This window comes from Heterocephalus glaber, unplaced genomic scaffold (genome assembly GCF_053883595.1).
Source record: "Heterocephalus glaber isolate CG9 unplaced genomic scaffold, H.glaber_assembly_v1.0 deba00001481, whole genome shotgun sequence".
NCBI classification, from domain to species: domain Eukaryota; kingdom Metazoa; phylum Chordata; class Mammalia; order Rodentia; family Bathyergidae; genus Heterocephalus; species Heterocephalus glaber.
The window spans coordinates 62,705,502-62,777,590 of NW_028258317.1; positions in this window are offsets into that span (position 1 = coordinate 62,705,502).

Genomic DNA, 72,089 nt, shown 5'->3' on the forward strand with positions numbered 1-72,089 from the left:
AAAAAAAAGATGAAAGAGAGAAAAGAAAGAAAGAGAGAGAGAAAAGTTATAAAGAACCAAACAATATGATCTAAACTCTAAACAAGGCTTCATTGGTTCCGCCACTGCCTCCAAAGCACAAGGTCCCGAGTTTGATCCCTGGTACCAAAAAAAAAACCAAACAAACAAATACACAAGGCTTTTTTGAGGCTTCTGCTGGAATACAAGAGAGAAAGGGTAGGGTTCCCCAGCAGGATCTTTGAGGACATAAGAGTAAAGATTATATAGATAAAAATGCAGCTTGGGCAGGGGTACAGTCAGTTGTTCCATGTGATCCTGAGATTTCTCGACTCTCAGAGTATGCACTTGACACTGCGATATTCTCATATGCATCGGGTCTTTCTACACTTGGATTGCTGAAGATGTGAGGATCCACATGACTGCGACCCCAGGATAAGCATGTATCAGTCAGATTCAGGCACATTGTTCATGCAGGGGTTGAGGGAAAGTTTGAAGAGTCAAAAGCTCCTGAACTGTCATTGGTGACAACAGCTTTTTGAAAATAGCTTGTGTTAAGCAAAGAACTTTGAGGGGGCAATCAGGGCCCTCCCTCCCCTGTGTCAGTTGGGAGAGTAAATTTGAGAGGGATTCTAGAAGGAGTTACTATAATTATATAGTGGAAAACCGTTATAAATGCAGTGAGTTTAAGAAATCTGATTTTAGCATTTTTATTGAGTTTAAATTCTTGTTAATATTTTATTGACTGTGAGTTTCTGACATAATTGTAATAGCTCAAGAGCATTTTTGCAGTTATAAAGTGCCTTTGTCAATGGCAAGCTTGTTTACTACTACCTTAATACAGCAGGTAAGTTCTCACACTCTTAATATTGGTAATATGTATCATAAACCTAGTGATTTAAGCAATAACAGTGCTATAACACCATATCCTTTTCTCTTAACCCTGGAAATTGGTCGTCTGGAAAATCTCCATCTAAACTCTAATTTTCAGCCCAAATTTTTTCTCAAAAGCAGTGTGATATTTTTCATAGATTTTCTTCAGTTGCTCTTGTTGGGTTTCATGAATAGAACATTCTTAAAGTCACTTTCTTGATAGACATTAGTAAGCAAAAACAAAGAGGGAGGCATTCTGAGTGCTCAGAATTTCCCTTTCCCTTGCATTCCTGTCACACACCACTCCCAGACAGACAATTGCCTTAACATTTTCAGTAGAAAATATCCAGTCCTGTTTTTTTTTTAATTAGACTCTGGACTGAGTCTGAGGCCTACTTTGGGTGCCATAGCTGATCATTCTGTTTCAGTCAGGGTGTTGAGAAAAAAGGGCTTTCCCTCTTGGCAGTTAATCCAAATCGTCTGCATTACATTCTTTCCTTATTGCTGAGGTACCCAGCAAGTGGAAGGCAATGATGAGGACGGATTTCCCACCGTTGAATGAAATGAAGACGCTTCCACACTTTGACATCAGCTTGAACTCACAGCAGCATTTGACTTAGTTTTAATGAATGGTTTCCTTTTTATGGGTATTCTAAGGTAATTTATTCTATCTTTTGAATTTAAAATTTTCAATTATAAAGAACATCCTGACAGGATTTCTACTGCCCAATTACTGAACAATTATGAAGACAAGCCTTATTTCCAAAGTAGAAAGGTTTTCCCTCTGAATGTCCCCTAAGCTTGGAATACTGCTTGAATTTCTTTGCTTGGGACTACCTCACCTTCGGCAGTAAGAAGCCCAGCATCCCAAGATACTCCCTGGTCCCGAGCACCTAGAATAGTCAGTCATCTTAGCAATGCTGGACAAGGCAATTATTTTGGCCTAAATTTTTCCTCCTCAGCACCATAGCTTTCTCTGAGATCATTTCTGCACAAAGCTCCTATTATAGCTATGAGGTCTGTATTAAACAAGCTCGACTTGTTGAATAGTGACTGGAGGTCAGAGAACTCTTCACAAGTGTGCCCTTCATTTATGAAACACTTTCTTCTTCCTAATTCCCAGTATCCTATTTTTATCCTTTTCCTCATTGTATTCACTTGTAGGCTTTGGAGGATTTTATAAAATGTGAACATTTGAACTCTGTTTTTATGAATTAATTTGGTTGGTTTTAACTTAAGCGATCAGTTCAAAGGAAAATAACAAATAATCCTATTTAAAATATTAACTAGAGGCTTATAGTAGGGGTCTGGGTGATTTTATTTTCTTCTTTTCTAAATTTCACTCAGCCTATATTACTTTAAAAATCTTTAAAAAGTAAATGTACACTAGATTTTCAAACATTTCAATTAAATAAAATTTGCAATGTTCACAAAAGGAACTTGTTAGAATCTCAGAAGTTCTCCTCGGGGATGCCCATGGGCACACAAATCAGAAATTATTTAGATCCTCTGTCCAAAAAGATAACCTGCTGGAAAGAAAGATTTAGACACTGCTTGGAATATAAGAAGTAAAAGAAGAAAATTTGAGAATTCTGGAGCAAGTCAGCCATATGACAAACAGACAGAGTCTGTTGAAGAATGAATGAAATGCAGGAAAAAGTATGTAGTATTTTAAAAAAATTTAAAATGCTATGGGTAAAAAGACTCTAAAATAGAGTAAGCTTAGGGGCATTGGAGATGCAAGGTAGGGTGGGTTGAAGAACTGTAACCTCAAGTTGCAGAGCAGTGAAAGGGTGTGCTGGTAAAAGTTCTTAGAAGGGACTAGAGGTTGCCTATGGGAGACTGGGAAGGGGATTCAGAATGATATATGACATCCGATATGTAGGCATTTTATTAGGACAAGGGGACTGGATCAATGTCACTGGATCTGAGCAATCTGGATGTATTTTTCTTCAAATATGTCTGTTCTTATTTGTCTTTCCTGCAGACTAGATGAGCAAGGCACTGGTATGAATAGAATGTCACGGCACAGAACATTATGGCAAGGAGCTATTGAAAAGCTATTTGGGATCAATAAGCACCATCTAGCAAACTTTTTCTATTGTGATCTGCAATACGATGAATCAATTAGCACTTCCCTAACGGCGCAGACACACGAGAGAGATTTCCAGTCCGTTTTTCATTCTTATTAGTGCATGTGTGCAGTACATGGCGGTTTCGTTCACGATGGGAAGTGCCCATGGACGGATCTTCGTTCTTTCTCTTGTCCATTACCCTCCGCCCCTTGCACTCTTCTCCTTTCCATTTGCAAAAGATCTATTTCCATTTTTCCTCTCAATTCTTCTTTTCCTTTAAATATCTTTTCCCTTCCTTCCTTTCCCCTCCCCCTATCTCTTGTTCCCCTTTTGTTTGAAAAAGTTTTTTGATTCTTTGTAATATTTCCTACGGAACCCAAGTTTTGTTCATGAAGTCTTTGCCTACACCTTTGTCTTCAAGAGTTTTAACTGCTCTATATTCCAGCAGAGTGTTTCTGTTTTTACATTTAGATCTTTGATCCCATTTCAATTTGAGTTTAGTGCATGGTGAGAGGTATGGGACCAGGTTAGGTCCTTGGCACATGGAAAGCCAGTTTTTCCAACACCATTTGTTAAAAAGGCTATCTCTCCTTCAGCAAAAGTGTTTGGCCCCTTTGTCAAAGATAAGGTAGCTGAATGTTCATAGACTTGCATCCTGTAATCTGTTCCACCGATCCACAAGTCTGATTTTTTTTCCAATAATGCTATTTTGATCACTGTAGCTTTATAGTATTATTCAAAGTCCAGGGATGTGATGCCCCCTGGCTTTTCCTTTTTTGCTCAGAATTGCTTTTGCTATTCTAGGTCTCTTCTGGTTTCATATGAATGTTGGGATTGTTTTCTCTAGTTCTGTGAAGAATGCTATTGGTATGAGATAATTTTGATTCCTTTGCATTTACTTAAGCATGCTCTACAGGCTAGTATGTGGTATATTTTAGAGAAAGTCCAATGTGCTGCTGAGAAGAACATGTATTCTGTTGTTGTTAAGTGGAATACTCTGTAGATATCTATTAAGGGCATTTGTTCAAAGGTTTGGTTCAACTCTGATATATATTTGTTGACTTTTTGTCTAGTTGATCTATTTTTAACAGAGGATACCAGAAAATGTAAAAATTTCCCGTTTCTGGATAGGCAGAACCAATATAGCAAAAATGGTCATACTTCCAAAACTATTATATAGATTAAATGAAATACCAATCAATAGTCCATATGTTTGAAAGTTTGGCTCAACTATAAGTCTTTACGGATTTTTTTTTGTGTAGTTGATGTCCATTTGTGATACCCTAGTACTGACATCCCTCATAACAATTGTATTTGATGTTTATCTCATTTTTCACATCCATTCATGTTTGTTTTATGAAGCTGGGTACACCAGTATTTGGTACATATATATTTATGATTGTTATCTATTCCTGTTGTATTGTTCCCTTAACCAGTATATAGTGACTTTTTTTGTCTCTTCTGATCAGTCTTGGCTTGAAATCCACTTTGTCTGCAGTTAGAATAGCTACTCCTGCTTTTTTCTAGGTTCTTGTTGTGTGAAGTACTGCTTTCCATTCTTTGATTTTCTATGAATTTCTTTTGGGGTTAAATGTGTTTCTTATATGCAGCATATTGTTGAATCTTGTTTCTTGATCAATGGACAATTATAACTGATAGGTACAACATCCTCATCAGTGTATTTTTCCTGCTATTGGTTCCCTTTCTTTCTCTTCTATATAATTGCATGCCTTGCCCAGTGGATTAATTCTACCGGGCTTTTTGGCATTGTTATTTTTGTTGTCTCTTCCCAGGATAACCCTGAGAGATTTTTGGAGTGCTGATTTGGTGGTCATGAATTTTTTTAGGTGCTCTTTATGATGGGACATCTTATTTTCCCATCAATTTTGAAAGATAATTTTATAGGATACATCAATCTGGGTTGGAAGTTGTCTTTAGACCTCAAAAGATTTTACTCCAAGCTCTCCTTGACTTTAAGGTTTGATGTGAGAAGTCTGCTATAATTCTGATAGGTTTTGCTTTATAGATGATTTGGATTTTCTTTCTCTAACAGACTTTAAGATTATATTTTTGTGTTGAATATCTGAAATACTGACTTATAAATCTTGGTGTAGTTCTTTTCTGATCATGACTATCTGAGATTCTACATACTTCATTTATCTGCATCTTAAATTATTTTTACATACTTGGAAAGTTTTCTCCTCCTACTTCTGTAAACAGGGTTTTAGTGCCCTTTGTGCTATCTTCTGATTTTTCATTGATTCAAATTAATTTTATATTAGTCTTCTTTGCATCATCTAGCAGGTGCTAGATTAATTTTTCATGTTCCCCTGCTATTTTTAAGGCATTTCTCATTAGTTGATCACCAGCCACAGCCCTGTCTTCTAGGTCTGATACTCTGTCCTCACATTGATGAATTCTGCAGTATATACTTTCAACAGAGTTTTCAATCTCCTGGATTACTGTTTGAAATTGTTTAATGGACTCCAAATCTTCTCTGTGTTAGGCACTCATGATTTGCATGGCTTTCTTTGGTTCCTCTATATTTTTATTACAATGTCACCAGCTTATGGACAAATTCCATTCCAGGAAAACATTTGTAAGTTAGATTAGTTTGTAAGTCTGACAAAGTGAGTCTTATGCACCTTTGACACAAATATACAATGTGTATTGCTTTGCATGTCCTAGCAGTCCCTCCACATCACCACTACTTTTCTTCTTGCTCCTAGACATCCTGGGCTGTGACTGAAGACTGCACTAGTGTGCACTACCACACTGTACAGTCAGCACACAGGAGCACGACTGTGACAATGTCCAGGAGACACATGAGCTACTTCTGCAATTTGTTCCCATCTACAAATGTTCATAATGCAAGTCCATTTATATCTGTGAAAGTTCACAACTTGAATGTTCATAAGTCAGGGACTTACTATGGTATCTTTTCTACACTCACTAGTCATTTGTTTTATTAGAGTCATTAACTCTTTAATCATCTCTACAATTATTTCTACTTTGAATTTGCCAAGTGTCTTATTGATCTGTTTTGTTATCTTGATGGCTGCCATTTCAGATATTTCAGCTGTGTGGTTTTTTTATTTCTTCCCCTTGATGCTCTCTGGATTCACTTTAGGGAAGTTGGGAGCTTTTGGGGCATTTTGCTTTCCTGTTTTCTCATTTTTCGTTTGTTTATTTGTTTTCTGTGCTGATGCTTGAAAACTGCTTATGGTGGGTAATGTTATTGCTAGTTTCAAGACCTCTTTAGGTAATGACTAATTTTTAGAGATGTACTGTAGGCCTTTATGTCTGTTCCAGGATCCAAACACCTCCATTTACTAAAGTGGGAGGGATTGCAGACTTTTTGGTCCAGTTTGGGCTACAATATTATTTTGACCCCTAGTCAATCTAGATATTGACATACAGAGAAAACCAATTGATGACAACAAGTAAGTCACCTTGACTAAAATAGCAAAATCAGCAACAACAATAGCATCAAATACAAACTGGAAAATGACAAATTATAACAACACTAAACCACCTTTAACTATAGGAACAAGATCCATAGTTATAGTACAAACTCTAAAACAAACCAGATGTTGATATACAGTAACTATCTATCGAATAGAGCAGTTTTACTTCCATTCACTATAGAACAGGGATAAACCATAGTAAGATAAAATTAACTATGTACAAATTCATAACAGTAAGTGGTTGTTATACTAGTACAGATAAGGTGTGGGCATGGGGGTGTGGAGAAAACAAATAGCCTTTGAAAAAATTAAGCAATGGAAGATGGAAAGAAGGTAATAAAATTGATATAAAACATCCTATTAAGGAGTAAAAGAAAATTAATAGTATTATAAAATGGAGAAAGCCAACATGGAAAAGGAAAAAAAAATAAAGAATAGAGGTTAAACTAGAGGGGAAAAAAGAGAAAATAATAAACAAATTGGAAGAGAGGGAGAAGATAAAGAGAAAGAGGACCTAATCAAATGAATTAAACAAAATAATATATAAAGGGAGGAACAAGAAAATGGATAATAAAAGTCCCAATTCTGCCAAAAAGAGTAAAATAAATTTTTTAAATACCAATAGAGGAGAAAAAATTGGATAGGAGGGGAGCTAGGTAAGGTACAGAGGAGCCAAAGGAATCATGCAGAAAGGATGGTGGTGGACAAATCAGAGGGTAAGAGTGACTGAGAGAAGGGCAGATTGTGGCAAACTGGAAACGTGGGGAGAAATTAATATACTGTTCATATTCATTCTGAAAGAGTTAAGGAGTAGAATTGCTGTGGGATTTTTGAGTTGAAAAAACTAGGTAGGGAGATCAGAAGAGAGAACCTAGACACCAACTACAACAAAACAAATAGAATAAACACAAACAAAAACCAAATAAACAAAAAAATCCTAAAAACTAACAAATAATGCCAATCAAAACAATACAACACAAACAAATCCAAAACTCATATGTGCGACAGTTCAGTTTAAATGCTCCCATGTGAGAATGTATATGTGATTCACAGGTAACCTCTCTGCCAGGAAGCCTGCCAGATAGCAGTGACTACCATGTAGCTGGGTCTTCACTCTGAATTCTGCAGTTTCTTCAAATTGTTCATGTCCCCCGCTGGAGTCCACAGGCCCTGCTGCACTGCTCAGGGTGTGGACATGCATCCCTAACCCTCTGAGAGCACTGATGTAGGCTCTATAAAGGAGGGCAGCGGCTTCAATTCCCTCTTAACGGCTATGCCACAGAGTCCATGAGTCTGCACAATTCCCCTGTGCAGTCTGGTTGCAGTGACCCCTGCCCCAAGTTCTCCACAGATGAGCAAATGCTCTTGTGAGTGGGATCCCATGCTGCAGTGCCAATAGGAGAAATCTCTGCTCAAGGAGACTCAGTCAGGACCCCCTGAGGAGCTTAAACTAAAGGAATAGATCCTGCTCCCAAAACCAGAGGTCAGGCTCAGCCCAAATTGCTCTGGATTTGAAAGTCATGGCATTGGTGTCTTTGCCCTGATCCTACTGCCTGCTGGTGCCTGCATCCAGCATGGATCTGGGGTCTGCCTGCCTTCTCTATGTACCAGCATGAGCAGATACACAGCTTGACTTTGACATTGCCCCCAAATTAAAGACCACAGAAGAAAACCAAGTGTTCAAAAACACAAAGAAATTTCCTTTTTTGTTTGTTTGGTTTTTGGTTTGGTTATTTCTTGTTATTATTGTTATTTGTTTGTTTTGATCATGTAGGTTTTTTGTTTCTTTGTGTGTATTGGGTTGGGGGGGGTGTTGTCTTTCTTCTTTCCTTTCCTCCTCTTTAATGGGGCTTTGGGAATTTTCCTTTGAATTTTAACTTGGTTTTTACCTCTTTTTCTTACTTTTTTCCTTCTTTATTTTTTCCTTTTCTTTCTTTCAATTTTACTCCTTTTAATTTTTATCCCTTATTTTTATGCCCTATATAATTGCTTTTTCTCCCTCTTTTTCTTTTACCTTTTATTTCTCATCAGTTTTTTCTCTTGCCTTTATCTAATTCTATAAATATCCTTCTACTCCTCAATTAGGTCCCTTGTATCACTTCTCTCTCTTCCTTCTCATATCATATAGTTTAAGGTTTCAAATTTTTCTTTTTGCATTCCCCATTCCCAAACATAAAGAACAAGAAGCTAGTCATTTACAGCTAAATGGATGCATATTGAGGCCATACTCTTAAGTGAAATAAATAGGACACACATGTGTAAATACCGAATAGTTTCTCTAGTGTGAGAAACTGAAAGTGTAAATAAGGATGAAAATGATTAAAACGAATAATTGATCATTTGAAATAGGAAAAGGTGTAGGGGTGGTGGGGGGAGATGGGGAAAGGGAAGAAGGGAAAGGAAAAATTATGAGAAAGAAAAAAAAATGGAAACAAAGTCTATGTAAATAGGGAAGGGTGGAGGGGCTGAAGGGCGCACAGGTAATGGGGAAAAAATAAGAACCAAGGTGCATCCTGTACAGGTACAAACACTCAATGATAAATGTAAATGTATTGTATACCTAAAATGTACCACTTAATATATAAAATTTTTTTTAAAAAAGAAACTAGAATGATACTTCTGTAGCTGATTCACTTGATATTATCAGGGTTGCATAATTGTTGCTATTGCTCTGCAAGACAACATACAATGTCCGTTGTGATATTAACAATATTAGAGAACATTCTCAGAGAACTTGGTTGTTGGGCTAATTACACTGCATCCTTTCCTCCTAAATTAACTAGGTGGTCAGATCTTGGGCTGATGTAAAGGACTATAATTACCCATTCCCAAAATATATCACTGAAAAGCAACTAAAAAAAATCTCAGTGCTAGCAACAACTTCAGCATAAAACAAAACAAACTAACAAAAACCAACAGAAACATGAGAAGACAAGGCAACAAAATGCTTCCCAAAACTTTCAACTCCACTGAAGCCAATGTTGTCTCAGCAATGAGAAATTAACAAAGACAAAAAGAATAAACAAAATAGTCATACCCTTGGCCAATCTTACCAAAATAAGGAAAGAAAAAACCCAAATCAGTGCAATTAGAAATGAAAAAGGTGAAATCACAATGGATTCTCCTGAAATCTGAAGGATATCAGTAACCTGTGCTCAAATAAAATGGAATATTTAGAAGAAATGGATATACTCCTAGATACATATGAACTACCACAGCCGAATTAAACAGATATAAAAATCCTTAATAATCCAGTATCAATGAAATTTAAGAAATAATAAAAAAAACACTACTAAGAAAAGCCCAGGTCCCAGTGGATTCATTACTGAATTTTTCAAGAACTTTAGAAAAGATCTAAAACTAATACTCCTCAGACTCTTTAGTGAAATCAAAATCAAAGCATTACTCTCAAAGTCACTTCTGGAAGCAAATATTTCCCTGATTCCAAAGGAGGAAAAGGACCCAACCAAAAACAGAGAATTATGGGCCAATCTCTTTAATGAACATAGATGCAAAAATCCTCAATAAGATACTGGCAAACAGAATGTAGCAAGACATCAAAAAGATCATACATTATAACTGAGTAGGATTTATTCCAGAGATGCAGGAATGGGTTCAACATATCCAAATCAATAAATGTAATACACATATAAACAGAAGCAAAGACAAAAATCACATAATCTCAACAGATGCAGAAAAAAGCATCTGACAAAATCCAGCATTCATTCATAATATTTAAAAAGCCTAGGCCCAGGGATTTAGCTCAGTGTTGCCACTGCCTGCAAGCAAGCACAAGGTCCTAAATTCAATCCCTGTTACAAAAAAGCCCAAAGAAAGTAGATATAGAAAGTATTTACCTCAACCTGATAAAAACCATCTAATGACAAACCAACCAATGGCTAATGTCATACAAAATGAAGAGAAGCTGAAAGCTTTCCCTCAAAATCAGGAACAAGACAAAGATGTCTACATTCACCACTATTGTTTAGTATAGTTCTTGAAACATTAGCCAGAATAATTAGACAAGAGAAAGAAGTCAAAGGGGTATGGATAGGAAAGGAAGAAGAAGCTAAATTTTCATTATTTGCATATGACATGGTCCTCTTCAAGACCCCCAAAACTCTAAGAGACTCCTAGAATAAATAATCAAATCCAGCAGCACAGAAGGATATTAAGTCAACACTCAAAAATCAATAGCATTCATGTACACCAATAATAAACTCACCAAGAGACAAATTAGGGAAAAAATGCCTTTCACAATAGCATCAAGAAAATGAAATATTTATAAATTAACTTAAGGAAGTGAAAGAACTCTAGAATGAAAACTACAGTACTCTCAAAAAGGATATAAAAGAGGACATCAGAAAATGGAAAGATGTGCCCTGTTCTTCTATAAACACAACAATAGAGTCAAATGGCCATACTTCCAAAACTGTTATAGAGATTTAATGCAATCCCAATCAAAATACTAACAGAACTGGAGAAAGCAATCCTAAAATTTATATGGAACCAGAAAAGACCTAGAAGAGCTAAAGCAATTCTGGTAACATGGGCAAGGCAGGGGCATCACAGACTTTAATTTATAAATTAGACTTTAATTTATACTACAAAGTTACAGTGACCAAAACAGCATGGTGTAGTGGAAAAAAAATAGATATGTGGATCAATAGAATAGTGGATGCAGAAACAACTCCAGGCAACACAGCTACTTCATCTTTGACAAAGGGGTCAAATATTTTTCAGTGGAGCTTCTTTAACAAATGGTGCTGGGAAAACTGCTATCCATGTGCCAAAGATTGAACCTGTAAGCCTATCTCCCACTGTGAACTAAACTAAAATAAAAATGGATCAAAAATCTAAATAATAAAACAGAATCTGCTGGAAGACAAAATAGGCAAAACTCTTGAAAATGTAGGCATAGGCAAAGACTTTCTGAAAAGAACTCCTTTTGAACAAGAATTAATACCAAGAATCAACAAATGCGGTTGCATAAAATTAAAAAGCTTCTGCACAGCAAAGAAAACCTCCAATAGAATGAAGGCACAACCTATAGAATGGGGGAATATTTTGCCAGCAACTCTTCAGACAAAGAGCTAATACCTAGAACACATAAAGAACCCAAAAATATTAGATTCCCAATCCAAAAATGAACATCTGAAATGAATAGACACTTCTCAGATGAAGAAATATAAATAGCCAATTAATACATAAAAAATGTGCAGTATCAATGGCCATTCAAGAAATGCAAATTAAAACATGAGCGTTCATCTCACTACAGAAAGAATGTCAATCATCAAGAAATCAACCAATAACAAATGCAGCTGAGACTGGAAAAAAAGAACACTCCTTCACTGTTAGTGGGCTGTAAACTGATACAATCAACATGGAAACCAGTAATGAGATTCCTCAAAAAACTAAAATTAGAAATTTCATTTGACCCAACTATTCCCCTTCTAGGTATCTTCTCAAAAGATTTAAAGTTAGCATATCACAGTAATGTATGCATACCCACGTTTACAGCAGCATAATTTATAATAGCTAAATCATGGAAGCAGCCTATATGTCCATCAACAGATGAATGGATAAAGAAAATATGGTACCTAAACACAATGGAGTACTAGTCTGCCATAAAGAAAGACAAGCTCAAGTCATTTGTAGGAAAATGGATGCACTTCGAGACCATAATATTAAATGAGTTAATCAGACACACAAGCTTAAATATTGCATTATTTCTCTTATATGGGAAACTCTCTCTATATAAATAAAGTTCAAAATAAAAGACAGACAATAGGGAAAAGAGAAAAAAGTGTAGCTAAAAGTGTACCTTGATTTAGTATAATTGTTTTATGGGTTTTATGTTCTGTGCCTGTTAGTCTAACTGTTAATCTGTACTTATAACAATTAACTTGATAAAGATTTGTAAAATAAATAAATGAATCTGAAAAAAACAAAGATGAAGGACACTGCAATAAAAAAATTTTAAATGGTTTTAAACTGCACAGATAAATGCACCCATTAAGCCAATAATCACAGGCAACCCCTTTGAGAAGAAATGTTATGTTGACAGTGAGTGACCCAACACTCTATAATGTATTTAAAGTTTCTTTTTTAAAGTGTTCAGTCCTGGACTTAGTAAAACTCAGTTCTGCAAAGGATGCAGAAAAGATAGATGTCAATAGGATGAATGAGTGAAAGCAGAGGTGACTGTAATCATAACTACAAACCCTCATCATTACGAAAACTTAGTCAGATCCTCTGTTTCTCTTTATTAGGAAAGCTGAGCCTCACAGAGGAGAAACAGTCCATAAATTTTACTGTTTAAAAATTGCTGTGTTCATTATGAGGAGCTTAATTATGGTCATCTTTTTTAAAAAAATCAAAGTCTTGTCAAAGAATTCATAATAATGAATGTTTCTCATTAAAAATTAATGAACAAGTGGCTTATTCTGAAGGAATGAAGTATGTAGAATATCATAATTTTCCTTTCTTGTTTAAAATAATTAATATTCATGCAAATTAGTTCCAAATTACAGCAGTTTAGGTGGTTACTTAGCACTACAGATTATGGATTTGTTGATTACCATAGAAGCTGATTATTTTGGTCAGCATAGTCTAGATATGCTATGATAAACAAATCTTAAAATCTCAATGGTTTAATAAGACAATGGTTTCTTTTTTGGCTTATGCAAAAAAATGACATAAGTCAGAGTATCCCCAAAAGCTGCTCTCTTCTCTCCAGTGACTCAGTGAACTTCTACTTTCATTTTAAACCTCTACCATTTCAACTTCCAGGATCAGCATGGTACAAAGAAAGAGAGAAGGTTGTCATTGTGCACTTAATATACAGGAACTGCTAGCATTATTTGCATGACATGTGGAAGAGGGAGAGAGAAGAATCTTCCAAAACACAACGCCCAACAACTCTGTGTCTTGAAACAATAGGAAATTAGTGACATAGCTCCCATTGTATCCATGTGATTATACAGATACTATCACTGTTCACAGTTTAAGATGGAACAAACCATCAGAGCAAAAGACATTTGTCTAAGGAAATTCATCTCACTAAGTAAGTGAATGGAAGGAGTTGCTTCTTGAGGGTGAGATTATAGCTATCACCAGCAAAGCCCCGTTCTTCAGATGGATGTGATCTTCTATGAAAGTCTGAGGAATGCCCTGTCTTGTCCAAATTAACAAGATAGAGAGGTTGCTTTGACTGGAAAGGAAAAGCTCTTCATTCAGAAGTCTTGTTTAAGAATATATACAATTGAACTTCACTTTCTTCTTCCTTCCCTGCCTAAAATAGCAAATAGATGAAGTACTGAGTTAATTAAAAGCATATTTTAACAACATTTATCTGGCATTGATTGGCTGAGGCCACTTACAGTAAAGGATGGAATAGTTAATACAAGTGTTGGCCGTCTCCTAAAGGAGGTGACCTCAAGGTTACATACTTGTAGCAGTAATTTATTTAGCTTAAAATGAATATGTTCTCAATTAGCTTAGAAGGCATTATAATAACACAAGTGGGATTTATATTTTTTTATGTCATGGCTGCAAGGGTTTAGTTATTGGATTTTTTGCCTGTTTAGTCCTGCAATTCATGATTCTTCCCAGTAAAGACTGGGAGGTTTCTTCATGCTGATTCACAGGGCCCAGATCGTGTTGTTGCAGATATTTTTGACTTGGCCCCACAATAGCAGTCAAGGAGCAGACCCAGCCCAGATGCCAGAAGACAGCGTCATCTGGTGAGTTACGCTATAGGAACCAGCTCTTCTCCCAATACAGACCCATCAGAATCTAACATTTTCCCTATAAACTGATAAACAGAAAAACACACCACCATTGGAGCACCTCAGAATTGATTACAGGATTTACCATATTGGAATTCACGTTTTGCATATATGAACTCCTCTAATCTGAGAGTCAGAAAAGTGGCTATTCATGATGCTCTAGTCTAGAATTTGAACTCCTAGCATTATTTAGACAGAAGAATGAATCCATCTCTACCATTTCTTGGTCAGATGTTGTAAAAACAAAATTTAAAAGTAAAAGTGTAAAAGGCTGATTGCTTACCAACTCCACCCACCCAGATCTCTGTGAATTTTTCAACCTTTCCACATAAACCAAACTTGCAATTATATAGTAATTCTGTAAGACAGACATAAATTATTAATACCATTGTCATTTGTAGACATGCACCAGATAGTGATATTTTGGTCAATAAGATACTGCATACACAAGAATGGTCTCATAAGTTTATAGATACTGATGATCTCCTACTCGTCTTAGTTCAGGCAAGTACATTCTGTGATGTTCGCCTGGTGATAAAACTGTCAAAAAATGCATTTCTCAAAATATGTCCCTGTCCCTAAGCAACACATGACTGTGTTTACAAGCCTGTCAGCTGTCAGTGGGAAGGTTGGTCTACTGTGAGTGTCAATAGAGGCTGGTCTAGAAGCCTGAGACTCAGCCAGCAGATGTGAGGCTCACTACAGTGCAGTATCCACGCCCCCTTGAGAGGGTGCCAGCCTCTCTAGCAAAACATGGACTGCTAAATGTATATTTCTGCCCCCAAATTTAAAAACTCCAAATAGGAAAATCAGCACTAACTAGTGTTCCAGTTTACACTGTCCTCTTCAGAACATGGTTTCCATTTAGATCACCCAACACGGTCCAAGGACCCTCTCTTCTCACGGAGCGAGGGTGACTCTTACTGGAGTATAAAAGACAAGCAAACCTTCCTTCAGCTGAGAACCTAAAGCCAACACTCACAACATTGTCAGCTCAGAGGTCATCTGCTCTGCCGTGCAGGATTTCACTGTCAGGTAAAAGGCCGAAGACCAAGACCAGAGCAGGCCACAACAAGCCTTTATTAGCGGAATAGGTCTGCCGAGCTGTCTCTGAACAAAGAAGAGACAAAAGCAACATGGCTGGGGCAGGGAGCGTCTTTTATAGAGACTGGGGTGGGGTTTGTTGGGGCTGAGGTGGGGTTGAGTGAGGTAGTGACAAGGGAATGGAGGAGCCGGTGATGTCACTAGGTGGTAGGAGGTGAGCGAGTATTAGGTTACTCTCTAGGTGGGACCAGGGGCATGCTGGGAAGAAGGGCTTATTCTTTGGTGGGAGCAGCCATCTTGGCATGACGTCACACAGGGGAGGGGGCAAGGCAGGATAGGAAGAAGGCAGCTACTATACATAATAGCTGCTGAGGTGGTGGGAGACCTATCATTCACCAGCACAGATTTACAGTCCCTCTAAATAATAGGGAGGCTTTTACATTTTTGGTCTCTTAAGAAACAGTCACATAACTGGCCAAAACTGTGAAACATACTGGAGATGAAAGCTCTCACCAAGCCAAGAAGGCAGGTGTATAGATGTGTTCTCCAAAGCAAAGCACACTTGCTACTAACTCAGTTTTGTTTGATGCACTCCAGTGACTTTGTAACCCAGAAAAGCAGCAGTGTCAGGTATGAGAAGTTTATATTTAAAGGTTGCCTAACCAAATTTCAACTATAGTTACAAATATGCTTCTAGTCTCAGGAAACACCATCCAATGGACAGAAAATTGGACTGGACACTAGCAACTTGTTACTTCTTTCATTCTCTGTGTGACCTTGAGTTACTGTATATCTCTGATCTTTAGTTTTCGGTGACATGTGGATAGTGACATTTGCTTATCAGGATTTGTCTCAGGGCTTAAATAACATATACAAACTAACTCATACTCAATGGCTGTTTTCTTTTTCTTCTTTTCTCATTGACCTAACTAACAGGAAATCTAAGAATACATTTTTTTAAGTTGAAAATGGAATTAAGTAGCTAAAGTGAAGCTTCAAGATTCTTAGGAGTATATCAGAAATTTTTACTTACTTGACTCTATAATACCCTCTCCTAAAAAAAAAAACAAAAAAAACCCTCTCCTCTATGAATTCCACGTACAAGTTCAGAGTCAAAAGAACAATACAGGTCCTGTATGTCAGTTTGTTCACATAATCTCTGGGATGAAAGTCATTAATTAATCTATGCTGTGTTTGTTATCAAACTGTGATAGAAGTAGGACTTTTGCCCCAACAAATATATACTACCAAAAGTAAAATGGGATAGCTCCTCTAGCAGCCCAGCATGCATCATGTGTTCAGGTTCATGTTGACTGAGAACCAGAGTCACGTCTGGCATTCTGCTGACAGAATGAGAACTCTCAGGTTGTGGTCCTTCAAGGAGATCACTGTCTAGCCTGAGAGGAGCATCTCTAAAGGAATATCTTCACAGCCAACCATGACAGTTAGGCTCATGTGTCCACTTGACTGGATTGAGAGACCTTGGAGCAGTGATTAGTCATGGGGCACTACAGTTCTTGGTGATGCTCACAGCTGAACATGCTCTTAGGAGATGGGGTCCTGTTGGAAGTGGATCACTGGAAACATCTCTTGCTGCAGCTGTTCACCTGCTCTGCCTTTGGAAGAATGTTACCTAAGCAGCTTTGTTCAGCCAGGCTCTTGCTGCATGAACTTTCTGCCTTGGAGCCAGCCAGCTAACCAAGGACTGAATCCTCTGAAACCATGAACCACATAAACGTCTCCTCCTTTACATTGCAGGTGCTCGTGTTTTCTCCTAGCGACAGGAAAGCTGCCAATACAGCAACTGATAAATTAGATGTTACATAGAATTTAAAATTTAAAAGAGAATCCAAATAAGGGAATTCTACATGCTTAAAGCAATGACAAGAGTTTAAAAGATGTCCCAAAAAAGAAACTAACAGATGGATCCAGTTGATAAAAGAAAAAAATAGCTGGGCAATCGATAGAAAAAGAAGAGATGACACGTCACACACTGAGAATAACAAGAACAAAAGAAGGCAAACTTTGTGGAAGAAGTTGAAGAATTCTTCACCACTTCTCTGTTAAATAGAAATATGGGAGTTGTGAGTGAATATACACATGTACAGAGAACATAAAAATCTTTATTACCTAATGCTGCTGTCATCTTTATGGGTAGTAAGGGGACGAAAGATCAACAATAGCCAGGCATACTGGCACACACCTGAAATCCCAACTGCTCAAAACGCTGAGGCAGGAGGATTGCAAATTTTAGGTCAGCCTGCACAAGTTACTGAAACCCTGTCTTAAAGTAAAAATTTGAAAAAGGGCATGTAGCTAGCATGTGTGAGGCCCGAGGTTCAATCCCTGGCACTGGGGGGAAAAAGATTAACTATAACTTACTCCAGTTTAAAATTTACTTCAATCCAATATTTAATCACATTCTTCAGGTCAGACTCGGGATCTCTGTGATCCAGAATGCTCTTCCTTTCTCCAATTCCTTCCTTTCCAACTCTCTAATGAAGGATCTCTGTACTATACCACAAAAAAAACTTTTGACTTTTTATCCAGTGTCACCTTTCTCTTCTAGGGAAAACCAGACTTTGCAATGTATCCAGCAAAGCTCTAAAGACAAGAGAGCTAGGAAATATTTTGACTATCCCTCCACTACTTCAGTCTCCTCTTTCCCCCTCTCAAGTCACTGGGCCAAGAAAAAAAGCTTTGCCTAAGCTGCTCATATTATTTTCTTTTACAGAATGACACCCATTCTTCCTTGTTTTCCAAAAGCATACATGTTTATGAGATGTAGTGGAACAGAAAAGTTCGACCCATTAAAAATCTTACACCTATTTCAAAACCATGCAAATAATGCAAAGTTCTGACATGTGTGACTTCAGAGTATTTTTAACAATCCCCTTTCTACACTACAGAGGGACCTCAGTGAAGTTTGCATCTAGTTTGCATTTTAGATAATCAGCCAATACACATGGAACTTCTACTCTCATTGTATTATGGGCTTAACTCTAGAACAACATATAGGAAGAGGCTAATATTACATAAAAACATATTTTTTCTTTCTAGCAGTGGTAGGATTACCATATAAAATTCACACCTGATGCAATGAAAATGATACCTACCGTTTTAATCCATTACATGCTAAATCTTTTTCCCAGCATCCAACTTGTAATGCATATGAATCAGGTCAAATGGACACTTGCACAAAGAGTTGTGCATACAACTGGAGCCACTCAGAGAGCAATAGCATTTTTTTTAAGTTTCCAGGAGATAGAAGCTTTGGGATGCGTGTGGCTCTGAAACACTCATGCTTTAAGTCTGTAATTGCTCTGATCAATGGAGTGATCATGAAAGCTCCGTGGAGCTCCGTGGAGCTCCGTGAAGCTCTGATCACAGCACTCACGGAGCTCTAAGCACAGGAAGCTTTCCTCAGGAAAGGACGAAGACGAGCCTTGTCCTGCAGCTGTATTATGGGACCTCAGATATTTTCCATTTTAATTTCAGTAACCTCATCGGCATGACAGGCCAGACACAAAAAGTCAACACAACTGAACCCACATCTAGGGATGTTTTCTCCTTTGCTCTGCTTCTTGTCCATGTTTTGACTCTGCAATCTGCAGCTGAAGCTAAGGAAAACACCTTTTTTGGCGGCCTTCTTACCTTCCACCCAATTTTTCTACACTGAGTGGTGTTTGCTCAAGGCAATGAAGAAAATATGCTGCTTTTAAATGTTTCCAGCTCTTACATTTTTGCCAAACATATTTCTAAATTGTGTTTGGTGAACCTAAAACTGATAAATTTACAGAGAGGTTGTAAATTGGCCTTTTGGAAAAACAATCTAGGGTGTTTGGAAAATGTTTCTTTTCTAGCACAGTAAGTATGAATATTTCTACATTTCCAACCATTGCCCACTTAAGGACTTTTAATGGTCATGCCAGGATTGGAGCTTGCTAGGTTACAGGGGAAAAGAAACTGTCAAGAAATATCTACCATTCAAATATAGGATGTTTGTGAAAGTCTGGAAACTGGTGAATTATGTGTGATGCCATGATGGACATCTATAAACCATAAGAAAAATAAAATATCTTTGCAAATGTCAGCAAGTCTAATAATATTAATAAAAATATGACTATCTTTTTTCACTTATTTTTATGGACACCCAGCATAATATAATCCCAAACTTATACTTAAATTGTATAATGTCTAATATGTGAACATATTATAACACCAGAAAAATATACAGCAAAATGTTAACAGTGGTTTTCTCTGTAAGATGAGGTTCTGTGTAATTTATTTTTCTTCTGTATTTCACTAATTTTGCCAATGTTTCTTATATCAGCATTATTACCTGTATGTTGACAAAAGTTTAAAATGAAAAACAATGGGATAAAATGTATATCCACATCACCGCTATATAATGCATGGTAGATAAGTTATGCTCTATACACATTTAGCTACTAGGAATAATGGTAAGGAGGCAAACATTTAAAAGATAAATTACATATTGTAAGAATTTAGGGATGAAAGAAATGAAGGATAAAGAGGAATAACAAGAAACAGAACTACATATCTGTCTCTCAGAGCATTTATAGTAACCTCTGTACAATAATTTTCTCTCAAACATAGAGCTCTCTTGGGGAAGAGACAAAATGATTTCTTTATCTCTGTTTTTGTTTTGGTTTCCTCTGAAGTACCAAAAATCTTCTGGAAACACAAATGGAAACACAATTAAAGCTCCATAAATGTTTGTTACTTGAAAAATTATGTAGACTATACTCTTGAGGGTAACCAGAAAAAGTAGCATATATTTATGTGCTTATAAGGTATTTTTAAATATAAAGGGGGTTTAATTCATGTGGTAACAAATTGTTATTTAGATTTCTGAAGATTAATAGAAGGGAAGATGCCAGTGTTTATCTATAACCAGTTCTGGGACAGCTTTTGTGTAATGTGAGCCTGTTGATGTAGAATTACTGCAATAATTTATAGCAGCTGTTAGACTCAAGATCTTCCATAACAGGAGTGGAGAACCTGTGGCGCTCGTGAGGCAGTGGGCTATTTGTATCAATGAAAGCTCAAAAAAGCTTTGCCATCACTGCTCGATAAGAACACTGATCAAATTAGTAACTGAGTAACTTTAGAAATCACTCTATCATGAAACTGAATGTTTCTATGATATGTGATTGTTTTCTATGGTTCAGAGTGCTTAGAGATTGTTTTCTCTGACACAAATTTCTATGGCCTTACAAAATTCCTCATACACTTAAACCTATTGATATGAAACCCATGAGATAAGAGTCCAGTGCTTGCTTCTCATATGAGTAAAACTACAGGTTCCCATAAACCTTAAAGATACAATATAATTTTACTGTTCTCTATTCTTCATGGAATATTTAGAAGACGTAAGTGTACAACATGACCCAAGCATGTCTGAAGTCCATTGGAAAGCTCTCCAGGACTAAACTGAAGGTACCAAGTTTTGTGTGTTCATAAAGGATATCCATTCCATCACAGAGCTTAGACTTTCTCTTTCACTGGCATATGTTTCCCTTGCTTTCATTAAAAAGACTTGCAGGCTATTATAAAGACAGAGTTTTCATTCTGTAGCACTGGCACTAGAAAATAAAGTCCTAACTCCCCCCCGCTGCCCACCACACACACACACACACACACACACACACACACACACACACACCAAAAAATAAATAAATAACTCTACACCGCAGAAATCACATTACTGCCTTTACCAAGCCATGCTTGAACTGTAAGAATGCCACAGAGCAGTTTCTTTGGAATGACAGTGTCACCAGCTACTTCAGTACATTTTTAATAAAAATTCTTCCACCTTGATCAATCCATGCTCTTCAATTTAGAGCTGAGATTAATTTTCCAAGACATATTACGGTACAGTATTAACACTTGAAATCATCTTATAACTGCTTGCTTTCATATTTGGCATAACTATTGTACCACCTTAGAAACCGCTTCTATTGACCTTTAGATTAAAAATATGTTGGATTATCATGATTGACACTTTTAAAATGACTCATTCTTGCCAAACACAGCATAACAACTTTCTAACATTCCCTTTTCTTTACAACTGCCTCCACTCTCATTATATGAAATATGGCTGTATTATACACCACCTCTCGTTGCCTAACATGCGTTTTTTTTTTTTTTTTCAGAATTCAAGAAGATTTACATTTGGAGCTAAATGTTTCAGTGATTGCTCTGTTGGGTTTCATTATACCAGTGTAGTTAATCAAAGCAAGTCTGGCCTTGCTGCCATGATTCATTGTATGGTTTTTTGAACTTAATCATTTACACAGAATGAATATACACATTATCACCAGGGCTGGATTTCTTTAACAGCATGCATGACATGGTACTGTAAAGCCTTTGTCAACTGCTGGTTCCCAAGAACTCTACAATTGCTAGCATTTTTGTTAAAACATTTCATTGATGTGCTTTTGATTAGAAAAAAGGCAAAGAGGAAGCCCCTAGGTGGAGCTACAAAGAACAGAAGAAATCCTGGCTGACTCTTCTTATCTCCAAGTTGGGCTAAGGGATCCTTTCATTTGTACATAATGTTCCTTTTCATAGTGTGTGTGGTCTCCACAATCATAATTAACAAGTAACCTTTCTTCACTCTCATTCCTAATCCCATCATAAATTATTGATTGTTGGCATCTGGGTAGGGTTCGGCAGACCTTGGATTTTAAGAACTGCCTAAGGGAATTACAGGATTGTTATTTTAAACTGAAGAAGCTAATTGTGTAAGTATTAACATATGTGAACCAGGCCTAATAAGCCTCTTTTCTGGGCAGCCAACAGTGATGCTCCTATTGACAACAGATTCCTGGACAAAACAGGCAATTTGCATTTGACTCAAACTAGTGGAATGTGGGAGTCTGTTCTGGGCTCATAGAATTCAACTGTAAATTATTCGAGAATTTTAGAAATTGTTGGTAAATATCTATTATTTAAAAGTCAAAGTACATAAACTTTTAATTAAATAAATCACATGTTTAAAAGATCACTTATATTCAAAACTCATCACTTCCTAGGATGTTACTATGATTTGCTATTATCTAGCAGGTTGAAGTTATCATATCCCTAAGGTGAAATCACCATAGAATCACATGCTGTGCACATCTTATCCTCCTCTACCTCCAGTGATGTCATGCTGTTCGCCTGCAGCAAGCTGTACTGTATGTACATGGTAAACATCACAAGGGCTACAAGTTGGGACTTGATTTATTGTTTTGCATCTTCCTTTGGCATGGGGTAAGTACATGTGCCTCTTTGTATCCTGTGGGGATAGAAATCCCCAAGTTCCATATCTATGGATTTAGCCAACCGCATTGTATACCATGTGGTTATGCCTACAAAAGTTGGATCTGCCCTGAACATGTACAGACTGTTGCTTGTCATTATTCCCTAAACAATACATTATAATAGCCATTTATATAGCATTTGTATGCATTAGGTACAATAAGTCATCTAGGGATGATTTAAAATATACAAGAAGATGTACATAGGTTATATGCAAATTGAATGCTACTTTCTGCAAGAGACTGAAGCATCTGTGGTGGGTCCTGCCCTGGGGAAGCCTTACCTACCAAAACTCTACATCTCAGAAAAGCTCAGTAAATGTTTTGGCACCAGGACTCCACCACAGGGTTTTCAGACTTTGAAATCTGTTCTCTCAAGTCCTGTGTTCTGTGTCTACTCTTTGGTGGCTTTTCTTGCTGTGGTTCCATAAACACTAACAGAAACTTAGTGACATTATTGAGTGTTTGGCTGGTGTTCACTGTGTTCCTTGGGTAAGATAGAACTGCAGAATATTTAAGTGCACACCTTTTCCCAAAGAGTTACTTACACATTTATTAACACTTTGCCCTCCAGACTAGGGTTTCCAGTGGAACAACTCTATCCATAGGAATGCCCAGCTCTGCAGCAGTGCTGTGCTTATTTGGCTTCCACTTTCCCATTGCCTATCTTTGGTAACATGTCAGTACACATTGAAAAGTATTTCTTAGAAAAAACTTTTATTTCTGTTCATAAAGTATCCCAAGGACTAGAATATACAAATTGTCAAACCTCTCACCTCTCTTCTTCTACCTTATGACTCTCCTTAAGAGTCATATCACAACCACCAACTTTTTTTCTGACACCTTCCCAAATGCTCTCATTTGGTTTTCAAACATGCAACATGAAGACTCCAGAACCAGAACATGAAAAGGAGACAGTTACAAAGATATGCAAAGAAGGGCCAGCCCAGGTGCCCCATTTTAAGATTCACTTTCCGGGGTGGAGGCACAATCTCTCTATAGGAACCCTAAAGTACTTCTTAAATCACGTACTGCACTACATCCTACTGATGTAGGATGAAAGAAATGAGTGGCTTAGTAGCTGAGAAACAGAGGCTATGAGTCTGGTAAAATTATACTGAGCCTTCCCATGTCTGTTTCAGATTTCCTTAGTATTCTTATGAGGCTACATGAACAAGAAATGGGAAGAGACTCTGTGAGTGAGTGTGTGTGTGTGTGTGTGTGTGTGTGTGTGTGTGTGTGTGTAAACATCTTACTAGCTTTGTCTGATTTGCAGATTTTGTTTGGGTTTAAGAGTGAAAGAGACTCACACTCTTTAATGGTGCATCCCTAATGGGTTATTTTCTCCTTACCCCTCTCCCAAAGCTATTTAGATGGTAATCCAAAAATGACCTCCTAACACATTCCAGTTTTTTGTATGTTATTGGTATCATACACAGCAAGAATTACCTTTAGCTTTGCCACTGACACTGGAAGTCAGTGCTGTCTCACAAATGTGTCTATATGGCATGAAGATTGTTTCTTGAAAGCCCTATTTTTTGTATGTGCACTATCATCAGTATTTTTGCTTTTGGGTAACTTCTGATAGAAAGAAAGTGACAAGTGTCTGCCTCGCTATTACAGATTGTTTCATGTGTTGCAGTTAGATACAAACACTAGCCTTCCGTGACATTTTGTCACAAAATGCAAAAATAAAGGAAAAAGAAAAAAATAGCAAAACTGTTTAAGCAGTTATAAAATTTCTACCCAAAAGTGATATCAAGGAAAGTGACAAAATTAATTTAACTGTAAAAACCTAAAGATTAAAGAACTGAAGATGAACTGGGTATGGTGGCACATGCCTGTAATTCCAGCTATGCAGGAGGGTAAAGGAGGAAGATCATGAATCTAAGGCCAGCCTAAACAACTTAGCAAGAACTTGTCTCAAAATTAAAAATTAATAAATAAATAAGTAAAAAGGGCTGGGAATGTAACTCAGTAGTAGAGTGGCCCTGGGTTCAATCCTGAGAATAAAAGACAAACCCCAAACAAAAACACCTGAAGACAGCTAATCACAGTTTTGTCCATTGATGAGATTCTCTTTTTATACTCTCATTAAGAATGCACATCTATACATTTTTCTACTCAGTTGGACTAAAAATAAAATACTGTGCAACCAGTAGGTACATAAAAACTGTAGTCCATTGGCTGACATTAAAACTGTCGGATTCTACAAATTAATCCGTTAAGCAGCTGCTCCTACCTAAAAGTTTGTTCTATTAACACTAAAATGACAGGATATATCTCAGATAGGTTTGGTAATGATAATCTCATCTAATATTTAAATCCAACATGTCAAACTTCTAGTCTGGTAACATGAAGCTAGGAACATAGATGCAAAGTCTGAAGATTTGACCTTCTGTGCTGTTTCATTAAGGAAAGTTTTTAGTTCATTTACCTTGAGGTTGAGCTGAAAGAAAAAAAATAAATAACCAGTGATTACATGCTAAAAACCTTTAGGAGAAAAAAATTAAGAATGTGCTTTGGGGTAATTCAATTTAATTGAATGAGCAATTTCCATTTTGGAGTTTGGCTTTAGATTGCAGATAAATTCTGTGACTTCGGCCAAGTCACTTTAACTCATTCACTGTCATATCTATGAGGAGAAGGAAATAATGCTTGATAGAGATTTTTCCCTAGAGTTCCAGAAGATGAAAATTCTGTCCTTGATGTCTACAAGTGCTCAGAGGGCTTCGCCTAGGAGGTTCCAATGTGCCCCTGTCATGACAGTGATGGGGGAAGGAGTCATTCTGAAGAAGAGACACAGACACAGAGAGCAGTCTTCTCATACAGAGCAGGATCCTGGCCTCCTGAGTCTCCTAAACCCTCAAATTCAAACACTGATGAGCAAGAGGACTACCTATGTTTGTATATTGATCTGCATGCTAGGGTTCCAAATGTGATTGATTCATTATGTACCATTTCCTTTACTCTAATCCATCTGTTAAGGTCTTCTTCTGAAATGCAAAAGGAATTTGAAAAAGAAATATGACTTTAACTGAGAAGAGAGTAACAGCATGACATAGTTAGCACCACCTGCACTAAGAAAGATTCAAGATGGTATTTGTCAAATATTGGAAGATGTGTGTCTGCTAGCTGAGGGATAACGGGATGTTTTCAGAGACTGTTTTAAAGTACTATGGCCAAGAAAAAAAAAGCTGCATTTGCTTCTTATAATAGTGCTTATCATTCCTCTTGTGAACTGTTTATCTACTGATGATCTCACAATGGCTTCCTTTGGATTGTCTTCTTGTTTTATTTTCTGACTAGAGAAAGCAAACATCTTGCTTTCTTGTCTCTTGCTATTATAAGTCCTAAGCACGTGCAAAGTTAAAAGAAAGGCTATACACTTCCAAGGAGCTGAATAAGAACAGTCTAAGGGATTCCAAAGGGAAGGGCATGGGGTAGGCATTTGGGAATAAATGCTTGTTGATTCTGAAAGAGGTGGGAAAAGAGATGGATACAGAAGAGGAGAAGAAAAGGAGAAATGGGAGAGAATAAAAAAACATAAAAGCATAGCCTCTTAAGTGGGTTAACAAAACATTACTCAGATCAACTTATAGCATGTCAACTATCTTTATGTACACATCGTGCCTAAATGTCATCTGTTGAAGTCAGCTGGTCATCAAGCAGGAATACACAAAATTATAGTTCATATATATTTATTTCTTTTCTTTTTCTTCCTTAAATTCTTTAATTGGTACATTTTAGGCATACAATACATTTACATTTATCACTGGGTGCTTGTACCTGTACATGATGTATCTTGGTTATTTTTTCCCCATTCCCTGTGTTCCCTTCACCCCCCCACACACTTCCCTATTTACACAGACTTTGTTTCCATTTTTTTATTTTCTCATAATTTTTCCTTTCCCTTTGATCCTTTCCCCTTCCCTTCCCACTTCCCCTACCCCTTTAGACCTTTTCTTCCTATTTCAAATTATCAATTATTCATTTTAATCATTTTAATCCTTATTTACACTTTCAGTTTCTCACACTAGAGAAACTATTTGGTATTTACACATGTGTGTCCTATTTATTTCACTTAAGAGTATGGCTTCAATATGCATCCATTTAGCTATAAATGTCTCTGGTTTGTCATTCTTTATGGCTGAGTAGTACTCCATTTTATAAAAAAAAAAACCCACATCTTCTTTATCCAGTTTCCAGTTGATGGACACTTGGGCTGTTTGCAAGCTTTTGCTATTAAGAACTGTGCTTCTATAAACATGGGTGCACATATATCACTGTGATATAATTCTTTTAATTCTTTTGGGAAGATGCCCAGCAGGGGAATAGCTGGGTCAAATGGGACCTCTAGTCCTAGTTCTTTAAGGTATCTCCATACTGATTTCCACAGTGGTTGCACCAGTCTGCACTCTCACCAACAATGGAAAAGGGTTCCTTTCTCCCCACATCCCTGCCAGCATTTGTTATTGGTTGGTTTCTTGATAGTAGCCATTCTTTCTGGGGTGAGGTGGAATCTCAGTGTTGTTTTCATCTGCATCTCTCAAATGACTGGTGATGTTGAACATTTTTTCATGTTTATTTGCTGTTTCTACTTCTTTGTCTGAGAAATGTCTGTTCATTTCAGATGTCCATTTCTGAATTGGGTCTTTGAATTTGGGGGATCTGATTTTTTTCAGTTTCATATATATTCTAGATAGTAGACCTTTGTCTGAGGTACAGATGCTAAAAATTTTTCCCATATTGTAGGTTGTCTCTTAGCTCTGTTGGTGGTTTCTCTTGCAGTGCAGAAGATTTTTAATAAGATGAGATCCCAGTTGTTGATTCTTTGTGCTAATTCCTGTGCTACTGAAGTTTGTTCATAAAATCTCTTCCTATGCTAGTGTCTTCAAGAGTTCTCCCTAACTTATCTTGCAGCAAATTTAGTGTTTCTGTTTTAATATTGAGATCTTTAAACCACTTAGATCTTAGTTTAGTGCATGGTGATTGATATGGGTCTAGTTTTAATCTTTGGCGGGTTGAAATCCAGTTTTCCAACACTATTTATTAAATAGGCTATCTTCGCTCCAGTGAGGGTGGTTGGCTCCTTTGTCAAAGATGAGGTGGCTGAGTGTGTCTGGAGTTGTTTCTGCATCTTCTAATCTATTTCACTGATCCTTGGGTCTGTTTCTTTGCCAGTACCATGCTGTTTTTATTAGAGTAGCTTTGTAGTATAGATTCAAGTTGGGGATTGCAATACCCCCAGCCATGTCTCTGTTGCCTAGAATTGCTTTTGCCATTCTAGGTCTCTTCTGGTTCCAAATGAATTTTAGGATTGTTTTCTCTAGTTCTGTGAAGTATATTGTTGGAGTTTCAATCAGCATTGCATTAAATCTATATAGTAGTTTCGGAAGTATGGCCATTTTCACTATATTGGTTCTTCCTACCCAGGAACAAGGGGTGTCTTTCCATTTTCTAATATCCTTCGATCTCTCTTCAATCTCTTTTCAGACTGCTGTAGTTTTCAATGTAGAGGTCTTTTGCTTCCTTTGTTAGAATGATTCCTAGACACTTCATTTTTTGCATGCTATTGTAAAAGGAATTGTTTCCCTAATTTCTCTCTCAGTGAGTCTGTTATTTGTGTATAAGAAGGCTACCGTTCTTTGAGTGTGGACCTTATATCCAGCTACTCTAATGAATCTGTCAATTAAGTCTAGAAGTCTTTTGGCGGAATTTTTTGGGTCTGCTATGTAAAGTATCATATCATCAGCAAATAATGACAGGTTTAACTTCTCCCTTTCCTATCTTTATTCCTTTTATTTCTTTCTCTTTTCTAATTGCCATGGCTAATGTTCCCAGAACTATATTGAACAGGAGTGGTGATAGTGGGCATCCTTGTCTTGTTCCTCATTTTAGCATGAAAGTTTTCAGTTTTTGACCGTTTAGTATGATGTAGGCTGTTGGTTTTTCATAGATAGCCTTAACCAGGTTGAGATAAAGACCTTCTATTCCAATTTTCTCTGGGGTTTTTTTTTCATCATGAATGGGTGTTGGATTTTTGTCGAATGCTTTTTCTGCATCTATTGAGATGATCACATGGTTTTTGTGCTTGGCTCTGTTAATATAGTGTATTACATTTATTGATTTACGTATGGTGTGAACCATCTTTGCATCCCTAGGATAAATCCAACTTGATTAGGGTGTATGATCTTCTTGATGACTCTCTGTATCCTGTTTGCCATTTTCTTGTTGAGGATTTTTGCATCTATGTTCATTAGGGAGATTGCTCTGTAGTTCTCTTTTTTGGTTCGGTCTTTCCCTGGTTTTGGAATCAAAGTAACACTTGCTTCCAGGAATGAATTTGGAAGCCTTGCTTCCCTTTCAATTTCCTTGAGGAATTTAAAGAGTAATGGCGAAAGTTCTTCTCTAAATGTCTTGTAGAATTCAGCAGTGAAGCCATCAGGACCTGGGCTTTCCTTTGTTGGTAAACTTTTTATTACTTTTTCAATTTCACTCATTGTAATTAGGGTGTTTAGAATTTCTATATCTTCATTTAACTTTGGCAATTTGTATGTATCTAGGAATCTGTCCATTCCATCTGTGTTTTCCATTTTATTAGAGTACAGGTTCTCAAAGTAGGTACTGATGATCCTCTGGATTTCTGCTGTGTCTGTTGGGACTTCAACTTTTTCATTCTTAATTGCAAGGACTTGAGCCTTTTCTTTCCTTTTTTTAATAAGGTTGGCTAAAGGTTTATCAATTTTATTTATTCTTTCAAAAAACCAACTCTTTGATTCATTGATTTTTTTGTATCGTTCTTTTGTCTCCATTGAATTGATTTGTGCTCTGATCTTTATAATTTCCTCTCTTGTATGAGCTTTGAGTTTGTCATGCTTTTCTTTTTCTAGGAGTTGAGGTTCAGCATTAGGCTGTTTATTTGAGCTCTCTCTGTTTTCCTAATATGGGCATTCACTGCTATGAATTTCCCATGTAGAACTGCTTTCATTGTGTCCTGTAGATTCCTGTATGTTGTACTGGCATTATCATTTGTAGAAACTGTCTAATTTCTTCTTTAATTTCCTCAGTGACCCTTTGGTTGTTCAGGAGTGTGTTATTCAATTTCCATGTGTTTGTGGGGTTTTTCAATTTCTTATTCTGTTGATCTCCAATTTTATTGCACTATGGTCTGATAATATACAGGGGTAACTTCAGTTCTTTTACATTTACTTCTACATGTCTTATGAGCTAGCATGTGGTCTATTTTGGAGAATGACCCATGTGAAGCCGAAAAGAATGTGTATTCTGATTTTGTGGGGTGGAACACTTCAGTTGTTCAATGGCTTGGTTCAGTTCTAGAATTTCATTGTTGATTTTTTTGTCTAGGTGATCTATTTGTGATAGTGGGGTTTTAAGGTCCCCCACTACAATTGTATTAGTGCGTATTTGGTTGTTCGTGTCCATTAATATTTGTTTTGTATAGTTGGGGGCATTCATATTTGGTGCATATATATTTAGGACTGTCATCTCTTCCTCTTGGATTATTCCCTTCACAAGGATGTAGTGACCATCTCTGTCTCTCTTAATTAGTTTTGGTTTGAAATCTACTTTGTCTGCAAATAAGATTGCTACCCCTGCTTTTTTCTGAGTTCCTATCACATGGAGAACTATTTTCCATCCTTTTACTTTCAGTCTGTGAATTTCTTTTTGAGTTAGTTGTGTTTCTTGTATACAACATATTGTTGGATTTTACTTCTTAATCCATTCTGCCAGTCTATTTCTTTTGATTGGTGAATTGAGGCCATTAACATTGATGGTTATAATTGATAGATATTGACTGATCCTTGTATGATGTTTTACTGTTGTTGGCTCTTTTATTTTTTAGTTTTCCCCCTTTCCCTTTAGTTTCTTGCCTTGCCTGGTGGCTTCACTCTATTGGGCCTCATGGAGTTGTGACCTTCATTGTCTTTTTCTAGGATATTGCTTAGAATTGTTTGGAGTCCTGAGTTGGTGTACATGAAATTTCTCAGGTGTTCTTTGTTGTGGAAGTATCTAATTTCCCCATCGATTTTGAAAGATAATTTTTCAGGATACAACAGTCTAAGTTGGAAGTTATTTGCTTTTAGGGCTTGAAATCCTTCACTCCAGGCTCTCCTTGATTTGAGGGTTTGTGTTGAGAAGTCTGCTGTGATTCTGATGGGCTTTCCTTTGTATGTGATTTGTTTCTTTTCTCTAACTGCCTGTAGGATTTTGTTCTTCTGTTGGGTTTCTGGGATCTTGACTATTATATGTCTATGTGTAGATATTTTTTATCATGGCTAGGTGGAGTTCTATATGGCTCATATATCTGTATGTCTAATTCTCTACCTCTGTCTGGGAAGTTTTCTACTATTACTTTTGTGAACAGTTTTGGTTTTTTTTTTTCACTCTTCAAGGTTTATTTGGTGTTGTAGTTGGTTTGACCCTTGGTTCCTTAAAGAGATTCACAATCAGCTGACCCTTAAGGCTGGCCATCATGGACTTTGAACCTAAAGGAACCAGGAGTGCACACTGGGCGGGCCTTGGGGCACATTGGTGCAAGTTCCAGTCTCGGTGGCAGCAGCTCGAGCACTCCAATGTGAACAGTTTTTTATGTCATTTGTACTTTTTCCTGCTTTTTGTGGACTCCTATCAGTCTTATGCTATACTTCTTTGCATCGTCTAGCAGTTGCTGGATTGATTTCTCATGGTCCCTTACTATTTTTGAGAAATCTCTGTTTTCATGGTCACTAACCAAAATCCTGTCTTCTATATCTGATATTCTGTCTTCACAGTTGCTCAATCTGCTATGAATACTTCAATGGAATTTTTAATTTCCTGGATATCTGTTTGAATCTGTTTCATGGATTCCATTTTTTTCCTATGTTGGGTGATCATGGTTTCCATTTCTTTCTTATGCTGGGCATTCATGGCTTCCAGCATGGTTCTGAGCTCATCAATTTTTCTTTTGTCTGTTTCTGTTCTAGTGCCTCTAATCATGTCTTTCACTCTGCTCACCATCTCTGTAGTTATCTGAGAAATTATTTCTGTTTTGAATTTTTCTAGAGCCTCATTCATCTGTTTGCTACTTCCTATGCTATAAGTCCAGAGTGTGTCCAGGTTGTTGATTATCAGACTTTTCCACCTCATTTCCCCCAGAATTTGCCTTTGGTGGGGTGGGAGTGTGGGTTTGTGCCTTGCTTAAATGTCTTCTCATTTTTGTTTTTGGTACTGTCCTTGGTTTAATTCCTGGGTTGATACTTTGAAATTGCTTATTGTAAGTATCTTTGTTGCTTTTATTTAGAACCCTTATGGAATGATTGCTTCTCCGAGATGTCTTCCAGATATATCTGGTCTTTAGGTTTTGAGTCTCTAATGACTCTGAAGTTATCTCATTTTCATTATACCAGGAAGGACAACTGATTAGATCAATCATGACACCTTAGCCCAAGTGATACAATCAGCAACACAATAGCATCAAGTACATCTTAGAAAATGACAATTTGTGGTAGTTATTAATGTATCACCTTTAACTGTGTGAATTAAATCAAAATCAAGGACCAGCCCAATGTATGTTTATGGTGAATAAACTCTTCAATATAGCAAGTTTACCCTTGGGGATGGGGAGTTAGAAGGAGTTGGGGAGGGAGGGATAGATTGGTAGAAGGATAAGGTAAGATTAGCAGTGAGGCCAGAGGACACAGGAAGATCATACAAACTCTAAGAAACTGTTGAAGACAAGAGGATAAGACAGAATGAAAGAACAGAGATGAGAACAGAACAACCTAACAGCAATAGAGAGGCTAGAAACTGTATTTACTTTCCTTTAAAAGTAATGACAATCGAGAGAAGGAAAAAGAGAAGAAAGAAGAAATCCAAATTAGGGCCAGAACAGGAACCAAAAGGGAGATGAAGAACAATGTGGGAGGGAGGGAGGGAGGGAGGGAGAGAGAGAGAGGAGCAAAGAAAAAGAAGAAAAAAGAAAAATTTGAGGAGTAGAAAAAATTAAAAATTAAAAATAAGAGCAAAAAAAATAATTTTGAAAATAACAAGTAAAAAATTAAAATGAAGGGCCTCCTTCAGGGTATGTCTCTGCTGTCACAATAGACAATGTGGGAAGCAGTGTGCAGATACAAGTCAATGAGCCTCAGCAGGCCAGTAGCAGATCCATGAGATTCAGGCAGATTTCTGGCTGCAAGTCCCAAGTTGAGCTCCCTGTCCTCCTGCAGGGTTGAACTCTGCAAAGTTCTACTGAAGGTTCCAGCTTTCCGGCTCCCCTTCCCCTGACGATAGTCCAGGTTCCGATGGGAGGTGATGATCCCTCCAACTTACCAAGTACGGTGGTCTGGTGTGCCTTTATTGCAGAGATTCTCTTCAACTTTTCCAGTGGGCTTCAATTTTCATCGAAGAGCCTGAAAGAGGCCCTCTTTCTGTTGTTCACTTCTGCTCTATCTTCTGGAGCTCAGGTCAATGGCCTTTATGACCCCCTGTGCTTCTGTAGTGTGGACCAAGTACCGGCCCAGCGAAGAGGCTGCGAGCGGGGGGTGGGGGTGGGGGTGGTTGGCGTGGATCGTATATATTTCTATATGGGCATTTAGGGTTTTTAGCCTACAGATTTGTTATTCATAGATATTAGGGTATATTAACATCAAAATATTGTATTTTGAGCTTCACCAAGGTATATTTATAGCTTCATTTTTTTATTCTTATATTAAATATTACAATTACAGTAATATAACCACATTGCTAAAATTTCATAAAATAGAGAAAATGAGAACAAAAGAATGTCCAAAATCTAACCCACAACTATCATAAAAATGTTGATATGTGCCTCTTGCCTTACTTGTGTTTCTCTTTTTATTTTGCATTTCTGCATAATTATAATAATTTATTAAAAATCCAACATTTTACCCTATTTTCTATAACATCGTATCTTTGTTGTTGTTATTTATTATATATTGAAAGCGAAATTTAATGATTGCATACTATTTCCAAGTGGATTAAAATTTATCGTGACACTAACTTCTTAAAATATTAATGTGTTACCTCAAAAACCAAGGTCCAAATGTCAATAGTTGGGAAAGGTTCATAATGTCACTTTATAACTCTAACTAGTTGGAAAGTTTGCAATGTCACTTTATAACAACAACTCCCCTATACTATTATGTACGGTGAAGTCCAGGACAGGGGCTCGGTGTGCTCTTTTCTCAAACTTAGTTAAACATGGAAACATTTTTACCATAAGCCTTATACAACATTATTGTTCTCCAGAGTGCACTTTGAAAAATAGTGACTTAATTGTTTTCTTCTTGAATAGCTAGAGTATAAGAAATTATTCACTATAACAAATAATAAAGAATGTAACACCATATGCAAATAGGTCTTTTCTGTACTATTAGTCTCCTGAGGCAGATGCCTGTGAGATTTGGGGATTGTATCAGCTTCAAAGTAAGTACTATGGCTTGGTCCCCAAAGGTTTCAGGTTCTGGAAAGTGCCAATGCTTGATCCCAGTGTGAGGATGTTGAGAGGTTATAAGGTCATAACGGATATGCTCTTATGAGTGAATGAATGCTGATCTTGTACATTTAATCCTCTTGAAAGTAAACTGTTGCAAAGCAAGGCCTTGCCATGCACCAGGCCCCTTCTGCTATGGCTGTTTCCCTTTTCAGTTTTCTGCTCTGTCAGGACATGGCCGAGAAGGTCTCGGCAGGACATCAGCCACATACTGTTTGGATCCCAGAGCCACAAGAATCATGAGCCAAGCAAACCTCTTTGCTTTAAGAGTTACTCAGCTTAAGGTCGTCTGTTACAGCAACACAAAATGAACTATGACAGTAAGTTAGCTACTTTTGACTCTCATGTACTCAGATTTTGGAGTAAGATGATTTTCCATAGTCATAAAGAGGCTGAAGATTGTGGTGGTGTTTTTGAGATACTTAGAAAGCAACTGGGACGTGGCATATGCCCAGAAAATCTTTATAAAATTAAGGAACGATTAAGTGCACGCACATATGTACACAAGATGTTTCCTTCTGACCAACTATCTTGGGGCAGCTCCCATTTCATCCACAGCGCTCTCACCAGGGGCCTCACCAGGAGCACTTAGCCAAGGCTCTAAACCATGCACAATTCAGATTTCCATGAAACTTCAAGTACAGTTGGTCAGAGCTTGAGGCACTTGGAAATGCTGATTGAAGCAATACTGGGAAAGTAGGTCTTGGAAGATACAAGTTCTCTGACGGCTTGGTGACCTCCTAGGCTTCTCTGAAAATTCTGGGTTCATTCTTCACACAGGAAATAAAGATCATAATACCCTTTCCTAGGTCATTAGAACCTCAAATAAATACAAAATCACTTTCAAAAGTTAATACCTCACCTAAAATACAAAGCATAATTATTATTACTTTTATCATCTCCACAGTACTTATCCCAAACAGTGACAAAGGCTGTAGAAAGGAGTGTTAGGGATTTGTAGATTGAAAAGAAAAGATTATGGAAGCCATAAGCATCCATCTTCCCTCAGGTGGCAGGCCTCAAGATAATGCCAATAGTTTTCCTAGAAGAACAAAAGGCTTTCCCTTCGCCAGGAACTCCAGACTCCAGAAGTTACTAGAAGTAGCAAGTCTCAAAATACTTGGGTGACTTAAAAAATATTCTGTTGACAACTGGAATTATATAGTGTTTCTTTTATCTGAGATTTGTTCCTAATACTAGTTTTATTGGGGTTTAATCAACGTTATTCTGTAAAATTCTTGGAACCCTAAATTAAAGCAACATAAATGTGAGGGGAAAATAGCAGCAGTAGTAAATCAGTGAGAAAGTAGGGATAATTATGTAGGCACTTGACATTCAGGAGGCATACAGGCAAAGACCTTTGGAGTTCCCAAACTCGTGAATTCACAAATATTAACACAGGCATTTCTGTTGAGAGTCATACATCTCTCAGACATAACATCATCAAATTAACTATTATTTCAAATTTTGAGGCTTAGAATTTGCTCAATTTATCATTTTGCCAATGGCTGGCACATTTTTCTGAAAAGTTTCCTGAATCTTATTTTCTGGTACCATATAGAGTTCATGACAGTCTTGTCCCTATAATTTAAGTTACTGACAAATAGATATTACAATCATTTATTTTCTCAGAACCCTTAGTTATCACCAAAGAGCCCATTATTATTTATTCTTATAACTTTTTTGAGAGGTATAATCAACATACAAATAACTGCACATATTTATTGTACACAATTTAACAAGTTGGACCGTATGTATATACCCAATGGTAGTATCCATTATTACCACAATCAAAGTAATAAAAATATCCATCCCCTTAAAAAGTAACCTTATATCCCTTTGCTGTTTTGTTTGGTTTTGGATAAGAAGAATACTTAACGTAAGATTTACCCTCTTAATCCATTCTAAGTGCACACTACCATATTGTTAACAATAGCCACAGTTGAACAACAGCTATCTAGACCTTATTAGTCTTGTATCACTAACTTCATTCCCACTAAAAAACCTTCAGTTTCTCTCCTCCCACACCCTGCCAATGACCATTCTACTTCCTGCTTCCATGGGTGTGACTGTTTCAGATCCCTCATAGAAGTGGGGAGCAGCTCGTTGTTTCGTATTCTTTCATTTTTTTTCTCTCTTGCTCCCTTTCCCTGCTTCCCCCCTCCTACAACCCTGAAAGCTGTAAGAGCATTGCCATGTATTCAATAAATATTTGTTGAATTTTCTCTTCTACTTCCTTACTTCCATACCAGTACTAACAGTTGGCCCTTTGGGGACAGTAATTTTTCCATAAAGACATAATATGGGTTTTGTTTTACTTATTTCTTGACAGTTACTCTATGTTATCCCTACTTCTGATGCGTCCTTCTATGTGGAAAACTCTAGTGAAATAACATTTCTGCCTATTTCTCTTTAATCTAGGGCAGAGCTTCTCAATCAGAAGTGATTTTCATTACAGCAATTATCAGGAAACATTTGCACCACTAGGCCATAGGAGGGATGCTATTAGCATCTAGTGAGTAGAGGATAAAGATGCTTCTAAGTACCTTAAAATGCATGCACACCAAAAAATAATCTGATTTGAACTGTCAATAGTGCTCAGTATGAGAAACCCTGATCTAGGGAGAATTAGAATAATATGCTTAGGAGTAGTTGAGAATTCATAGGCCAGGTCTTCATACTTTCTTTTTCCCTTTAAGATTTGCCTGGCTGCAAAGAATCCATTTTAGTCCATTTGTGGGGTGAATATAGTGAGGCAGGATCTGTCACCCAAAGGGAGGATCTGCCACCCTATAGCTGAGGGTATAAGTTCCTCTGCACTTCCTAAACCTTATTAGATAAATCGCATTCGATGAGAAAGATACTCTTTCTGCTTGAGCAATAGTTCTCTCCCCCACCCCATGCTAAACGTGGGCATGCAGGTTACTATTTTTTACTCCCTCAAGCTTCATAATTATATATAGTGATCACAACATGAGACATAAATGCTTAATGGCCAAGCTGGGCTTACTGACTAACTAAGAATCTTCCTTCTTTACACTAGGTCTGTTAGTGAACAATTGAAATGGTGATACCAATAAATGCTGAAGGTCTGACACTTGGGAAGATTAAGATCCCACAGAAGCAGAGAAATTGCAGAGTCATTTATTTTAAAATGGAAAACTGTGAAGGGAAACAAAATATACACATGGTACCCATTTGGGACATGCCTACCACTATTCCTGTCCCCAACATTTTTGTCTGTCCAGAGTAGATCTTTTCACAATAGAACTTACATTTTTCCTGTATAATCACCTTTCTTACATTCAGTCTATGTAGGCCGACTCTTTACTTGGCTCCAGGGGCAGGCATGAAACATAAACACTGCCCATGACCACTTCACTTCTCAGAGATGGATCAGCAGTGGCCACAAGCCCTAATCACAGCAAAATAAACCCCAGGATTTTGCTGAAACAACCTGGGAAGAAGTCTGCAGTTCTGCTAGACTGGAGGCTGTGAGGATGTTGGCCCGAATGGCCATAAACAGGATGCACAAAATAGAAACAAACACACAGAATTTTTAAAAAGCCAAGAGATATAAAGAAAGACTCCAGATCCTAATGGCACAATTTGAACACTGAGATCCAGTCATGTAAAAGAGGGACTAGGGCCAGGATTTAGCCCAGTGGTTTTGCCGCCTGCTGCGCAAGCGCAAGGACCCGAGTTCGATCCCCGGTACCAAAAAAAAAGAAAGAGGGACTAAAAATGGTGGAGTAGAAACCAACAGCAAAATACAGCATCTCTGGACTAGAATCAAGTCACCTGGATAAGAAAAAAGAAATAGATCTCCAGAAACCAGAGGGAGTTGACAGGAGAACTAGAAACAACAGAGAAACTAGAGAAATGGAACACAACGTAGAGAACAGAACAAGCCCTACCATTGATTATCATTTCGCTGTTTTCACATGTAGTCTTCCCTCTATATCCATGAGAGTTTGGACCCAGGTGCCCCATCAGTACCACAATCTGAAGATGCCCAAGTTCTTTGCATAGAGTGTCATCACATTTACATAGAACCTGCTCACACCCTATATACTTTAGGCCTCCTAAAGACTACTTGTAACATCTACTACAATGTAAATACCCTACACCTAGTTGCTAAATATATTATTTAGGGAATGATAACAAGAAAAAAGTCTGTGTACATTCAGCACGGATACAATTATTTTCAAATATTTTGAGTCCATGGTTGGTGGGACCCTGCAGAGACAGAGGGGAGACGGTATGCTGAGTGCCTTCTCCATTCCCTCAGAGAATCCCCCCTTCACCCTGTAGAGTAGGCTTTATTTCCCCCCTGTATAGAGCAATGATGTGCCGCAAAACACCAGAGGTATGAAGCTAGTAGGGACTGGCTGTACTGAGAACCGTGGGAGTCCAGGCCCTCTGGCCTTACCCGTTGTTTTCTTCTACATATCAAGAGTACTCACTGATGAGTATCTTTGCACCACGGCTTCATAGCAGTCTAAGAATGAGCAGTAATGGTAGACACTCTTACTCATCTTTCCCAGGACATTCATTCACAAAGTGATTCTTATTTGGCAACTACAGGGAATCATTTTAAGGCAAAAGATTTATGGGTGAAAAAGATAGCAGAGATACGATGCCTGCATAAAAGATGCAGATCTGGGGACACTTACAATGACCAGTCTGCAACCTTTATTAATCAACTATCTCCCTAAGTCTGTTTGCTGCCCTGAAAATAGAAGAGGCTACAGGAGGGAGTAATGACAATCGTGAACTCTGAGGATCTAAGTAAATATTGGCCCTTTCCATCCACTAGCTCTAAGCAATCCCTAATGTCTTATTAGATGCAAACTTTCTGCAATTGCAGACTATGAATTAAAATGGTTTAGGAAGGGACATGTGATAACACAAAAATACAACTTGTTCAAAGTGTTTGATTAAAAATTCTGAATAATGCAGCCTGCAGAAAGTTAATTTTTACTTTTATTCTCACAGGGCAGAATTGTTTGTACTTGGCAAGTGTACACACTGCAGCCATTATCCTTGTTCTGGGGCAGCAACCAATGGATTTGGTGTGAATAAGAAATAAAATGCTTAGAGCTGAGCTCTCGGTGGCCTGCTCGACCTTTTGTCTGAATCCAGTTGCCCTGCTGACACCCAAATGGACCATGAGAAGCCAGAGCATTTTGTGAATATACAGGAGTTTCTACCAAGGGCCATGAAAGACCTCTATGACTCAAAGAAAATGAAGTTCCTCAGCGGTAAACTGCCCTTTAGGGAAAAAGAAGAGAAATTCCAGAGGAAGGAAAGAAAAGAAAAAGAAAGAAACAATAAATTCCAACTCCTTCTCCCAATTATCATTAAAACCACAAAGGCGGAAGCGACAATTGCAAATTGTACATACTCGCCTGCCTCAGAGTCATCTTCCAACTGGTTTCCTCTAGATGTATTTATTTTTCTTTAAGTATCTGGAGACATGAGCATGATTATCTTCTGTGGACATCTGTAGTAAACAAGGAGCACAGGCGCGTTTGCATTGTTCCGGCTTGTTGCAGGTGTGGACCTGATTTGATCATGCACTGCTTTGATCACTTAAAAATGAAAGCGGTTTTTACTGCAAATTGCCCTGGAATGATTTGAAAACTAAATAAACCAAGAGGACATGTTCTATTTGTTCTTTACTACACATTTGAAAGCACACACAGACTTTCCTTCACTCACAAAACCCTGAATATGTTTAGAACATGCTTTTGAAATCACCTTGGATTTAAACATTTTGAGCAAAATTCTGTGGAGTGTGCTTCTGAAAGAGAGTCTACAGCCTGGAAATGTGGGTGCAGAAAAACACTTTTAAATTACTTCACTGTACCCCACCCAGGCCCTGTGCGACAGGCTCTGGACTATCTGTCTGAATTTGTAGTAGTCTGGCCATGTGCCCCTGGGCACAGTAACTAAACCCCCAAATTTCACTTTTCTCATCTGTAAAATGGAGATAGTGGCTCCAAGTCTTATTGAAAGGATTAAATTATTTTATCTAAATAGATATATTTTATCTGCGGTGCTATTTTCAATTTATAAGTGAGAGAATTGGATCCCAAAGAAATTGAATGGCTTGTCCAACTACTTACAGCATGGGAGTGATAGAATTCAGAAACAAATCATGTTCTTTTGCTGTAAAATTCATTTCTTCCTATTTTCTTCATATAATAAAAATATCTAAGTGAAAGCTCTGTGCTTGCTCTACACACATCTTTACAAGTCCCTTGTCAACCCCATTAGATTGTCAACACAAACTCCTTCATATAGAGACATTCTAAAGCTGTCATTTTATTTTTTTATTAAAATGTCTCCTAATTAAAAGATACTATCAGGAAAACGAATTGAGAGGCAAGGGTTTCTAACCATGATTTGCATAATGATGTATCCATTGCTGTCACCCCACCTGTCTTGTCGTTTTGATCAGCAGCACAGATAGCCTCATCTTCTCAGTGCTAGTCAGGTGGTTATTAAAAGGGACCAAATACCCTAACAGCCCTGCACCTTTGATTTTCTGCCATACTCTCCAAGTTAATGAGTAAGAGGGTCAAGGGAATTTATTCCTGTGCTTTAGGAAATCTACAAACAATATTAAAAGAGAAGTTGGTGGCAGATTAAGGAACTTTTAATAACCTTGTGCAAACCTTCCAGACACTCATTACTCAGCTTCAGTTAGCACATATAGGTGATTGAAATATGCAATTTCAAACTATGCTGTGGGAGTTAGGAGAGAGCCAGCAGCAGACAGAGAGGTAGTTTGGGCGAGAAAAAAGAGGTTTCAGGGCCAAGGAGTTCAGTGAAAGTGTCAGCTCTATTTTTTTAATTTGGGGGCTATATTTTTAACTAACATAACCACATAGGAGGACTGCTGGAAGCCTTGAAGGATCTTGCATGCATACCATTTTGAAACCTACCGACTAAAGCCCCTGGTTGATTTATCCGAAGCATATTTGCTTTCCTTAATCTCTCTCTCTCTCTCTCTCTCTCTCTCTCTCTCTCTCTCTCTCTCTCTCTCTCTCTCTCTCTCTCATCAGTCTCATTCTCCGTCTTTCTCTCACACTCTTTTTCTTAGACAATTTTTCAGGCAAATAGCTTCCTAACTGCTTTGTTAGTTCCAGTATAAGGAACAGAGATTTCAAGATGTTTTCGTATTCTGCCCTGAACAAGTACTTAACTTCCTAATACTATCTCTCAGAGCCAACTTCTGTCTCTTAGTGAATTTATACACAGACCAAACTTATCAGCTGGATTAAAAATCTATCCTTACCTTTTTAAAGAAACCTCTGCTGGCTACACAAATGTTTAATGCAGGACACATCATGAATTGTATCCACGGATGATAGAAAATATTCTGAGGCTCAGAAAATTTAAAAGACTCACAAGACACCAAATATGAATGCCCCCAACTATACAAAACAAATATTAATAGATATGAAAAACCAAATAAGCACTAATAAAATTGTAGTGGGGGACCTCAATACCCCACTATCACAAATAGACAGATCATCTAGACAAAAAAGTAACAATGAAATTCTAGAACTGAACCAAGCTATTGAACAAATGGACTTAATAGATGTTTACAGAGTGTCCCACTTCACAAAATCAGAATACACATTCTTATCATCTGCACACAGGTCATTCTCCAAAATAGATGACATGCTAGCTCATAGGACACGTCTAAGTAGAAGCAAAAGAACTGAACTTGCCCCTTGTATATTATCAGTCCATAGTGCAATAAAATTGGAGATCAAAAGCATAAGAAACTGAAAAACCCTCACAAACACATGAAAATTGAATAACACTCTCCTGAACAACCAAAGAGTCATAGAGGAAATTAAAGAAGAAATTAGTTTCTACAAGTAAGTGATAATGCCAGTACAACATACAGGAATCTATGGGACACAATGAAAGCAGTTCTACATGGGAAATTCATAGCAGTGAATGCCCATATTAGGAAAACAGAGAGAGCTCAAATAAACACCCAAATGCTGAACCTCAACTCCTAGAAAAAGAAAAGCATGACAAACTCAAAGCTCATACAAGAGAGGAAATTATAAAGATCAGAGCAGAAATCAAGGCAATGGAGACAAGAGAATGATACAAAAAAATCAATGAATCAAAGAGTTGGTTTTTTGAAAGAATAAATAAAATTGATAAACCTTTAGCCAACCTTATTAAAAAAAGGAAAGAAAAGGCTCAAGTCCTTGCAATTAAGAATGAAAAAGGTGAAGTCCCAACAGACACAGCAGAAATCCAGAGGATCATCAGTACCTACTTTGAGAACCTGTACTCTAATAAAATGGAAAACACAGATGGAATGGACAGATTCCTAGATACATACAAATTGCCAAAGTTAAATGAAGAAGATATAGAAATTCTAAACACCCCAATTACAGTGAGTGAAATTGAAAATGTAATAAAAAATTTACCAACAAAGGAAAGCCCAGGTCCTGATGGCTTCACTGCTGAATTCTACAAGACATTTAGAGAAGAACTTTCGCCATTACTCTTTAAACTCCTCAAGAAAATTGAAAGGGAAGCAAGGCTTCCAAATTCATTCCTGGAAGCAAGTGTTACTTTGATTCCAAAACCAGGGAAAGACCGAACCAAAAAAGAGAACTACAGACCAATCTCCCTAATGAACACAGATGCAAAAATCCTCAACAAGAAAATGGCAAACAGGATACATAGGGTCAACAAGAAGATCATACACCCTGACCAAGTCAGATTTATCCCAGAGATGCAAGGATGGTTCAACATACGTAAATCAATAAATGTAATACACCATATTAACAGAGTCAAGGACAAAAACCATATGATCATCTCAATAGATGCAGAAAAAGCATTCGAAAAAATCCAACACCCATTCATGATAAAAAAAAAAAAAACCTACAGAAAATTGGAATAGAAGGTCTTTATCTGAAACTGATTAAGGCTATCTATGAAAAACCAACAGCCAACATCATACTAAATGGTCAAAAACTGAAAACTGTCATGCTAAAATGAGGAACAAGACAAGGATGCCCACTATCATCACTCCTGTTCAATATAGTTCTGGAAACATTAGCCATGGCAATTAAAAAAGAGAAAGAAATAAAAGGAATAAAGATAGGAAAGGAAGAATATAAACTGTCATTATTTGCTGATGATATGATACTTTACATAGCAGACCCAAAAAATTCCGCCAAAAGACTTCTAGGCTTAATTGACAGATTCATTAGAGTAGCTGGATATAAGGTCCACACTCAAAGAACGGTAGCCTTCTTATACACAAATAACAGACTCACTGAGAGAGAAATTAGGGAAACAATTCCTTTTACAATAGCATGCAAAAAACCAAAATATCTAGGAATCATTCTAACAAAGGAAGCAAAAGACCTCTACACTGAAAACTACAGAACTCTGAAAAAAGAGATTGAAGAGGATATAAGAAAATGGAAAGACCTCCCTTGTTCCTGGGTAGAAAGAACCAATGTAGTGAAAATGGCCATACTTTCAAAAATACTATATAGATTTAATCCAATGCAATACCTATTGAAATTCCAACAATATACTTCACAGAACTAGAGAAAACAATCCAAAAATTCATTTGGAACCAGAAGAGACCTAGAATGGCAAAAGCAATTCTAGGCAACAGAGACATGGCAGGCGGTATCACAATCCCCAAGTTGAAACTATACTACAAAGCTACTCTAATAAAAACAGCATGGTACTGGCAAAGAAACAGACCCAAGGATCAGTGAAATAGATTAGAAGATGCAGAAACAACTCCAGACATACTCAGCCACCTCATCTTTGACAAAGGAGCCAACCACTCTCATTGGAGGAAAGATAGCCTGTTCAATAAATGGTGTTGGAAAAACTGGATTTCAACCTGCCAAAGACTAAAACTAGACCCATATCTATCACCATGCACTAAAGTAAGATTGAAGTGCTTTAAAGATCTCAATATTAAAACAAAAACACTAAACTTGCTGGAAGATAAATTAGGGAGAACTCTTGAAGACACTAGCATAGGAAGAGATTTTATGAACAAAACCTCAGTAGCACAGGAATTAGCACAAAGAATCAACAACTGGGATCTCATCTTATTAAAAAGCTTCTGCACTGCAAGAGAAACCACCAACAGAGCTAAGAGACAACCTACAATGTGGGAAAAAATTTTAGCATCTGTACCTCAGACAAAGGTCTACTATCTAGAATATATATAGAACTGAAAAAAATCAGATCCCCCAAATTCAAAGACCCAATTAAAAAATGGACATCTGAAATGAACAGACATTTCTCAGACAAAGAAGTAGAAACAGCAAATAAACATGAAAAAATGTTCAACATCACCAGTCATTTGAGAGATGCAGATGAAAACAACACTGAGATTCTATCTCACCCCACAAAGAATGGCTGCTATCAAGAAACCAACCAATAACAAATGCTGGCAGGGATGTGGGGAGAAAGGAACCCTTTTCCATTGTTGGTGAGAGTGCAGACTGGTGCAACCACTGTGGAAATCAGTATGGAGATACCTTAAAGAACTAGGACTAGAGGTCCCATTTGACCCAGCTATTCCCCTGCTGGGTATCTTCCCAAAAGAATTAAAAGAATTATATCACAGTGATATATGTGCACCCATGTTTATAGAAGCACAGTTCTTAATAGCTAAAGCTTGCAAACAGCCCAAGTGTCCATCAACTGGAACCTGGATAAAGAAGATGTGGGGTTTTTTTTATAAGATGGAGTACTACTCAGCCATAAAGAATGACAAACCAGAGACATTTATAGCTAAATGGATGCATACTGAGGCCATACTCTTAAGTGAAATAAATAGGACACACATGTGTAAATACCGAATAGTTTCTCTAGTGTGAGAAACTGAAAGTGTAAATAAGGATTAAAATGATTAAAATGAATAATTGATAATTTGAAATAGGAAGAAAAGGTCTAAAGGGGTAGGAGAAGTGGGAAGGGAAGGGGAAAAGATCGAAGGGAAAGGAAAAATTATGAGAAAAGAAAAAAATGGAAACAAAGTCTTTGTAAATAGGGAAGGGTGGAGGAGGGGGAAGGGAGCACAGGGAATGGGGAAAAAATAAGAACCAAGATACATCATGTACAGGTACAAGCACCCAATGATAAATGTAAATGTATTGTATACCTAAAATGTACCAATTAAAGAATTTAAGCAATAAATAAATAAAAGACTCACAAGAAACTGAGTGAAATTTTGAATATTTTACTCCAATCAAAGTCTTTGATATGAGTTGCACCTTGGGCTCAGTTACCTCTTTGTAAAATCATTATCATCTTCATCATGACCTCTACTCTTCTCAAATAATTTTTTAGATCAAATGAACTAGTATTTGTAAAAATGATTTAAAAAGTCACTATACTATTTAACAAATGTGAGAGATTTAAAGATTAGAGACAGGTCTATTATAGTGCAGGAAATCACACGGTCAACAATGTAGAGGAAAGAGTATCATATCTAAACTATGGCCATCTAAAAGATGACATTGACCGCAATGGAGATTCACGTGGTAGACAAGAGGTAGTAAAATTCTTTCTCTAAACGGCCAGAGAGTAAATATTACAGGTTTTTCAGTCCATCTGTTGTATTTCAAATGCTCAACTTGGCATGAAAGCAGCCTTTATCAACATATAAATTAAAATAGCTGAATTCCCATAGAACTTTATTTATGGGCACTGACATCAGAATATCATATAATTTTTATAGATGCAAAAGATTATTCTTCTGATTTCTATTTTAATCATTAAAAATTGTAAAAGCCATTCTAAACTTGGAGGCCATCCCAAACAGGCCAGATTTGGCCCACAGGGCATATAGTTCATAGATCCTTGCTATAGAACAATGAAAAATGATAAGATGCCTGATTCATTTGGACAGCATTTGATAGACAGCACAATGTTAGTAAGGTTCAGTAGCAAGAAGATTCCAAGACCATATTTTAGAGTGCTTTGGGCTGCAAGGAACCTCAGTGGACCATAAAGATACTCATAACATATTTAGCAAAAAATATGAATGTAGAAATTTCAGGGATCATTTAGAAGCTTAAATGTCTTTAGAGACTCAGATTCTTTACATTTCTTTGCTCTTTTATTCTCAGCACTTGGGCCTCCCATAGCTATGCATGGTCTGAAGATTGCTGACACAGCTCCAAGTATCATGGCTCCTAAACGCATTCCCATTATGGAGGACAAGGAACAACACTGTTCACTAATATATTCCTCCCACATTACTCTGTTTTTTCAGGAAGCAAATGGTTTCTCAGAAGCCCCATCCAGACTACTCCTTTGTTAAGATGGGGCCACATGCCACAGTTTGGGTTGCAAAGGAAAATGACATTTTTGTGATGGGCTTAAGCCAATCATCAATTGTTACACTGCTCCAACAAAGCTAGGATTCCAGGAGCAAGGTGGACATGCAGCAATGGTTGTTGGGAAGGCCACAACAGGATCTGCAAGTAGTGCTTTATAGGAAATGGAAGGCCAGGGGGAGCTTGGGTAAAATTTTTATATTCTCACAAGAGCACCCATATATGGGAAATACTAATTAATACTTCCACTTCATAAATTGATCAAGAGATTGCAAAGGCCAGGGCCACTCTTATTCATCAAGACACCCCCTATCTGGCATGTCCCTGCAACTCTTGAGGCATTTGAGACTGCCTAACAAGTAGGCAACATTAGGACATGTAGGCAGCGTTAAGTAAGTCTTCTACTTTGAAAAAAAAAAACAAAAAGAGAAGATGTAAGGAAGAGAGAGAGGGAGGGAAAGAGAAAGAGAAGGGGAGTGGCTGATTGGAGAAAAAGAACTAAATGGAACTAAGGAAGAGGTCTGTTTATAAATTGAAGTCCGTGTAACATTAACTCATTTTCGCTGTGAGCAGAACTGAAGTTCTGCTAAAACAATGCTCTCCTGGACCTCCTGGTATTGTTGCATCCTCAGTGCTATGGAAAAGACTGAATTCAGTCTTTTTGCACCATATGAGCTAGTCACAAAATGAGTATTCTTGTCCCATTGCAAACAGACTAAGGAAAATCTTAATCTATTCAAAAGAGATTTCAGTTCAAATGGGAAGACTCATGGATACTTCATTAATAAAAAATTGGAGGCTATAGTGCCAACTGCTGAAAACTACAGGTTTCACTTTCTGTTCTCTTGTTTTATAAGAGATATATAAAAATGTGTTATAGTCACTTCTAACTTGTAATTTGGTGGTCCAGAATTCCATGCTAATGGCAACACCCAGTGAGTAAGGTACGCAAAGCTTTGTCAGGAGGAAGATAAAGAGAACTATAAAGGCCTTTTGTGTCTAATTTTTGAGATCATGTACTGTGAGCTCAATGTTGTCATTAAATAAAGTATGTAACAAAACCATGCCATCAATAACATGATTATTATTTGTCATGGTGTAAGGTAAGAAGGCAAAGAGATGAAGTAGTTCATATATATGTCTATAATTATGATTACCCTTATGTAGGAAAGCCAAAATTTCATGATTTATCTTTATTAGTTTACCATTATCTATACTATGTCAATATTTATTATCTTCCCTAATATTTTGGGTTTTATCCCTACCACATATAAAAACACATGTATATACACAGTACCATTCATATCAAGAATCATATGCTTGCTTATAGACAAACTTCTAAAGTCTGGTTTCTTTATAGCCAGTCTTCTCTGTTTTACCCTCCTATCCTCAGGGCTAAGGATATCCTCTTGTCCTTCATGTTCTTGGATACTTCCTTGACCTTTCCGAGTCCTTCCTATTTCCATCACCTTAGGTAGGGATATAATGGAGCTTTCTCTAGAGGGCCAGCTCTGACTGAGTTGTACTGGTTTCTGGAGGAGTTGCACTGAGAAAAATTGTGAACAATATCTACTGTGGGTCTGAGACGTAAAGGGAGCTGGAGGTCCTTAGAAGACATTGCTTGATTGTTCTAAGACCCAAGGAGACCAGCCTCAGTGTCACAGCCACGGAAGAACTCCAGACAGTAAGATGGGCAAGAAACAGCAGTGATCTAGGCCACCAGAACACCCTTTCAGTCTGGAGAGTCTGAGAGAGACAGAGCGAGAGAGAGAGTTAGAGCAAGGGGGGCAGGGGCCGTGGGAGTGGGAGAGACACGGGTACACAGAGATGAAAGGAAACGCAAAAAAAGAGAGAGCGAAGAATGGACTGAAATCAAGAAGTGCAGGCAGAAAGAATAGACACTATAAGAATGAGCTTGAGTGAAAAGTTGATAAAAGGAAAGAATGTGGAAACATTTGAGCTGGAGAAATTGTTTCCGGGCATGATGGTTTTTTGCCTGAAAAATCCACTTTCTACGCCTATTATCTTTATAGAAACCACTCTTAAACAAGCAAAGTATACAGAAATAAATATCACACACACAGAGACACATATGGATGTAAACCTCAACTTAACAAATATCCAAGAATATTCTCATTTTGGGACCCTGTATTGCCTGGAGAACCCAGTGGGCAGCAGGTCACAAATACAGGTCTTAGGCAGCCGTAATTTAGGTTTGGTGTAACCACACTAGTGCACAGCTTCCAGGGAATATTACTCAGACAGGTGAGGAGGCTAGAAATTTGCTAGCGAAAATAGGAAGCACAGACAATGGTCAGTGAATCCAAACAGCTGTGTTGAAGCCTCTGGGAAATCTATTTGCAAGATTCCTTTCAAGTTTCTACTCTTTCAAGTTCTACTCTTGAAATTAATCCTATGCATTGCTGATATTGATTGTGTGGCCCTCACTTTAAGCCTCCCTAAGGTCATTTTAGAGGCCATTCTTCTTCCCTCTGACCACCTTCCCAGCTCTCCACCACTGCTGCAATAACTGATCCCTGGGATTCTTGAAACCTGAACTTACTCCACAATTCAGTTCACATCCACGGGTTACATGTCATGTGCTAGCTCTAGGTGTTTGGGCAGATGAACTGCACGTGCTTCAAGGGGTTTGCAATCTGGAAAATTAGAGGAAAACAAACTAATAAATTAGAAAAGTAACATCCTGGCTTAGACTAGCACTAAGATGCTTATTTTTGTCCCCATCAGAATTATCCTCCTTGGGCAAAATTGCCCACAGAAGAACCTCAGTGTTCAAGGGAATGAACACATATGGCCCAGCACGATTACAAAGCGCTTTTTAAGTGTCACCCCTTCTATTAGTAGTTTTTAAGTAAGTGTCATTTTGCCTGACTCCCTAGAGACTTTTGCCAATGTCTAGAGACATTTTTGGTTGTTACAACTGGAAAGGTGTATTTGGGAGGCCCGAGGTGCTGCTGCACATCCTATAATATATAGGACAGCCCCTGCCACAAGACTGTCCAGCTCAAAGGCCACAGGCTAAGACTGAGAACACCCACTTTATGTAAAGCTCACACCTGTTTTGCATTCCACTCAGTTGAGTATATTACTTTACACATCTCTGTCATTGAGTAAAACTGAGACTAGAAGAAAATAAGTCCCATTTATCCTAGTGCTCTGGCCAGGGTCCAACCAGTCACTGTGCACTAAGTGCTGAGAAGGTCTTCTCGTTCCTCACACTGACCACTCACCCTGCAGCTCAGTGCCACCCCCGCTGGAGTACAGCCCAGAGGTTCACAGTGGGGGGTGCCAAGATTTAGCAAATAAAAAACACAGATTCCCTGGTTAAATCTGAATTGCAGAAAATAAATAAATAATTTTTGAAGAAATATATCCTATGTAAAATTTGGGACAACTGGCATTCAGTACTCACATTTGAATTTGGGTTTTGAATTTCAGACAAACAACAAATAATTTTTAAAACATAAGAATTTAAACAAATATAATTTTAAAATACAACTGCAATATTTGGGTCAGAATTAAACCAAAAACTACTCATTTTTTAAAACTGAAGTTGAACTCTGAGTATCCTATCATAGCTGAGTTTTAAGTGTTTGCTATCTCACTTCCTATATTATGACTTATATTCCTCCTTCTACTCTCTTACTAAATGACTCTATATAATTATTTATTAATGAGCTTTTTTGTTGTTTTAGGGTGTGTATGTGTGTGGTACTGGGGACTGAGCCCAGGGCACGCTACCATTGAGCTACATCCCCAGTCCTTTTTTAATTTATTTAGAAATAAGTTCTTGCTAAGTTGCCCATGCAGTACTCAAACTTATGATCCTCCTGCCTCAGCCTCCCGAGTGCTGAGATTACAGTTGTGTATCCCCCTCCAAGTAAAATCTGTATGTCAGAGGACAGGTTGAGAGTCCATAGGTTTTTTTTTGGGGGGGGGTGTATAGAAAAATATCCTGAACATTGCAAGAACTTGATAGATATTTTGTGAATGATGCATTTTATCATTTTTAGTGCTATACTGAGAAACTAGAGACTTTACCATATATTGTCACATAATGGATGCTCATAAGACCAAGATTATAGCAGTGGGTATAAACTCTGTTGGTTAAGATAGCTTGGCTGTGAAAGCCAGAAACAAAAATGAAAACAGAAACAAAAAATCATCCCTAAAATAAGATGAAAGTTTATTTACTTCTCTTTTGTGTTAAAAACATGCTGGAGAACGAAAGATAAAGCTGGTGCGGAAGAGACCCAAACTTTTTCTAACTTTTCACTCTATCCCTAGGATGTGGCCTTTATCCTCATGTTCCACCTGGCTGCTGAAGATGCAGCCCTCATGTCCACATTCCGTAAACCAATAGGGCAGAAGAGAAGAAGACAGGCTCACTTTCTACCATAAAATCAAATTCTTCCACTTGCATCATGCGAATAGAAAACATATATGGCCACACACAACAGCAAGAGTGGTTGACAAACATGGTCATTACTCAAAGGAGAAGTACGGCAGCTAACTGTCAGCTTAACCTGAGAGTAAAATGAGGATGGATGTTTGCTGAAAAAGGAGTGAGCTTTGACACAGAATTCTTTGGGCCTCTGTCACTAACTCCATTACTGTTTTGATTTCTAACCCTCATTTTGAAAGTAAACGGGAAGCAGCCACCAGAGGAATTCCTGACCCTCTCATCACAACTGTTCAAATTTTTGTCATTTATTGCAAATGCTACCTCCTTCTCCCAGTCTTCCTCTTCCCCTTCTTCTTCCTCTTCTTCTTCCTCCTCTTCTTCCTCCTCCTCCTCCTCCTCCTCCTCCTCCTCCTCTTCTTCTTCTTCTTCTTCTTCTTCTTCTTCTTCTTCTTCGATGGACACCATTTCTACTTTGCATTATTGTTATCTAGTGTGAGTTTCCATTTTCTCCGCTAGACTGTAGACATCTTGAAGACAGAGTCAACTTTGATATTATGCCTATGTTCTGCTGATGTCAAGGCATCAACACACACTAGGCATTTAAGTTTTGTTTCATGGGTGGATGACTACTGCAGACTTGCAGGACAGAAATAACAGCCCAGCAAGGCACAGGGGAACACAAGGGAGACACCAGTGTTATCTGTAATGGCTGCAAAGATAATGCATTGTGGAGATTATTTCATTTTGTTAAGCGGATTTGGTAAAGGGGGGAAATGAGTTTGTTTGGGGTCTACAGGGAGCTTTTTAATATAATGGATGTGAACATCTCAAGATGTGGGATAAAACCCTAGCCTGGCCTGCTCAGGAAAGCTGAGTGTCTGCAAAACTCGCCATTACTGAATGACATGGTGCAGAAAGGCTGTGCGGGAAGGCTAATGCCTACACAGCTAGCGTAATGAAGAAATGGGAGGCTTAGGCATGGGAAACTGCAGCTCCAACAGAAGGAGCTGAAAAGATATAGATAAGATTAGTGACATATGTAAAGGCCCAGATACTGTGTGACAAAGTCTACCCAGCTGAATAGGCTGAAGCCAGAAGTAATAGGAAGGCCATGTTCTCCCTAATCCTCCAAGATAAGCTCTTCCATCCAGAATTATCAGCCAACAATCTTCAGGGTATCAGGCTGAAAATGAAGTTTCAGACTGCTTTGATTCCTCATCCATAAATGAGAAAGTGCCTGAAGGATCTTTATTTATTCTCGCTCCCACCGAAACACTCTTCAAAAAGTGCCAATATACTAGCAACAGATGCATAAAGCCTCCCTCCCTTTGATTGACAGAACATGATATAAAGCAACCCTCACTTGACATTTCGGTTTCATAAGGCTCCTAGTGGGAGGAGGGAAAAAGAAATCATGAAAAAAGTCACTAGAAAATAAAGAGGATTTATGCAAACTCACACAAATGTTTTAAGAATCAAATTTAACAGTTTTATTTCTCTGCAGCCCTTATTTGATATTTGGGGTGGCAGATGAAGAATTTCAGCAGGAGTAATTTTAGCTATGTGCTTATTAATGTTTATGGCTTATTAAAACAAAGTATTTACATGTTAATGTTTGTTGATTACTGTATGTTTAAGTTGCTCAGTTATAAATGATTGGGATATTCACTCTAGGGAGGAGATGTTTAATTTGGTGTTGTGTGTGCTTTAATTTAGATTTCAAAATAAGTAATTGAAAGAGAAAATGTCATCCACACCCTTGCATTTCAGTTTTGAAAGGTCATCCCGTGGTTAGTTTGTACATATTCTCAAATTCTTGTCACATTTCTCAGTAAGATATTAAAGTCAACTGCACCCCTCTACATATTTCTTGCAACTGATATATAAATGTTCTGCTTGAAACAAGTGAATTTCATACCTACATATATCTCAAGAAAGAAGGAACGAAGAATCTTTCAGATGATACCTGAAGAAATATTTTAATTCTTTTTGTTTTATCAAAGCCATTTTTTACTTTTAATTTCCAAGGTTGTTTTTTTTCCACAGGCTCTCTGCAGTTGGAGTTGCTCACACTCTGTGGAAACCATAGTGTACCAGAAACCCAGTATCGTCCTGGCAAACACCAAAGCTGCTTTGGATCTGGGGGTTGACTGTATGTCACTCAAAGAGCATTTCAAACAGTGAAACTAGGATGATGAAGAGCAAGAGAAATATACCAAAGTTGGGTAATATAACAAAACTTGGCTAGAGAAAGTCAGATTTATTGCAAACAACATTTACTTACCTTCATCCCTTCCTGCTTGACCCACTTCCCAACAACCTGACCAGTAGAGAGCAAACAAGTGTTGTTAATAACGGCTTTGTTATTGTTGTTGTTGTTGTTGCTGCTGCTGCTATTGCTGTACTGGTGGTGGTGGTGGTACTGTTGGTGGTGGCAAAAGGGTTGGCTTAAAACCCGAGTTATTTTACCAGAAGAAAGTGGAAACTTGAGGAAAGTAAGCAGAGTGAGTGTTTCTAATATGGTACTTTTCCTGGTAGAGAAATGCCTTCAGAAAATCCACAGACTGGTTATTAAATTGTCCCTCTCCATGCCCCCCTTTAATGAGAGACTGCTTTAATGTTTCCAGTTCTGAACTAACTACTCAGGGGCTTGAAGGGCTCATTTACGAGAAGCAATTTTCATTTATCTGTTAGCTTTCCATCTCTGTGACAAAATACCTGAAGAAAACAGGTATTTAAAGGGAGAAAGCTTTGTTTTGGCTCACAGTTTCAGAGGCTTCAATGCATGGTCAACCTGCTCCACTACTTTCCGCCAAAGATAAAGCAGAACATATGAAAGTGGGAGAATGTGGAGGAGGGTAGCCTCATGACACCCTAAAGAGAGTGAACCGACAGGAAGCGGCTGGAGACAAGATATACTCCTCAAGAGCATGGCTCCATGACCCACTCCCCTGGGCTAGGCCCCACCTCCTAAATTTCTATTACCTCCCAATAAAGCCATCAAATTATGAATCCATCGAAGGATTAACCCACTGATGAAGTTAGAGCCCCAATCACTTTCCAAGGCCTCCACTTCAAACATTGCTGCACTGGGGACCAACCCTATAGCACATGAACTTTTAGGGGGCAATTTTAAATTCAAACCACAACACCTTGGAAGATATCTCAGTCACTGCCTTGTCGCTGACACCCATACTTAAAGGAGGAGACATTTATTTTGGCTCACCTTTCAGCCCATAGTCGACCAGTTCCAAAGAAGAAACAGTATAGCAATGGGGCATAGCAGAGGAAAAGCTGCTTGTGTATGGTGCCAGGAAGCAGAGAGAAGCACAGACCCAGGGACGGGGATACACCCTCCAGGACCTGCTCTTGCCACCTGGCCCTACCTCCTAACGGCAAGTGACCTATGGTGCCCCCATAATTCAGTTATCTTCTGACAGCCCAGCCTATGAGAGTGTAAAGCTCTGGGGGGCATCTAAATAGAAACCATACCAGAAGAGAAAGCCTTGTCTGAATCATTATAGCAGAAAAGAGGGATTAGATGGGAAAAAGTGACCGGAAAGAACACAGGCCGAAGTATTTACATAAACTTAGAATTCAAGGACAGACTGGTACTCCACTTTCATTGAGCACTGGAGTACTCATCTTTGTGACATAACACAAACAACAGCATGCCAGAGGGAGAGAGAGCCAGGAGGACTGAGGCTGCACACATTAAGACTCAGGAAAAACTAGACATAACCGATTTTCGCATATGTGTTCAACTGCAGACCTCGCGTCAGAAATAAATAGCTACATTTTAAAATATATATAAAACTACATCCTAAGAAGTTCAAGGCCATCAGTGGGGAGTATATTCTGATAAACTATAGTTCTAAATGCCTCTATCCCCTTCAGTGTATGGGTCAGTTCACTTGGAGACCCAATACACTACAACCCAGCACAAAATGTCTTCTACCCGTAAACCTTAGAGACGCTGAGGAGCTGCAGGCTAAGAGTGGGGTGTGGTCCCAGGAGCTCCCTGCTTTCTGCAGCGTTTCAGAAGTATGCCCTTGTAACCGGACCTTAAGTAAGGAAAGACACTTAAAATCAGCCGAGTATGTTAAAATCAGTATGATTGGTATAGAAGTCTCTCATGAAAATTAATAGTCTTCTTTTAAAAAATATTTTCACAATTTTTATTAGCACATGTTTGTAGTACATAACCATTACATTTACCATGGGGAGTTGGTGCATGTCTGTATATAACATGTCTTGATTCTTTTTCATTCCCTCCTCCTCCCTCCTTTTCCCTTCCCTCCATCTCTTGTCCTCTTCGTTTTTGAAAAAGATCTACTGGCAGTACAATGATTACATTCATAGTGGGGACTTGGTACATGTACATAACTCATTTTAATCCTTTTTACTTCCCCCTCTCCTTCCCTCCCAATAGTCTTCTTTTTAATGCTTCTAATGAGCCTAGACTATTGTGTACTTTACCTCATAGAAGTTTCACAATAACCCCAGGAGATGAGTAATATTATAATCCTCATTCTACATGGAAGAAATGGCAGCTTCTTTCCGAGCCTAAATGAGCAAGGTTAGGTAACTGCCCAGGCCACATAGCTAGTAAGTAGCTGAAAGAAGCTGCATATCAGCTTGTCAGACTGCAATGCCCGCACTGTGGTTCCCACTTAATGTTGGTAGTCTCTGACTCTTTTCATTGCGAATACTTCCACACATCTTTTACACACACACACACACACACACACACACACACACACACTTTGTATTGTAAATTTTTTTTAAAAAAACAGCCTATATTTTACTTCTAAAATCTCTGGATCTTCACAAATGGTGAAAATATTTCAAAGTATGCAGTGTGCCCAGGATTGCCACAATATGACCTTATGGTATCAATTAGTGTGGTGTGTATGTGTACGTGTGCATGTTTACCAGACTATTCCTTCATTCTAAAATATGGCACAAGAATACATCCTTTGCTAAAAGCAGCATGTCAAAATGAAAAATTTTTAAATTTCAGGATAAGCACAAATTAAGTCAAATTAGACAAATTAGAATGCAAAAACTTCAAATATACAGACTAGATTCAAAAAATGGCCTTTTAACAGAGAACTTGAATAATTCACCATGTATTATATAAACAAACCTTATACTAACTTGGCATTGGTGCAAGTCACATATAAGCTTGTGCACTCCTGGTTACTATTTATTGCCCAAACTTCTTACAAATGCATAAAGCTGCTTGTAGAGTGACTAGATAAAAATGTGGATGAATTCAGTCAAGATTCCCCTACTTTCTTACCAGGTCTTTTGCACAAGTCAGTAATAGATGATGTTTACAAATAAAGATTGTGGTGTTTTAAAGATAAACATAGGTATTTCCTCATTAGCACAGGAAATGCATCCTTGAACAAGTGAACCCTAATGAATCAGCCCCAAATACAGTCACTGAGGCACAGCCTTTGTGAGGCTGTACCTTTACAAGGCATCTGTTCAATCATTAACAGTGCCTACGAAGGTCCCTATTCAAGAAAAGACACTCAATATTTGTTGGAAGAATGAATGGATCATCCATCACTTTAACTCTCCTGAATTCACTGCATGCTTTTGGATATTATCTCCTTTGCATATTAGCAATACCTTTGTGGTCAGTCCCCTTTATGCAGGGATGTCTCTCTTCCACCTTCTCTGCTGGGTCCTGGTTTTTACCCTCTGTTTCTCCACCTGCAAGAATTCCCCTTGAGGCATCTTGAGCCACCATGACAATTAAATTTTAAAACTCCATTTGACAAGCTTCCTTGCATATTTCCCCTGTCTCTGTCTGCCCACTTTTTATCTGTTATTAGAAGTAAATGTTTTTTAACTTCAGAAGCAACAACAGAATTAATGACTCAAGAGAGTAAAGAAACTCACTGGCAAACATATTTCATGTTGATGAATGTACCCTGTGATCTGTTTCCATTCATGGGTAGCTCAGAATTCCAAAGTTCTTTTCTGTACCAGCTACCTTGTCATACAGGAATCATGCATTAATTACATTACTCGGTATATTGATCTTTAATAAAGTGACTTCTGAGACAAAAAGAAATACAACAAATCAGTAGTAGGAAAAGGAGTCCTAAACACATGGTGTGTTCTAGGTTATAACAAAGTTGCTTTATTCTCTTATTACCAGCAAGCATACAAATCTGAAATGTATGTTTCAATGAACTTTTAAAAAGTGACACAACTACCACACATCCCCGATATAGATGATTACCAGAACACAAGAAGCCTCACGCATGTCCCCTCTTGGTAACATTCAGCAAGCATCTCTAATGTTCCCCAAAGCTCTGTGTTTAGCAGGTGATGGACAAAACACTGCAAGCATTTGAGTGACCATGGGCAGGGGCCCACAGTGGGAAGAGTTCCCATCCAATTATTTGGTGCCCAATAGATCCAGACTGAGCATTTTTAATTTCAATTGGGAAATTCTGAAGCCTCTTTTTTAGAGCAGAAGGGATAGAAAACTAGGCATCCTTAAGTGAAATAAAAATAGAACCAACTCCTCAATCTTAACTTCCACAATTTTTTCCTTGAAGTGCTGCCTACAGGTCTCTCCACCCAATTATTCTGTAGCAGCACTGCTCAGCCACTATCCCAGATGGTCAAGCCTGGACCAGACTCCATAAAATATTCAGTAACTCCACACTGTGGCCTGCTCTAGCACCAGGGGCACAGTAGCTCCATCAGATTTTAGTCTAATTTTCACTTTCATTGACAAAAGTAAAGTCATGAGGCTGCCAACCAACTCTAAGAGGTCTTATGAAGGAAGCTCAGTTATGAACCATAAGAGGTCAGTTGAAATTTTATTTTTTAATAAGTAATTTCATTTTTCTATTATTTCAAAGAAAAAGTACCCTCTCTTTGTAAAATCTTATATATTTTACACAATATCTAAAACTAAACTAGTCTTCTTTGCTAAGAAGTCAAAAACAAAGAATCCCACTAAAATATTTTATTTATTTTTATAATTAAAAACCGATAGTTAAGTTGACAGATTTTTGTCAACATTCTTACAGTCTTGTTTAATGTGGTATAATCTAAGAAATATTTGCAATTCCACCATATTTTGCAAGCAGAAATTATCACATTACTTTGAGAATCCTTCTGCTTGAATTAACCTTTTGTAAGATTTGAGCCTACTTGTGCTACTGTAAATATGCCCATGCAGTTTTATACAAGGTAATGTATATGAATGTGCTTTACACTATAAATTTATATACTATTATTAGTATAAGTGAAGAAAGCAAAGTAAAATATGATCTCTTTAAATAAAAGCTATTGACAATATTCCTACTTAATCCCCTTCCATCAACCTGAAAGAGTACTGAATTTATAATCTGCTTTTCTTGACTAGTGGAACACTTCTTGACTGACTCTTCTGAGTATACATGCCATCAAGCAGTCCATCTGTAATCTAAAGCCTTTTTTGTTTAAAGATCTGAGTTCTTCTTGAATATTTATTCATTTATTCCAGAAAGATTCTTTATTAGAAAAGTTTAACATTAATTCCCCTAGCTACCCAAGTACTGAAACAAAAATAAGGTTTATGGATATTATAATAGACAATGACCAAAGTGTATTGTTATGTTTATAATTCTTTACATTAATTTCTCTGAGTACAGTGATATTTTCTCCAAGGCTTTTAGATAGCCAATGGGCTTTCAGACTTTTGGAAAAAAATTAAAACATGAGAAGTCAAGCATTGTAATAGCAAACTCACAATAATTGTCATTTCTGTTCTTAGGGCTCAATTTAGTTGAGCAGATTTGACTGGTGAAACAATATTCAATAAATGTGAGGATATGGGATCATTATTGAAATAGATTTTTAGCAGCTAAAAAGACACGGTATGATGAAACAATTTTAATGTAATTTTTGTTAAGGACTATGAACACAAAAATACAAATTTTGTCCACAGAATTTTGTAAAATCTTTCATCAAGTAATCATTTACATGGAGGTCCTTGGTGATCGTATCATTCTAATTTTCTTAAGCTTTGCAGTATATTACTACCATGATCTGGAAATGGGGTAAGGTTTATACAGATTTGCCTATGTGTGATATGATTCTTTATTCACCAAAGCTTCTATACTCCATTTTCTTTTCCCTTATAGTACCACTGTACAATGAAAAAAAATGACAAGGAAAAGATATGAAAATGCTTTTCCCTTTTTAATATTCTAACATTTGTAGCAAACACTGTTAAAAAAAAAAACTCAACCTTGGGAAGAGGTGGAAAGAGGAGGAAGAAGAGGAAAGGAAGAGTGAAAGAGAAGGAGGAAGAAGAAAAGAGTGGAAGGAGGGAGAAGAGGAGGATGAGAGAAGAAAGGAGAAGGAGAAGGAAGAGAAGCAAGAGCAATTTAGTGCAGAGTATACGTGTAACACAGATGTCCTAAGCAGACAGTTTTTATCCTTAAGTGCATTGTGCTCAGAAAGACACTTTTCTGAAGAAAGGAAATAGACAAGGATGAAATTTTTCATTTCAGCTCTGGGATATAGGTACCTTTGCTTCAGAGAAGGAAGAACCGAGCAGTTTGAACAGATCTTACGCACTCATGGAAAGCAGTGCCAAGTGGTATGCTCTGCACCACCCAGTGCTCACGGTCATTTACAACAATGCACTTGTAGATTTTGCCCAAATAAACTCACGCACCATCATACATGATAATTTGGATTATGCAGTTATTAGAACAAAGTTAAATTTATTTAAATAGCCACTTGTGCTGGTGATGCCGATTTGTGTACGTAAAGATTAGTACAATACTCAGTGTAACAAGTGAAAATCTTGTTTAGCGTAAGTCAGGCCAAATATGTGGGGTCTTATATGTGTAATATTTGATGTATCTGAACATTGTAAATAGCATTTAAGGTTTTTATTTCTCCATGCTAACTCTATGCAATGTTGTAACATTTGATGACAATTCAGTCACCAAAATATTTAATACTAATAATAAACTATAACCAATTGACTAAAACAGGATTCTGAGTCAATATTTGTATAGATGGTAGATAAATAAGATAGATAGATGATAGATCTACCTTCAGTATAATAACAATATAAAAGAAATGATAGATTTTATGAAATTATCATTTTCAACCATGATGAACAATATGAGTATGTAAAGTGATTGACCTCCATCCTATACCCCGAGGTTGGAACTAAACAATCAGTTGGCACATTCGGGCATGCCAGAATGATTGGCATGGTTTGGACTGATGAAAAAGCCTGTGAAACCAGGATACTGTTTAGTCATGTTGAACAAATGAACAAATTGATTAATTAAGAATAATGGGAAATAGTTTTCTCACTTTTGGAGAAAGTTACAAATAGGAAAGAGTGATGGTGGAAGTATCCCTTTAGTACTGAATTGGGATTGGAATATCAATGTGGGGTCATGATTTTTAAACCTACATAAATATAAATAGTTAGAGCTGTAGGTAATCATGTATGGGTGTATCTATCCATGTATATATTTTCCAGTTCTGTTTGCACAAAGGATCTTGATGTTACAACACCATGATATCAGTAAGTATCAAGGTATTCAGGTCTTGAATTCTAAGTAGCATTCTGTACTAAAGGAAACCAAGGGACCTGTGGAAATGGCACAATGTAGAGCCAGAGCAGGGAAGCAAGATGAGCCTAGAACATCTTGTACAAGAAAGTAAGAAAATGCTCAAAAAATTGTGAAGACAGGTCAAAAAGACATAAGAGCCCAGCGTGAGGAGGCTTTTATTGGCAGTCTGGGACAGTTCAGTCATCAAAGTATATAATAATAATAACAATAATAATAATATCTCACTGACTGAAGCAGGATTCTGAGTCAATATTTGCATAGATGGTAGATAAATTGATTAGACAGACAGATACATAGATAGAAAGCTCTACCTTATAGTATAATGACAATATAAAAAGAATCATAGATTTTACAAAATCACAATTTTCAATCATTTTACAAATAATTGATTCAGGCAAGAGTCATCAAAAGATGGTAAAACTGGTAAGCAAAAGTTTGAAAAGGAACATATAGTAGTCTCAAACTATTCCTCATATATTTCTTCATTAATTTTTTTTTTTGGTACCGGGGATCAAACTCAGGACTTTGTGCTTTTGAGGCAGGCGGTGGAACCACTGAGCTAAATCCTCAGCCCTCTTCATTAATTATTAATAGAAACAAAACACCCATTAAGTAACTTTGCAATGGAGACACTGGGAAAATATCTAAACTAAGTGATAAGAATTAAACAATCAATAATGAAACATCTTGACATCGTGTACCTCCAAAAATGATACACTGAAAAGAACACAACATCACTTCTAGGTATTTCTGCCAAAAGTGCAAAAATCTGAAGAAAGGATGAGATGAGCCTATACTTGGGGACATTCTACAAAATAGTTTTTTAAAATACCAAAGTCATAAAGACAAGAAATGGCTGTTTCATATCGAAGAAGATGGAAGAAATAGGACAGCTAAATGCAATATGTAATCATGAATTGGATCCTGGACTTTACAGAAGATATTATTAGGACCACTGGCAAAGTTTGAGTAGAATTTAAATGTGGAATAACTGGTAATATTTTATCATTGCCAATTGCTTGATTTTGAAAATTTAACTGTAACTATGTAGGAGAGTCCCCTTGCTCTGCTATATAAAATCTACGTTGAAGAATTAAGAGGTAATGAGATAATATGAAACTTATTTTCTCATGCTTCAGAAAAATACATAGCAACGTGTATATTGTAAGTGTGGATAGTGTATATATTACAGTAATATGCAATAAGTATCTATACATATTACTACATATATGTGAATGTATTTGTGTGTATATAAGAGAGACAAACAGAATACCGATACAATACACATATACTAAAATGTCAGTTATTTGGGAGCCAGATTGAAGGGTGCTTTGGTTTGAATATTGTTGGTTCCTCTGAACTCATGTTGAAATTTGATTGCTGGTGTAGCAGTATTGAAAAATGGGACTTTTCAGAGGTAATTAGGTCATTAAGTGGGATTAATGCCTTTCTTAGGCAACTAGATTAGTTAACACAAGAGCAGATTATTATAAAGCAAGCTTGTATCTTGAGTTTGATTCTTTCACATGCTTCACTTTTCTCCTATAACATGACATAGCATGAAGCCCTTGCCAGATGCAGCCAGCTGATCCTGGGCTTCCAACCTCTAGAACAGTAAGCTAGATAAATCTTTATCCTTTATAAACTATCAAGTATCAGGCATTCTGTTATAGCAGCAGAAAACAGACTAAGATAAAGGCTGTATCAGAGATGATTACATTGTTAGGCTCCTTTTCTATAAATTTAAAATCATTTCAAAATAAAAAAAAAACTTAATCTCCCCACCTCTTAAGAGCCAGAAACTCTGATTTTTTTTAAAAAGTGAGCACTCACACACACACAAATACAAAAAGTAATCACCCAGAGAGTCTACAAAAAATAATTCCAGGTTGTATTAAACTATCAAAATATAATGAAAAATTCTTGCCTACCTCATACAGTTCTCTCTCCCAAGAGATAGATCTCAATATTTGGGTTCCAAATTTATGTCCACTATTCTCTATTTCAATTTATTGATTTCCAGTTTCTCAGAGAATCATTTTGGCAGATTGCATCCTTTTCCACTATTTCTCACTGAGCCCGCTTTCCAAATACCCTGTCTAAGGCTTAATGAATGTTCTCAGTATCACCACAAATATCTCTCCCATGTAGGAAGAGATATTTTCAATTCCTAGACAATACCTAATATTTTAATTTGAGTTATTGTGCCTAGAAATCATCTCTTTTCTCCCTCTGCATGTGAACATAAAGGAGAAAACCTTAGATGGTAAAGAGAGAGAGATAATATCGAAGGTGCTTCTTTTGGGGATAGGGATTTTATGATAGTCTCTGTGATTCTAATTCTATGTATTGAGTTTCATGGCTGAAATTTAAGACATTTCTCCAGATATGATTTTTTAAGAAAAGGAAACTTGATCTCAATATTTATTTGAGTTATGAACTGCAAGAAGCAAGTCTGTCAGTCTAATTTTTAATATTCTTAATAAATTAACAATTGTGTCTTAGGAAGTTGACATTTTCTTTCCCATAGGAAACTACATACTGTGTTGAGAAGATATCATAATTGAGTCTGGGTAGAAATCTAGAATTTAGAGTATTCCATTTAGATTCAAAATGATCGTGGCTGTGATGATGATTGATAGTAGTGATAATAGAGTAAAGAAGGATGAAGGCTGGGATAACATGGTATTAATGATTACATATGTTAGAACTTGAGAACTTATTTAGGTCCTACTTTGAATGACTCACATGCTCTTAGCATACTTAATCATTAACTCTATGAGGTAGATATTATCATTATGCTCATTTTACAGATGAAGGAACTACTTTCCAGAGAGAAGTCGCCAAAGGTCAGAGAACAAATAAAAGGTGGAGCCAAGCTTCAAGCCCAAGTCAGTGTGCCTCTCTCCCACTAATATGCTGAATTAGGAGCTGCCCTTATTTTCCCTAGCCCCTCCATCCACACAAACCAACTAGACTCCTGAATTCCCATAGAACCCAGAAGTTGGATGGAAAAGAATTTTAATCCTGCTTACTGTTGTAGTCCAAATACATATAGATCTGTCTGGCCTACTTGTAGGGCAGGGCACGGGAACTATGGAAGCAAAATTATAGGGTGCAATCAACTGGCCTCTGCAGGTATGAGGAGAAGAGCGGGAGAAAGAAAGAGAAAGAGAGACAGACATTAAGCTCTTAGCCTTAGTGCAAAACTGAAAAGCAATGCCAATGAAAGCTCAAGCTACTCTGAGAAGCCCTATCCCCCTCCATTGCAACTGAGGAAAAGGACATTAGAGAGAGAAGACTTTACTCAAGCACAGTGGGGACCGCGGCTGCCTCAGTTGTGTTCATGGTGGAGAATGGATCAGCACCAGTGACTGAGTAGCCTGAGACGACGTGAGCAGCCAGCTGGCATCGGAGCACCCAGCACGCAGCCACCCAGTAAAATAGGAAGAATAAGAACTAAGGCCAAGGCAGGCAGAAGTACACACCAAGAACACTTTCTTGGAAACCTGAATTGAGACCAATGAAAACTCAAGGACTAAGTGTCTCCACTGAGCTGTGGGAGCTCTGGAATTCTGTAGTTTAGAAATAAAAACCTTAAAGTGATCTATTGTTAGAGCTGTACATTCTCAGCACCCCAGGGCACTTGGGTTAACTCTAATATTGAAGAAGCTACTTTATTTTCAATAAACATCTAGATTTGCTTCATATTCCTGGGTTCTTAAGATCCCTCCTGTACTTCATAACTTTCTGGTATAAAAGATGAGTTAAGAAAAACCAAACTATGATTCTGTGTATTTTCCTGACAAACCATCCAAGCATCTAAATGGAAAACTGATGATTTGCTATCTCTCCTGCTGCTCTTCCCACATGTTGGTAAAAGCTTATTTAGACATTTAAACAGATCTGGTACACTACCAGGACTTCACTCATTCACTCATTCAGCAAATATTTGTTGAGTGCAACCCCGTGCCAAGGACTTGATCTATACACAGTGAACTAAGCAATGATTCTCCACTCTCACAGAGTTTATACTGTGGGAAGAGAGATCATTAACACAACGCATGATTAATAAGTTAACTATTTGGGATGTTATAAGGTACAAGTGCTATTGAGAAAAGAATAAGTAAAGCAAATTAAAGGGCATCAGGAGTGGTAGACAATGGTTGAAATATCAAGGTTGGAGTTTTAAGTGGTATGAATAGTTTTAACATTTTGTGATGGGAACCATTCTGAACAGTTTCATCTAACTCACTAGCAGGCTGCCTCTAAATATGCTTTCAATAAGTCATCTGTCCAGATGAGTATTTCCAGTAGGAATAACTTAAATTTAATCATGTAATTTTGCTTATGATGACATAATTGAGTGATACATTATTGAACTGTGTAGTTTTGGAAATGAAAAAGTCTAATTAGAAAACTACTGCTTCACAATCCCATAGATAAGACAATTAGACCCTGAGAATTTAAGTGATTTGTCCCAAATCACTGAGCCAGGAAATGGCATAAAGAGAACTAAAACATAATACTTCAAAAAATTATCTTTTGTAAACATAATTTTAATAACAAGTTCAGTCTTATATTTCCTGTTTACTTTTTATTCTTCATTCCCACTCAATTCTCAATTTACCCTGTTCCTCTGTGCCCTGCTCTGAGGTAGGATTGTGTGTGTGTGTGTGTGTGTGTGTGTGTGTGTCCTTTAGATGTTTCTTTATGCAAGTACAAAAATATGAATATATTATGTGATTCCATTTAAACACAAAAGTAAGATGTAGATACCACTCTATACTTTTGTTTGCTTAGTTGTTTTTGAAAGAAATCCCTACCCATTCCTCTAAATTCTCCAGTTTTTAACTTGAAGTGAAGGATATAATATTAACAATGATCTTTTCTTAGTGGAGACTGGGACTATGGAAAAGACTTCTTTAATCGGGGTTTCAGTTAAAAAGGATACAGTTTGCAGATAACAAAAACCTGACTTACAAAGACTCAAACAAATAGGCATTTTATTCTTCTCTTAAAACAGAACCCAGGAGGTAGGTGGTTGCTGGCATTGAGTCAGCAGCTCAGTGGTGAATCAGGGACTTGGATCTTGTTTCTTCATGATCCCATTCTTGAGAGTTGGCATTTATACTTTTGGTGTTGCCTTGCCATTGTGAGAGGCTATTTTGCTTTAGGCATAATCTGCTTGGGTGAGTGCTGTTAAAAGGAGTGATATCAGGAGGAGTGGTATTCAAAGGTCTCCTCTTCAAGCAGCTTTGCCTTGTTGCTTAAGAAAGCAAGAACTGCTCCCAACCCTCCCAATATACCCACCTCAAGTGAGTCATGTGCCCAATTTTACACCAGTCACAGGCCAAAAGGAATAATATTTTGGCTCATAAAATCAATCAGCCTTAGGGATTGAGGTTAAGTTCCTGTCCTCCCCAAGATTCAGGGATCTTTGCCCTCTACCTGAACAAAATAATTTTCTTTACAATAATTAGACAAGCAATAGCCAACATCTGCTAAAATCTGTGAAAAGTTATGCCTACTACTTCTATAATAAAATTGCACACTCTGAGAAATATTAGGGCCCATTAACAGTTGAGGGTACCAACCCATTGATTCATTATTATGTTAGTCAGCTTCCTGTTACTCTGAGATAATTAAAAGAGGAAAGGTTTATTTTGGCTCACAATTTCAGAGGTTCTAGTCAATGGTTATTTGGTCCTACTGCCCTGGGCTCATGATGAGACAGCACATCATGGTAGGAGGGCATGGGGAAGTAAACTACTGACCTTGTGGCAGCCAGGAAGCAGAGATGAAAAGAACGAGCCAGGGTCCAAATGTCCCCCTCAAAGCCACATCCCCATGTGACCAAAGACTTCTAACTGGGCGCTACCTCTTCAAGGTTCCAACACCTCCCAATAGCACTACAGGGTGGAGTCCAACCCTTTATCACATGGGCCTTCAGGGTCATTTATCCAAACCATGAAATTTAGGTACCTGTGTTTTAGTATAGGTTTTAAGGATGAAGGTTAAATTAAAATAAGAGGAGAAGATACATAAAACAAGAAAGTTAGAGGGGATGTTAATTGCTTAGATACCACATGTGAATAAGGGAAAGCAGAGCTTCTATACCTGGATAGATATCTAAATTAATTCAGAACACAAACCTGCGACTTATTATGACTATCCCAAACACCATAAATACACATTCCCTAACTCTGCTTTTATTACTGTTTACTCATTACAAAGGAGAAAAGAATAACTTTATGGAGGAAAACCTTGGCAGATACCTCTGGAATCAAGGTTTCAAAGTTTACTTGACTTGTAATGAGATAAATTGAAACCAGCTATCACTGGATAGAATGAAATGAGAAGAATATTTTGCCAAGTGTGAATAACCCATCTGGCCTGATCATGAGGAAACAGGAGAGAAACCTAAATGGGGGGCATTCTGTAAAGTACATGACATCAAAGTACAGTCATCAAAAGCGCCAAGGTCATTGAGTTAAGGAAAGACAGAAGAATGGTTCCAGGGTGAGGAGGAAACTAAAACACAAAACACCTAAGGCAATGTATGACTCTGGCCTGGCTCCTTTTGCTGTCAAAACGAGATTAGGATAATTAACATAACTTGACAGGAGTCTCAGCATTATATGGCAAGAATATATCAATTGTCAGTCTCCTGGTTTTGGTGTTCACAGGTTTATTTGGGTACTAAGAAGAATATCCTTTTTAAAGAAAATACTTAGGTAATGGAACAACATAACCACAGTTCACTAAAAAGTGACTCAGGAAAAGATGTTTGCATTCTTCCTGCAAGTTTTCTTGTTTCTGCAAGTTTTCTTGTTTCTATGTTTGAGTCTGTCTAAAAACTGTTCACTTAAGGATAGACAGGGATGCTGATTCCTTGTAATGGCTTCCTGGCATTTCATTGTACAGAAATAACTAGTTGACTACTGACAGACAATTAGATTGCTTTCAATCTTACACTATTACATTCTATGCGGCAATGAATTTTTAGGAACTTGTGCTATTTTGTACATGAGTTACTTCATAAAATAATTTTCTAGGAGTGGAAATTATTTTAACTGAAAAACTGCTATGGTTTCGAATGTGTCCACCAAAATTAATGTGTAAACTTGAGCCCCAATAAGCCGATGTTGGGAAATAGGCCTAAAAGGAAATATTTGGGCCATGGGGACTCTCGATGGATTAATGCCATTATCACAGGAATGGGTTTGTTATCTTGGAAGTGGGATCCCTATAAAAGAATAAGTAGGTCCCCATTGGCTCTCCTTTGGCCTCTCTTTGGCTTTCTGTCATGAGGTGATCTGGAAAGAAGGTCCTGGAGAGATTCTGGCCCTTTCATCTTAGACTTCTTGCTGCTAAACCTTGAACCAATACATTACTGTCCATTATAAATTACCTAATCTGTGGTATTCTGTTGTAGGTGTAAAAATGAATTAAGACAGAAACCCAAGATATATAGTATACAATGTAACATGATAAAATATTTACTAACAGTGTTTTTAGGTTGATTGATCTGGTTTAACAATGTTGTCATTCATCAATTTAACAAATTTTGTTTGATACTGTAAAGCAAGCGTGGTATTCATTTTGGAATACAGCTATAATCTTTGCCTTCTAATGGCATAAAAGTTTAAGAGATTGAGCAGGCTGAAATTAATTATTTTTTTCCAATATAAGATATGTTTTAATACTGATCATTTTAAAATGGAGGCTAACAAATTTAACAGCACTTTTCACCCATTAGGTGCATACAAACATTTTTCCAAAGTGGAAAGGAAACCCCCTAAAAAGTGTTAAATATTTCATTAAATCCTTATCAGCCTTAGTGTTGCTATTAAGATATTAATGTTGTCTTTGTTATGGTGATTCCAAATAAGTCCAGTTTGCAGGTTTGCAGATTGACATAAGGATTCCTCTGTTTTTATCCTATACTTTAAGCTGTCACTGTGCATCCTTGGATATAAGTTTTATCAACCAGCTCCTGAAATACAGAGAATAGCCCACCTCTTAAATAATAAAATATTATTTGTTTTTCTACATATTTTCCAAAAAGAATTCAGAAACAAAAACATAAAAATATTTTAAACATAAGTGGAGGCTACTAAAGATACTCACTCCAGGAAATTGATACTTAGAGAGCTGACAAACTGCATAAATGGCCTTTTATGGATATTGATACCAGCTGTGCAGACAGGGGAGGCTCTTCACTAAGAATTTATCAAGTTGATCCATGAAATAAATAATTGTGCAAATCTCAGAATATTCCTAACCTCCATTGTCAAGGAATAAACAATAACAAATCATTAAGACACTAATTACAGGGAAGAAAATCTCTTAAGGTCAAAAAAATAATTCTTCTAAATTGAGGACCACCATAAAAAGGTTTTGAGCAAGGTCTAGAGCTGTTGTTCAAATCGGGAGTCACTCTGGTTTTCACAGGGCCCAACAAAGCTCTGGCTGCAGAACAGTGCAGTGGCTGGGAGCATAGCAATGGCTTGGGATCATGGCCGCAGTAATTTATAGTGGAAGCATCCCAGGAGCCAATGATTTAGCTTCTTAGCATCTCAGTTTGTCCAGCTCTTTAATAGAATTGTGTACCTACTTTTATGCAAGAATTCCAAGTGACTACTGGACAGTTCGCAGTGTGTTGCACTTTGCATGCAGTGAGCAGGCTGGCTTTTGTTGTGCTCCTTGGTTAGCACTGTCATTAAAGACTTTGCTGAGCTGCCCTCAGCCTGCTTTCCTACCCTCACCTGTCTTTACACCTTGCCTAGTAAAGTAAAAAAAACCCAAAATGCCACAGGGCTCCACAGGAGTTCTCCGTGCTGTCCCTTTAGGCTGGGACACCTTCTCTGTCTTCTTCACCACCTGCTCAAGGGCAGCATTCACCAAGAAGGTTTGTCTTACTCACCACTGGGTTTCCACTGGGACCAGTCATGTCCATGTGTGCTGTGCATGCTGGGGGTCATGTGCATGTGTGTTGTGTGTGCTGAGGTCACGTGTGTGTGCTGTGCATGCTGGGAGTCATGGGCCTGTGTGCTGTGTGGGAGTGGAAAGATACTGGGGAGAGGGAGTGAAAGCAGGAAATGGGAGACGAGGCTATAGAAGTCATTTCGGGCCAGATTGCAAAAGGTGTTACACGTCACATGAAGGAGTTAGGCCTGATCTTAGGAACAAAATCTTATGGAGGCTAAGGAAGATTTCTATAGAGGAGCAAGGGTCAGATATTTTTCTTTAGGAAGACGATCTGCTGCAGTGAGTAAGATAGATTGGCAAAAGTTGCAATGTCAAAACTCCAAATGGAGATAGCTTGGTGATGAGAACAAATCTCTTTCAAGCTTTCTTCTCCGCTTCTTTGGGATCTCCAAGAGGTGATGGTTTTCTTCATGGGCCCAGGAGGGTGATTTTAACAGGAATCGTGGAGACTTACGAAGCATTGGGGGTGAGCGTCAAGGTCCCTGAGGTGTAACTCTGTGACAACCCAGCTTCTCTCCAAGGAATGTCTCAGCCCCCTTTACAGAACAATACAGAAGAGAAGACAAAGGGCAACACTGATATAGTCTAACAATGAAAAAGTGTAGAGCTGTAGAAGACACCAAAGGAAGGAAAAGCATGCTTATCAGAAGCATGCGATTACCACCTTTGCACATGGACCCCAGGCCAGAGGCTTTTCCTGTTTCAGTGGTTCTCAAATTTTAGCATCTACAATCATCCACTGCAAGGCCCACTAAACCACAGAATCAGTCGTTCTGATTTTCTGTAGGTTTAGGGTAGGGCCAATAATTTGCATTTCTAACAAGAACCCTAGAGCAGTTGCTGCTGCTTCTGGTACAGAGAACCACTGTCCCATTTCATGTTTCTTGAGCCTCTCAGTAACCCTGCAAGATGGTATTATTTCAACAAAAGAAAACACCATTATAGAGAATTAAATAACTTGCCTCTGCCCTGGTCAACAAATAAGTAGGAAACAAAACTTCAGCTCCAGGTTCATTGGACTGAAACGCCCATGGTTCCACTTCTCACTCCCCTTCCCCACAGCTGTGTTGAGACCTATAAGACAGGTAGAGCTGTCAGCTACTTCCTTTCCATCAGTGTCCAAATTGCCCACAGCTCCTAGGTGTGAGGGTGGAATCTGAAGGAACATCTTGCTCCTCTGAGCATTTCTTTTTCTCCAGAAACAATTTCAACGCCTTGAGTTGCATTTCCTCATCCAATGATGTCCAGACATGTCACGTGCAGTTGATCATAAAACATTTCTTCTATTAAGGTTCAAAATGAGTGTCCAGCATTTCCCCACGTGACATAATATGTGGGAGTGTGATCACCTGAGATGCCTTTCCCAATGAGTTCCACAGTTGCGTTATTTCTCTCCAGCACTTCCAGGTAGATTTATATGGAATGGCTTCAGTGTGGTCCCTGCTTGTCATTTCCCTCTTATCATAAATATTTCCATATGCTATATGCTATATTTCCAAACCCTGCTTCAAACTTTGGATAATTTGTTTGAGTGTTTTTACCTGCTGTTGTCTACTCTGGAAAAGAAAGAAGGGAAAAAGGAAAAAGGAATGGAAGGAAGGAAGGAAGGAAGGAAAGAAGGAAAGAAGGAAGGAAGGAAGAAGAGGAAGCCAAGCAGGGAGGGAGGGGGACAAAACAGAAAAGGCATTCATTTTAAATATATCTGTGCTTTGAAATTAATTATTTTCTCTACAGGTAATAAGTGCAAAAAGCCACAATGCCTGCTTGTTTGGTGGTGGTGGTGGTGGTGGTGGTGGTGGTGGTTGTTGTTTTGGTACCGGGGATTGAACTCATGACCTCATGTTTGCCAGGCAGGTGCTATGCTGCTGAGCTACATCCCTGGCCCACAATGCCTGTTTTTGACCTAAGTTCACGTCTTAACCCAATGTTTCACTATTGTTGTTTTCAATAAGGTAACATTTAATCTGTAAAATAAGCAATATGTGCTGGAGGAGTTTCATAGATTTTTGTGTTACCGAACAATACCTATGTTCTCATAGTACAGTAATCAAAAGAAGGTTAGTGTCTTAGTTCCCATGGTGTCACTAATAAGATGATACTACACACTAGGGAAGTTAAAAGAGAAGAGGTTTATTTTGGCTCATGGGTCTGGTCCAAGCTTGAGGAGTGGCTACATCTGGTGGTGGCCTTCTGGCAGAGACCTGGAGGCACAGGGTGTTGTGTGGCAAGGGACAGGGAGCACATGAGACCAAGCCAAACTGGACTCCACAGAAGACCCACTCTGCATATAACCTATTAACCCATTCATCCACTCATCTCATGAGGGAAGTGCCCTAATCCTCTTTTAAAGATTCCATCTGGTCTCACTTCTTAATATCTCATAACTGGGATTAAATTTCAATGGGTTTTTGAGGCAACAAACCACATTCAAATTATAGCAGCTAGTTCCCTTGAGAGTTGCTTTCTGCGTTAGAATTGCGGTTTTGTTTTGTTGTCCAAATAGGGTGGTAGTAAACTTAATAATAAGCTCTCCCCCCAATTTTTCCTAAAGTGAGATTTGATAACTCCCCTAAACATTCCTTTAATTTA